The 72089-nt window shown below is 41.4% G+C and overlaps 3 protein-coding genes and 1 long non-coding RNA gene across 5 annotated transcripts in view; 2 read left to right on the top strand and 2 right to left on the bottom strand.

Annotated features, from left to right (window-relative positions):
- slc5a6a (solute carrier family 5 member 6a) overlaps nucleotides 1–12116 on the bottom strand; it is a 30137-nt gene extending 18021 nt beyond the window's left edge. The window contains exon 1 of one of the 2 annotated variants that reach the window (XM_074616588.1): nucleotides 11908–12116. The gene's annotated coding sequence lies outside the window, so the exon portion shown is untranslated. Of the gene's footprint in view, nucleotides 1–10611; nucleotides 10769–11907 lie in introns of those variants that run through there. The other variant, XM_074616586.1, reaches the window with a different exon arrangement.
- LOC141756678 (uncharacterized) overlaps nucleotides 1–16543 on the top strand; it is a 254987-nt gene extending 238444 nt beyond the window's left edge. Inside the window, exon 3 of the long non-coding RNA XR_012591510.1 lies at nucleotides 16437–16543. This is a non-coding gene — a long non-coding RNA (uncharacterized LOC141756678). The remainder of the gene's footprint in view (nucleotides 1–16436) is intronic.
- On the bottom strand, nucleotides 14212–19284 carry rpl7l1 (ribosomal protein L7-like 1). The gene is made up of 6 exons (XM_074616611.1): nucleotides 19149–19284; nucleotides 18303–18411; nucleotides 18014–18177; nucleotides 16949–17086; nucleotides 16195–16304; nucleotides 14212–14980 (listed from the first exon to the last, which is right to left on the bottom strand). Exons 1-6 carry the CDS (start codon nucleotides 19160–19162, stop codon nucleotides 14772–14774), a joined length of 744 nt encoding a protein of 247 aa, XP_074472712.1. The 5' UTR covers nucleotides 19163–19284; the 3' UTR covers nucleotides 14212–14771.
- Nucleotides 19285–47277: 27993 nt separating this feature from the next.
- LOC141755633 (trophoblast glycoprotein) lies at nucleotides 47278–48356 on the top strand. The gene is made up of 3 exons (XM_074614676.1): nucleotides 47278–47402; nucleotides 47662–47797; nucleotides 47949–48356. The coding sequence occupies exons 1-3, from the start codon at nucleotides 47331–47333 to the stop codon at nucleotides 48137–48139; spliced, it is 399 nt and encodes a 132-aa protein (XP_074470777.1). The 5' UTR covers nucleotides 47278–47330; the 3' UTR covers nucleotides 48140–48356.
- Nucleotides 48357–72089: the final 23733 nt, after the last annotated feature.

Genomic DNA, 72089 nt, shown 5'->3' with positions numbered 1-72089 from the left:
ATCTGATAATAACTCATATTCCACCACACACACATAAGACCATCTTTCTCTTTCACAGCGTGTTGTTGTGCTACAGTCTCCTACAGAGGCGGAACCACTGAGCTCCAGTTCAATTACCCTCATAGAGGATAGGGTCATGAGTTGAGCACGCAGGGAGTGGAACAAAGAAACACCTACGCAGTATCAAAACATTTGGTTTAGGACACATGAGGAATTGGATTACTGTTATGGTATGTTTTTACCTTACGTCTACGGCAGCTTATGTTTGAAAATGAACATGAATCTCCAGCTTACTGTATGCTTAAGCATCAGACTCATTTGGTTTATTTTGTCAGATACGACATAGTAAGATTGAGGAACTCTTTTTTAAGACGAACTCCTTTTGGTTTGGAGAAGCAGACAGGAGCACCAACACAGGGAGCAAAGCATTACAGTGGTGTGGACTGAGACGGCAGCAAAAAGTTAATTTTTAAAAATCAATATTCGTTTATGTGAACGCTATATTTAGAATATTTTCCGATGGGGAACTGAACTGAAACTTATTTCTGCTTTCTCCAAAGCCAGCAGACTCCGTTGACAAAAACTGTATATAGATACGTTTCACTTTCAGTTCGCCGTCTGAAAATATTCTAATTATAACATACACTTAAACTGATATTGATGTTTTTTAGGTGAGCCTTTCTTTTAGGAGGCTAAAATAGGTTTTGCTGCCGTCCCTGTCCACAGCAGTACGTTGCTTTGCTCCCGTGCTGGTATTCCTCTCTGTTTCTCCAAACTGGGGGCGTGCTGACCGTCATCTACTGTAGGTAACACACCTACTATGGATAAGTATCTCATACAACCCCACTTCAAAACACCCAAACAATCCCTTTATTAAACCCATGACTTCAGCATAATAGTGTACTATTTTAAGTCATTTTGGCTGCATTTTTTATGACTTTACTACAAACAGAAGTGATATGACTGGAATGGTAGGGGAAACACTGGTACCAAAAAGTTTTGTATCATGTCTCTTGTGAGATTATGTTGATCAAACACAATCAGTAGTGTTCTGTACCGACAGGCCCGTCTGTGTGATACTCTGTGCCGGTTAGATCAAGCACTGGCCGAGACACCTGACCCCATTAAATATGGCTTATTATCGCTAATCTGCCCGAGTATGACTGGTTTGGGAACGGGAGCAACTTCCAGTGCAACTGGTTCAGTTCAAAAGCACCCGTCGTCACGTGGATGTTTCAACAGACAGAATGTAGCTCTTTAACTAATGTTAAAGTTGGTATGTAGAATGTGTCACTTCAGAGGCAAGTTCATTCATTATAACAATCCATTACTAGTACTTCGTCAATCTTTTGCACATGCTACTGTATGTACTGCAAGTCATATAGTAGCACGCTAAGAAAAATATTTTAACAGTATTTAAATAAGTGAACATTTACTGCAGTGCTTGTTAGTTAGGCATGTGTGTATGTATAGTGTGCACCTTGTTCTGCTGTTTCACAGAAAGCTTTGCTCCTGCTGAGAGAGTTACAGGATTGGAGCCAACAGCCCTTTGTTGCAAACCCCTACTGTTAAGATGCCATTCTACAACGGGCAGCAACGTGGAAAAATGCACAATTTCACAGGACCCGTTTATTAAAATGTTCCCAGTGTTTAAAACAAGAAGCTCACTGGCTTCACGGTGACAACACAGGTAACTGTCATCTCTGGTCTTTAATGACTCTACTGGATTTTTTTTTTTCTTCAAAGTTTTAAATCTTTGCCATTAAAACGGTACGATACAGTACGAATAATGTTTAATGTCCTATAATGTCCCTCTTAACCATGGACTGTCCTTTCTCACAGTCAGACCTCAGAGCAACTCAGCTCAACTGAAGTGACCTTTACAGTTCTAATGGTAATGGTATAAATTTACCAAGCCCACAGGAGGGGGGCGTAAATTATCGGTTTACATAGAACAGGAACACCCAGTAGCTGCTGACTTTTTTGACTTTATTGTCCTGTTTCTGTCAGTCAAATCAGTGGCTATGCTGTCAATTCTAAGTAAGAATTGTTGTGTTTTCGTTAGCTCCCTTCGTATGTTTCTACAGTAGCCCAGAACGGACAAACAAAACACGACCAAGCCTTCCAAGTTTTTTCATTACTTGAAGGCCACCATAGTACTCTATATGCTTGTGAAACTGCAGTAACGTGAGCCACAGAGTGCCAAACCGTGGTACCGCCAGCCACCGTCTGACTTCCGTTGCTCCTAGGGATGTTAATAATTAACTGTTAACCGTCGTTAAGAACTTTAACCGATTAACGCTATCGGTTAAAACAGTTAAAAGAAATGTTAATAATTAATAAAAAAGCTGAGAAAAACGCAGAAGAGCAGCTTGTCTCTTTGAGGAGCAAAGCTGGTCCACCTCAAGAGCCCACCTTAAGACAGTCTGAACCGGCGTTGCAAGATACAGGAAGTTGGCTCCGGTCTATAGATCGCTTGAGCGGAGCGAGTTGTAGCCTCGTAGCATCTATCCACCTACAAATAAACGTATAGACACTGTCTGCCACACCTACGTTCACAGCTATAACTCCACCGACAACACACACACACGGTCAGTCGGACACTCACAAAAGTTACGCCTGCTACCAGCAGAGCTACAGATGCTAACGTAGCACAAAAACACACTGTTTGTCTGACAATCGCTATCGTTAATCCAGGCAGACAGAGTATCGTGACGCCGGGCAGACACAGCTGACAACCTGCTAAACTAAACTAAATGTGCAGTGGAGACTTTTACTGGGAATGTGGCTGCATGTCCGCGTCACTACACGCAGCATCGTGGTTGCTTGGTTAACTATCCTGACGGTGAACTGGACACTCAGTTGTCTGTTGTGCTCATACACTGCAGATGGCACACCACTGCATGTGAGGCACTAATCTTGTCGGTTAACGGTTAATAAATCGGTTAATGAGGGTCGGCTACCGGTGACGATTTTTTTTCAAAATTAGCATCCCTACTTGCTCCTAAAGTAGTGTTATTATGGTAAGGATGGCCTCTGAGCGAGGCGAACAGCGATGCCACGGTTTTGCACTCGTTGGCTGATGTTACTGCCGCCTTGGAAAGGGAAGAGTGAGCGGGTACTCAGGTGGTTGCAATCAGCAACCACACCACTAGATACCACTAAATCCTACACACTGTCCCTTTAAAGTACAGGCTATATTTCCATAACACATGACAAGGTCAAAAGCAGTGCTTGTGTGTAAGTAGACACTCATAACTGTACATACATTTAAAAAAAAAAAAAAAAGTATTTATAAATCATAAGGGCTTCAGAGCACTGACTCACTTGATGTTACCACGAACAGGATACTTAGCCTCCAACACGTCACCCCACAGGCTACTCTTATGGCTTGATGATGCAAAAGACAGTACTTAGAAATGTTCAATACAAAAGAAATATGGCTCACAGCAAGCAATTTGCTTCTGCACCAGTTGGCTGATGCCTATTTCCCTAGAACGGTGCCTTTCCACCACACGAGGCAACACATCCATCACTCACATCCAACAATATCACAACGCCTCAGTCCTAGTATCTAATCAATGTTTAGGCTTCTTCATCTGTGGTAGGTAAAGGTTCAACCCTTTTACTAATATGTGTGTGTGTGTGTGTGTGTGTGTGTGTGTGTGTGTGTGTGTGTGCAGTACTGCTTGTGTTTTGGCTAGGCTCTGTGTGTGCGTATTAGGTGGTGGTGGTGGTGTCACGAGCATCACAACTCACACAAGAAGGTCAGGGAGGCTGTGGTTGCCTGGCAACACAGAGACAATGATTGTACGTTACATGAGGTAGTGGGAGCTGAGCTGACGGCACCGGTACTTTCACCCCTACACCCCCCCGTCTTGTGTGTAAATGGTGGAAAGCAGAAGACCTGCTGTTTGATGGTGAGAGAGCAGGTCTGCAGCTGCACAGGACAGACTGCTGAATGAGGCCAACGCTTTAGAAAAATCCCATCAAGGTAGTTCAAAGCAAACCGCACATCTTTCATTCCCCTCATCAGAAAAACACAGCTGCATTTAAAATACTCACGACGTGTGAGCGCTCAAACGGAATATTAACAAGGATTATAACCAGGGGAATACTATGTCTTCTTATTGTCCTTGACAGGAAGATACAGAAATCAGTCTTATTTTGTATCAGTGTGTCTTTTTTTATAAGGAAAACATTCATCTCAGTTCAAGGTTTTACAAGGTCATGTACGCTAATGTCATCTGGATATTAAAAAAAATAGGTCTACAGCCGTGCTAGCAGCTCTGTGAGTCTGTACCTTGAACATCTCAGAGCTTTGAGCTACATGCTAATGTCAGCATGCTAATATTCTCACAATTTGTTATCTGTTCAAAATGTACCTTAAATGGAGATTTGTCCTGTATTTAATACTCTTATCAACATGGGAGTGGACAAATATGCTGCTTTATGCAAATGTATGTATATATTTATTATTGTAAATCAATTAACAACACAAAACAATGAAAGAATATAGTCCAGAAACCCTCACAGGTACTGCATTTAGCATAACAAATATGCTCAAATCATAACATGGCAAACTCAAGCCAAACTACATGTCTGTAAAGGCGTGACTCGTGAGTACCCATAGAACCCAAGACCTCAGAGGTCAAGGGACCCCTTTGAAAATGGCCATGACCATTTTTCTCGCCAAAATTCTGTGCATGTTTGGAGCGTTATTTAGCCTCCTTCACCACAAGCTAGTATGACATGGTTGGACCGATGGATTCATCAGGTTTTATAGATTCATATGATACCAGTATCTTCACTCTAGATTTAAAACTGAGCCTGCTACAACCTAAAAATCACAAGTTGCGTCAATGTGTTAAAGAGATTAATGGCGTTAAAACTAATTTGCGTTATGGCGTTAACTTTGACAGCCCTAGTTTTAATTACTTGTTTGATGCTATAAAAAGGGTGGAGACATCACGATTGGCAGCTGCGAGTCCCTCTCGCTGACAAGCTGCGGCCGTGCTTGGCTTGCGATTGGTTTCGGGCGGGTGACCGCGATACTGCGGCTCCACCGCCGGATCACGGCTGCGCTAACTCGGGCTCTCACGATGGCAGCTCCCTTATTCGGGATATTTTTGGCTTCACTTCTGTACAGTGGGAGGGAGTGGAGACGTCTCGTCTATCTTTAAATACAGTCTATGGTTGCTCCTTGTGGCCGTTGGGCAAAACAAACTCTACAACTGCGGTTCCAAACCAACAGTCAAGTACCAGTGGAATGTTTTTTCTGCCCTCCGGCCTCAGGGGGGCAACAATGAGCCCATGAGGCAAAGATGACTCTGCGGTGTCTGTGGACAAGCAACACAAAGATGAGATATATACTCTCAGAGGCGTTTTCAACTTGCATTTTTTGGTTTTACAGGAGGAAACACTTCAAGGCTGAAGACAAATTGACGATGTATGCTGCTTCTCTGAGCTTTTCTAGCAATATGGGACTACGCAGTGGATGAGACAGTCCCAAACAGGGCTAGCAGGTTGTTAATACTCTCTTGAATAGCACTTACATTTAGATGTTAGTACAATTATATTTTGCAACAAAAAAAAACGTCCTGGCATGATTTGTCACACAGAAGGGTGTGGGGTGATCCCCATGCGTATACTACCAACTAGTCTATACACGTGAATGCTCTCTGCATGTTTCAATACGGGCACAGCTGGTCTAATTTGAGTAATCATTAAACCTTCAGCTGAACCCTGGCCTGCTCCGTGAAATCACTACAAAACAGCACAGACCGGGAGACGAGAGGTAGACAAACGAGAGGCATCGCCATTTGTTTTCATAAGATGAAGCGCTATTGACGAGCGAAATGGGGAAAAGCGCCACCGCTGATTAATGTGCCGTTATCGGCTCTAAAAGACAGAGCTGTGAATGAAGAAATGCATGGGCTGTTCCATTGAAGACTGATAATAGCGAACAAAACGTGACATGAACGCTGCGTTAGTCTTTCATGACAATTGTTAATGCAACACCAGATAATACTAAAAGGAGAACGGTGTTTGGTTGAAGCTTGTGTGTAATCATTAGTCTGCAGAAGGTGAGATCATTCCTCTTAGTAGATAACTGGAGGTCATGTTGGCCCTCTCCAGATGATCAGAGTTAATACACACAACACTTCATTGGAACACACTGGGTGTGTGTATTTTTGAGTACCAGTGTCAGTACATTTGCTCAGTGGCGATCAAAAGGAGCGTAATATTAATTGCCTTTTATTCAAAGATTGCGAATGGCATCGTTCACCCTGAAATACATCTTTCTATCTGAGGTACACTTCACATAAATACATTTAACCAAACAACAAAACCATACTATAAACATATACCACATCAGACATTAGGTGTGAAAAAAAAAAATTCACCTATTTATTGCAATTTTTTTATTCGGATTTTGAAATAGATTTTTTTAATGCCAGAATCAATATATTGGCTTCAATTTAGTCTATACGGAGGTAGAAGGAAGTTTCCGCTTTTATTGTTGTAGTCTTAGTAACGTGACGTCATATCCGTTCCGTATCCGTCAAACCGAAACAAACCGTAGCGAGCCAGAAAACGACAAAGTACAAAACGGTGAAGGGTCAGCGTGGATACGACCTGCACCGTCACATGTTAAATCCAGCGTGGTAAACACTACACATCCAGTAAAGGATGGAAACACTTTGGGTTTCACGCATTGACAGGAAAAGCAGAGCTAGACATCACGGCTAAAGCTACATGCTAACTCTGTCACGGACAGGAAATGTTATCGTATTGCGGTAACTCGCGGTCGAGCCGGCCGTAGCTCTCATCTCCGTGGTCAAATGGGCCGACGCTACAACTGTAGAGCACCCATATACTGACATTTATGTTAAATGCATTCAATCGGCCCCGATGGAGCTGACCATGGACGTATAAAGAGAACGGAGCTGACGGGAGAGCTAGAGACGACCAGGAAGGAGAAGTTAGAGGAAGTATACACGTGTGACTATGTCCGGTTTTCAAAATAAGGTGTTAACAAAGGGAACTGTATATACAAAATACATCTATGGAAATAAGATTGATGGATTATATTCACCAGAAGTATAAAACATTACATGTCCCTTATAAATTAAAAAGAAAATACCACTAATTTGTGAGGGAAATGTCTTTATTTTTTATTTTTGGGTTGCTGGAAAATTTTGTATAAATATTTCCTGACAATGATCCTAATATATTTGACTTCAGGACATCTCTGACTACACACATGCTGAAAATCAAACATTTTTACTTTATTAATTAAGATATTTCCCACCAGCCCCTAGAAGTGTATGATTGAACTTTTTCTAATGGTGTAGTGTCAAAAAAGTTAGCAAAAATCTCAATAAATCGCAATACTTGTAGAATCGCAATACTTAAAAATTGCAATTCATATCGAATCGGCACCCAAGTATTTTGATAGTATGGAATCGGGAGATGTCCCAGACCTAACAAATATGATGTACTATCATAGCTCTGGGTGACCACAGACCGCTACAATCTTTTTTTCCTCCATTTCTGATTCAACAAGACAGAGCCAGACAACATTCCTTTAGTATATACAGTACGCAGTTTGAAAACTTGACTCAAGCGTTTGACCCACAATCTGAGCGGATGCGTACACATAGCGGTCGAGCCAGTCTAGCTTTAAGCTGAACAGAGAGACAACGGTACCATGCACTGATTCCATACTGCATAGCACTTTGTATTATAGATTGGAAAAAGGTCTTGATTCATGAATGGGAAAAAGCAGTCAGAATTCAACAAGACAGACTATCATGATCACTGCACATTAGAAAACATTACAAACTCTGTCCAACATTCTCTGGAGACTACTATACGGCACAGGGAAATGTGACTGTATTGGTGGGTGGCACTGGGAAAGGCTTTAATCTGAGCACCTGTTGGCTCAGTGTTCGACCTCACCAAAGCATTGAATACAGTGAATTCAGTTTCCAGTCTGTTTATGTTACTCCATGAACTGACAAGCAGCCACCGAATGGCAGAAATAAGTCTTAGACATCCAGTGCCACTGTTCATTCTCTATAAGCAACATCTAAACCGTACCTCATTACAATGATGCAAAAATCATGTAAAAGCAAACAACCAGAGATACTGAGGGGATATTGCGACCAATCCTAGAGCCAAATTTTGGATATGACTAACGTTACTGTTAGTCATGTGTTTATTTTGTACTGCTTTAATATGACTATAAACGTGACGTGCTTATCGTAATGCAGCAGCCTGAAATATATATTCATATATGTGTATATGTTAGGGATGCACCGATACCACTTTTTTCAGACCTAGTACAAGTACTTACATTTGGGTACTCGTCGATACCGAGTACTGATACGAGTACTTCTCTGTGCCAAAAGACCCTCGCCAACAGCCAGCTGGAGGGTGTGAGCGACAGACGGCAGGCTGGGGAATCCCGCATACGAGGCGGTTCGGCGCTACCGGCTCTAGGTCAGCTTGGAAAGGCTTGGGGCGAAGGTGCTTCCCGGGGCCGTGGCCAAAGCGTCACCGGGGCGGACTGTCCTTAGTGCGCCCCAACCGTGTTGTGCCCCCAGGGCAGGGCTCGGCCCAAGTAAAAAGGCGCCAGGGGTCTGCGGCGATGTCGGCAACCCACCCGACCCGTCTTGAAACACGGACCAAGGAGTCTAACACACGCGCGAGTCAGAGGGTGCAAGCAAAACCCTGTGGTGCAGTGAAAGTTAGGGCCGGCGTGTGCCGGCTGAGATGGGATCCCGGCCTCGCGGGGTCGGGCGCACCACAGGCCCGTCTGGCCGGCACCGTGTGGGGGTGGAGCGTGAACGTGGCGATAGGACCCGAAAGATGGTGATGAGAGGTTAACGTCACGCTGCCGCAAAGTGGTAGTGGTGCCGTTGTATCGGAGCCGTTTTGCGAGTACGAGTACATGAGCACAGTATCGGACCCGATACCCAATACTGGTATCGGTATATCCCTTGTATATGTATATACATACATATGTGTATATGTGTGTATATGTGTGCATATATATGAGTGTGTATGTGTATAAATATATACACATACATACACACACACACACACACACACACACACATATACACATATATATATATATACACACACACATAATATAATAATGAAATAGGCTACTCACTAAATATTTAATATTTAGATAGTATGTCAATATTATTTCATAGACCAATTCAAACTATTTTATTAAACCAATAAAAGTCTATGGTCCATAAACTAATCAGTCAGGCTCATCATGGAGTCCTAACGGTTAACTGCAGCACTACACCCCCGGGCATTACACCCATCCAGCTCTCTGCTGGTTCAACACTTAAACAGGTTCATTCAGATCAATATTAGCTTTATACGGGACAGCGTGAGGATGTCTGTTTACCTCATTATCTAGAAGACCAGCAGTCAACACCGACAACATTCACAGTGAAGCTCTCCGTGTACTCATAAGTGTTTATAACGTTACTATAGAAACATATTCCTATTCTAATATGCAACGTGAACACAGACAGACTCCGTTAATTAGTCTCCTCCCGCTCCGACATGTCATTCATTACAGCTGCCGGGCTGACAGTAGTGATGGGAATTCCGGCTCTTTTTAGTGAGCCAGATCATTTGGCTCAACTCACCAAGAAGAGCCGGCTCTTTCGGCTCCCAAACGGCTCTTCATTTTACCACTTCTGCCTTTTATAATTCAGCCAAATTTAGCGCTGTTTTGACCTATGATTAGTATGTGTGTGTAAATTATTCAATATAATTATACTAAACCTTATAATTTCCAGAATACCATAACTTTACATGCTACTTCGTTTCCGACTGTCACTCATTTTGTCTGCTATTCGCGCACCGCACTTCCCCTCTCTTTCTGTCCTCCTCTCCCTCCTGCTCTGTACCTGTAGACCGTCAACGTACCGCCCACCCCCGCCCATCCCTGCTTGATGGTATGATCCTTGTCTGTCATCACCTGATTGGTCGCAAGGAAGTCATTAACACAACATTCAATCACAGTCAGTGCATGGAGTGCACCTGGCGCGGAGAAGATCGTCCTATCATTCTGCCTTGAATTAATTAAAGAAAAAAAATAATAATAATAATGTCTTTCGGACGGGAGCCGGCTCTTATCGTTCACTTAAAAGAGCCGGCTCTTTGAACCGGCTCGTTCGTGACTGACACATCACTAGGTGACAGACAGAGAGCTAGTAGCCAAACAGCGAAACAGCGGCTGCTAACGGAGCTGCTGAGCGGTTATAAGAGCAGTCAACGTAACAACACGCTACCAGCTGTTTAGTTATACACATGTCCGCATTAAATAATATCACAACCCAAAGACACGACAGCCAGAGAGAACCGGTACTCAGTATTTAACTCAGTCTGCGTCCACACGGTCCTCTGTTGGCCAATCACATGGTGCTGTAACTTTCTGCTGCTACCGCGTGCACCACCGGGAGATATCACCCGGCAACCTCCTTCAGCCTTCCGTGACAACGACACGCATCAGATCACTTTAACCCTCTGTACATGGACGTGGCTTTATTAACTCGATAAAGGTGCGCTTACCTTTGACTACTCATCGCTGCCGACACACTGGAGCTCCGGTTCATCACTGCTTCACGAGCATCTGCAGCTCGAGAGCAGTGCTCGTGGGGTCAGCCGTTTACGGACCGCCCATTCTCCTTGACACTAGACTGGGTGCTGCCTTCACGGGCTCCTCGTAAACTACACTTTCACACTTTAAAAGAAATACACACATGGGTGTTTCTGCAACTACGGTCACTTTTGACTCTCCCAAATAAAATGAATGAATTTTGATTTTAACCATCAGAGTATGTAATACATATAAACACGTACACAAATCACATATGGTTAAGATTTGAATCTGTTTATTTGTTTATGGTTTTCATCACTTGTTTTTACTAAATGTCCTTACCGCAACATTACAATAATGTTCATTTTATACATTTTACTTTTTTTAACTGCTATAATATTCTTATAATACTTTTCTCAGTAATGGATTGGGGTGTAAAGACCATTTCAACCAATATAACAGATAGTGTAGACTGGAGAACATCGTCAACCCTGCCTTTAAGTTAGATAGACAATATATCAAAATTGTAGACTATCCCTCAGCCTCGGTAATGTGTCCCACATTGTCCCACATTGTCCCACATCTGGTCACCCTGGTTAGCGGTGGTGATTTTGTTTAAGCCAGGTCATAGTGTGAGATAGAAAAGGAGGAGGATTCACATCAGACACACATGTCACTGTACAATAAGTTTTCCTGTCATTGTCATTACGTATGTTTTGCCATTATTTGACACTGCTTCGAAGCGCTTTATGCTTTCAGCCCTCATTTTCCCAAATCCTTGTGAAAATTTCGACCTTTCCGATTTTCCATGAAGGCAGCACAACTCGTGCTTTGGCAGTCTGAAATCTATTTAATTACTGATATTGATTTGTGAGCACAAGTTTTTCCATTGAGACCAAAATAAAATAAAATTGTAAGGAAAATGAAGGTGCAACATTAGCATTAGACATTTGTTTAGTGTATGTTGTTTAAACATGGTGACATGTACAGTTTATGGATGACATGTACAGTTTGTGGATGATATCTACAGTTTATGGATGACATCTACAGTAAAGGACCCGTTTCGACGTATTCATGACGCCGGTGTGCATCCACCGCTGCTCTGGGGGGGAGGTGTGTGTGTGTGTATGGGGGTGGGGGGTTAGGGAAGATCGTCATCATGGTAATTAATCACCATGGCAATGGTCGCCGATTGATTTTTATAGATTTGATGACATCATACCTCACTCAGCCCGCATAACACCAACACACGACTGTCTGGTTCTTACCTGTTCTTCTCTACGTCGAGGACACCTTCAGCAGGAATATTCTCCTCCGCTGCTCCTCCGGCCGCTGACACACATTCACTCATTCACTCCGGGTTTAGAGAACCCATCCTCGGTGACACTCAGGAAGAGTCCCCGGTGCCATCCTCCATTCCTCCCAGTGCGCATCAGGAGAAGCGCAGCTGCATAGGATGCTTTACCCCCCCTCCACCTCCTACAGCTGGTGACTCATGTGTCTCTTTGAATTAATAGTGACAACAGTGTAACACCACAGGGGGGGGAGAACAAAGCTGTGAAAACATCACCATCACCATCTACTGGCTGGTTTAATATATTATTAATAAATCTGATGATTGTGGTTGTTCCTCTTACAACCTGTCAGAATGCATATAGATCAGGGCTCAGCAACCTTTACTATCAAAAGAGACATTTTAGGCAAAGAAAAAAGAAAGAAACCTGTCTGGAGCCGCAAAACATTTGAGCATTGTGATGAAGGTAACACAGTTTATAGTTTAAGAATATAGTATATAAGTCTAATGCAGTGAGGGCCAAAGTGCAAATGTACTACGGAGTATTAGGGCCACATTGAGGGAAAAAACATCTGAGATATACAGAATAAAGTCATAATATTAAGAGAAAGAAAGTTGTAATATTAAGAGAATAAAGTCATAACTTTATGGAAAAAAGGTCGTTATATTACGAGAATAAAGTCATATAACATTACGAGAAAAAGTCATAACTTTACGAGAATAAAGTCATAACTTTACAAGAAAAAAAGTTGTAATATTACGAGAATAAAGTCATAACTTTACAAGAAAAAAAGTCGTAATATTGCGAAAATAAAGTAAAGACTTTACGGGAAAAAAAGTCGTAATATTGCGAGAAATAAGTCATAACTTTACGAGAAAAAAATAAATAACACTAATAATATTATGACTTTATTCTCATATGACTTTTATCTTAAAATCTCAGATTTATTTTTTTCCCTCAATGTGGCCCTAATACTCCGTTGTACTGTCGTACCATAGACCTACAACAATGGTAAAGAAAAATGAAAATGTAAACAAAAAACAGTCATTCATTTCCATTTCTAAAAATCCACAGGGAGCCACTGGAGGAGCTAAAGAGCCACATGTGGCTCCGGAGCCACAGGTTGCTGACCCCTGATATGGGGGAACTATAAAGTTGCTTTACCGTTCTCTACACGGTCTGGGTTATTAGGTAAATGCTGGCTGATAGTGTAGTATACATTTTAAATTATGTAACCACTTAAAGCAGCAGTGGGTAGAATTGGAGCAAATTTGATTAAAAAAAAAGTTATTACTATAAAACGGTCGCTATATCCTGACAGTAGTGCATGAGACAGGTAATCTGAAAAAAAAATCATGTTCCTCCGGTGCTCCTAACGGCATCTGCAAGATTTCACAGACCGGAGGAAGACAACCAATCAGAGCCGAGCTGGAGCCTTGCCGTCTCTGAGCAGCTGTCAATCACTCGCGAACTCCGACCAAACTAGACAGCGCTGATCAAATATGAATCAATATTGTGTTATGTTAATGCCTATTTCTCTCCTCAAATATTTTCAGAATCATCTTGTAGTGCACGGTTTAGCTATAAAATGAGAAAGTTTGTGACCCGGCAGCCATGTTGAGATCAGGGTTGTGTTTGAAAAGTGGAAAAAATGACGTCCTAACATCTTTTCCTAACCACTTCTTCTTGACCTCGATGGAAAACGTCATGAGATCAAGGAAAGATGAGAAGGAGAATTCAGAAGGATTTAGGAAAACAACCGTGGTGTTCAGAGAATCCGACTGCTCTTTCACTAGCACTTCGTCATTATGATGCGACGACGGCAGATGTTAGTGACGTGAGTCTGCCGTGGAGAAACTACAACGTTCTGAAGACGGACTACAAAAGGTGCTGCGCCCCTGCGTGAGTTATTTAATAGGTCTTTCAGTGACGGACTGCTTCACCCGCGATGTGTGAAAGAGAGATACCACAGGTCCTTCTGCTGCTGGAACACTTTACATCAACAGATAATAAAGGATTATCTGACCTTAAACTTGGACAACCGGTGAAATATATCACTTCATTACCAACGTTGGAACTGAAATAAACAAAGTCTGACCAACGTTGCTCCTAAAGTAGTGTTATTACGTAAGAATGACCTCTGAGCGAGGTGAACGGCGTTACCACGGTTTTGCACTCGGCGCCTCACGTTACCGCAGTCTTGGAAAGGGAGAAGTGAGCGGAGGGGTACTCAGTCACCAGTAGATACCAACAAATCCTACACACTGTACCTTTAAGTTTTCATGGCAAAAGTATTGAAATATTAATTTTTTTTATTGGAAAAACAAAGTGTATCAACAATGAATCATAAATCAATGTTAAACAGACTTTAAAGACACTTTCTCACACTGAGAACTACTGAATGTAGTTTTGCTGTAGGTGGGCTTGTGGCTCCTGCATGCAGGACAACCCATCCTAATTATTCAATTACTGTCCTGCAAGTACTGATCCATTCCTCTGACAACAGGAGGAATATTACAATAATTAACATTTCACAAGTGAGTCAAAATATTGTTAGATTTTCACCAAAGAGCTGCTTCCATCAGTCTGTAGTCAGGGGCACTACATGATCTTTATTTTCAAACACAAGTCAAAGAGACTCCACTTCAGGTCCTCGTGGTGTCTCCCAGCGTGGAACCAGAAGAATGGGTGTACTGATAAATGGGTATTTAATAGGATTCTGGGTCTTCTCTGCCAAAGAAACAAAAAAGGAATATTTTGTTGTTGGCATTTGTGTCCTGAAGAAACGAAGCATCCTTACAGATGCCGCCGAGTGTCCATCTCGCAGGCTTTCCTCCTCAGTTCAGTTGCCTGATGATGGAGTTAATGTCCGTGTTGCGGAATCCGGGGTTCCCCAGGTCCTTCAGGAGCCCGGCCTTGTCCCTGGCGGCGTGACGAGCCACCGACAGCCTGAAGGGCAACAGGAAGTTGTTGGCGGACCGGAAGCCCTTGCCGACCGAGTAGATCTCGTGAATCAGGTCCTCCAGACAGATGATGCCGTGTTTACCTGAGGAGCGAGGAAGAAGAGGTGAGTGATGGGAAGGAGAGTCAGACGTTCCGTGACAATATAGTGTCACTGTAATGGCGTGTTCACACCAAATGCGAAGCAATGTTTTAGTGCGGCGTGATTACGTACAGAGTCGATGCGAAGACGCGAATAGACACAAATTTGCGTCAACTTTCAACTCGAGCGACAAATTTGCGCAACGCTGTTGTTGCAAAAAAACTGTCAGCGTTGAGAGATTCTCCTCCTGTCGTCACTTCCCTCAGTGACACTGTTGACCGTCTACGGTATAGACGATAATGCCGCTGCTGTATTTATGCCTGGACGACGTTATTTTGAGTGTCGATGGAGCAGCTACAATGTTAGCATCTGCACAGCCTGGCTCTGATCGATCCAAACTCCATTCAGAAAACAAGCATTTGAAAAGTTGTTTGCTTGTCGTCTTGCGGACAGACCTGATGAAGCACGAGTTCAGAATTTTTACAAGTCAGCATCATTAAGTAGTTATTTCTGCATCCTTTTGATCCCTTTTTATTGCAATTAAATCACAGCCCTATCTGTTTATTTTGGGTTCACGCCGCAGTAGTAAACCAGATAAACTCAGCTGACGTGACTTGCTAGAAATTCACCGAGCTGAATGCGCCGGATGATGAAGCCGGACAGTAACGGCGTTAGGTTTTCCAACGCACCTGGGACTTCCACAACAAATACAACTCATCGGGCTTGACAGCAGAATAGTAGCAACATTTCATTCCACTCTTTGTCAGAGTGTTTTAACAATAATAGATTAGCCAGTGTACATCCCAAAGACAACAAGGAACTGCAAAGTATCAGTTGGAAACGGAGATTCTTGCACAACCCAATTCTAAACAGATGTTAAAAAGGTATAACAATTCTTCACAAATGGCAAATTTACTTTTTTTTGGTCTTTTTACACTATTTTCCAACTTTTCCAATCTCATATCTTGGTATTAAAATATTGCATGTTGGGGTATCGCTACCTTTATAACTAAACCTTCAAGAATTTGAGCAAAAACTTGCTTTGAATTTCCCCTTGAGTGGTATACTTTTTTTTTTCTTTTCCATCTCATGTGGATATATCATTCAGCTGATTGCACTCATGGTTCATTTACTTGATTGAAATTATACCCTGACATGCCCATATGTGCCTGCTATCAGTCTGTGGTGGCTCAATCAAGCAGTGGAGGAAGACTTACCCATGTGCTCCTCGATGAAGGTGTTGTCCGTGAGAGGAACTCTCCTCCTGCCGATCCTGGTCTGTCCTCTCTTCAGGATGAGCTCACGAACTGACTTCAAGTTGGGGAATCTGTTGCAAACATTATTACAGCGTCTTTTTAATATGCAAAAACAAACAACAACTAGAATGGCACTCGGAGAGCACAGACCTCCGCCAAGGTGCCTGACTTTAAAAACAGATCACAGCTGGCGGTACCGTGAGGTGGTCGGCTTGTTGTTAACACGGTGCGTTTCCGTGTAACGTATCGGCGGATGCCTCTCTCATTCAGCAGCTTTGTCTTGTCTGTATGACGTTACACTACGTTGTCTCTCATCCCGTCATCTACCGCTTTGTTCTTTCTCACCGCGGACGGCCAGCATCTCCCGCACCTCAAAGTCTCGCCACACACACACACGTATCCCTCTGCTCGAAGAAGGAAGGAGGTGGGGTCGCGCGTCATCAGTCACACTGCGCATGTGTCACACCCTGTGGTCTTAATGCTCAGGCTGATCGGAATCCTTAAAAAAATTCCTGAATCTGGATCATGATCCGGATCGCAACCAAAATCTAATGGATTGTTCAGTGTGCCACACCCCACCCCTCCAAAGAAATTTCATTCAAATCCATCGCGAACTTTTGGAGTAATTCTGCTAACAGACAAACAAACCAACGCCGGTGAAAACATAACCTCCTTCCTAGGCAACGAATGTTTCAAAAGGTCACCCGTTACTCACCCCCAGGCCACGTAGGGCTCCACCATCTTCATCATGGATACAGACGTCTTGTTGATTTTGACGAAGGCTCCGCTGAAGATCTTCCTCAGCCTCAACATCTGGATCACCTTCATCACTTTGGGACTGACACCTTTAATCCTAAACAAGAGAGGGATCAGCCATGTTTACCAAACTGGGTTGGACTTTCATTACGTACACATGTGGGTTTTATTAATACGAAGATACATGCATGTGTACATGCACTGGAACACACAAGAAGTGATGTCATCAGTGAGAGGAGTGAGCATGTCACTGTTGTAATAAAGTTTCCATCTCAGACTTTCACTGATTTGACCTTGACAGGTTTTAGACGTGCATTAGGAAGATCTCCTATTCTTCATTCAGGTAAGTTAAAAACAAGCTGAATTTAAAGTGGGAAAATTAAAAGTAGAACCACGTTAACAGCTTGTTTACTACATGGATTTCCACTCTAATGAACGATTGTACAACAAACATGACAAATTTCAGCATAAGAGAAAATGTGTCTGAAAATTTATTGAATGCTTGTAAATTAGATTAGACCACGGTGCAGATGATCGTAGGAATGCCTGTGTTTTGCCCACTATATCACCACGAAACTTCCTGTAGTGCTTCACACAATAAATACATGAAGGCTGTAATGTGTGTCTGATGAAGAAAGTCCAACATCGGTTCGTTTTTGTCACATTTTGCCACATTGTGAATTGAATTAATAATTGTAAATATAGCCTATAAGTTGTCATGAACACTGTTCTGCTCTTCTGACAGAGATCATAAAATACAGCTGTGGTATAACAAGACAATAAACAGCCGATACAGCCGTGCCGCACGTCATATTTAATCGACGTCGTTTTAAAACGATGTCTCCGAGGCGACAACTAATTTGTTAAATGCCTGTCGCCTTGATTCCTCTTTTCTTGTGTCTCTTCCTCGTCTCCTCTGCTCGCATCTCATGTGAGAGGGGACTTAGACACGAGGAGAGGAGTCAAGGAAAGGAATTGAGTGGGAAATGGGAAAAGGCCTTTTATCCGAGTCAAAGTCACTCACTCTCTGATGCGGACGGCGAAGGCCAGCTTGTTCTTAGCAGGAGGAAGAGGGGGTGGCGGCCGGTGCTGAGATCTGTGGATGCGAGTCTCATCACGGTGCTTCCTGTGGCTGTCCTTCAAGAAGTCCTCCAGACGCTTGAACTTCAACGGTTTGCCTCTTGATACCTGGAATAATATAGAAACACACAGGTAAATACACAGCGGTAGTATGTAGGAGCATATTTAACACCTGGATTTGACCTCTTAACATGTTGCTAAATAAAAAGGACACCATATCACAGCTTAGTTACCTTTCTCTTCTCAAGCAGAGCGCGCTTGGCCTCAGTGGCTTTAATGGCCTGGTAGGCTTTCCTCTTCTTCAGCAGATACTCAGGAACTAACTTGATCACTTTCTTAGACCTGACAACAGAAGACACAAACACAGAGTCAGTGAGGAGGACAGAAGACACAAACATAGAGTCAGTGAGGAGGACAGAAGACACAAACACAGAGTCAGTGAGGAGGACAGAAGACACAAACACAGAGTCAGTGAGGAGGACAGAAGACACAAACATAGAGGACAGAAGACAAACACAGAGTCAGTGAGGAGGACAGAAGACACAAACACAGATTCAGTGAGGAGGACAGAAGACACAAACATAGAGTCAGTGAGGAGGACAGAAGACACAAACACAGAGTCAGTGAGGAGGACAGAAGACACAAACATAGAGGACAGAAGACAAACACAGAGTCAGTGAGGAGGACAGAAGACACAAACACAGATTCAGTGAGGAGGACAGGTTATTATGTAACCAGCTAGCTCCATGCAGCTTCAGCTTTACACTTTAGTGGCTTTATTCCGTGAACATGTCATCCATACAGAACACACAGCTGTCATTTTAATAACACATAACGAGTCCATAATATTAACAAACTACTACAGGAGCTATGCTGTATGCTATCTCTCCATCATGTCCACTAGAGGACCCATGTGAAAACAAGTCTCCTAGAAACCTCCTTTTCTAACCATCAGTCCGATAAATATGAGTCTTAATAGAATTAGTGAAATATATATTTCTTAAAAAGACGTGAAGCAATATAACTGCACGTGAATAAAGCACGGATGGACATAGATATGATTAAAAACAATCACATACTCAGCTTCGGCCATGGTGAAATCTGGAGACTCAACCGTCGCTCTGCAATGACGTCACAGCTCCTCGTGTTGTCATTTCCGGTAGACAGGCCTCTCTACAGGCTTACACCACATGGTTTACACCACATGGTTTACACTGCCACCCAGCGGTCAATAACAAATATACTGGTTATTCGGTCAGTATTTTGGTACTGCTCATGGTCCAATAATAAACCGTATTCATCATTTCTACTCTCATATTTACTATTCATCAACAGAACAATACATACAGGTCTATTGATAGGGCAGATAGGGCAATATTTGCCCTATCTGTTTATATCATGTTTATTTTTGGTTTATAGCTTATATTGTATATTGGTAGAATTTCAATTTTCTTATTCTTATTTTATTTCTAACGTTTTTATCTATTCTTTTGTTATTATACTGCTTATTTGCACCAACAAAACCAAAGCAAATTCCTAGTGTATACCTCTTACACCTGGCAATAAACACCATTCTGATTCTGATTCTGATTGTATTGGATATCGGCCCAACAAAGCATCTGAACAGTGTCAGCAGAAGCTTTCGCTAACTTGTATTGTTCGGTAAAGTGTGAAAGATATTCACAGATTCAAACTTCCCGGATCAATAACTCATAAGAGAAACATAGTTAAAACACCAACGAGGGCTCTTTCTAACCGTAGTGAGGTAGACAACGAGCTACAAGCTCATTTTAATCACAACGAGACTTTAGTCCTCCGAGCTGGACACATAACATCGGTCTCTATGTGCAGCCGGCTGTGAGACAAGTGGTTCAGGGACCGCCGATGATCAGATAGTTAGAAAATGTCATGAAATAGAAAAAGAGCTCATCATCAAGGAATCTATGGCCAACGAGAGCTTTGTTCACTAGAGAGTTGTGGTAGAAATTTACAGCGTATTGTAGATTTATTGTCTCCAGACACACTTCATAAACCCATACGTCTGCCATAGCATGTTTGAATAGCTTCACCCCCCCCTCCCTTCTGACGTAATTACAGATATCTGCAACGTCCTTTAACCTAAACTCTAATTCTAGATATCTGTAATTACATTTGGACTATCCCTAACTCCAGTTAGAGATATCTACAATGTCATTCTGACTAGACACAATTTAATTTCAGATATCTAAAAAAAGAACAATGTAGATATCTACAATTGTGGAGGAATTAAAAATATCTTGAATTGGAATTATGACTGGTCAGAATTAAATTGTGGATATCCCTTCTAGAGATACCTGAGAATCCACCTGCCACTTCCAAACGCTGCAGGTTCAAACCCAGAGTTTGACCTTTGACCTCTAAAGCCTCACTAATTTGACTCACAATGGCTCTATGTTTGTGTACAGATTAAAAAAAATGAATTTAAGAGAGGTATAGAGGTGACTTTGTTCAAAGTATTTCTCCAGTGTTGACACTCGACATTCGACACTCATCCACCTTCACTAGCTTCCAATCAAGTCCCGCATCAACTATAAACTCCTCCTTCTCACATACAAATCCCTCCTTGCCCCTCAGTACCTAACCGACCTTCTCCACCCCTACACTCCATCCCGGAAACTACGATCCTCTGACACTGGTCTGCTCCCCCCCCCCCCCCCACACCCGGCTGAGAACATTCGGCGACAGAGCCTTCAGCGTCGCGGCCCCCGCCCTCTGGAACTCTCTCCCTCCTGAAATCAGAAATGCTTCATCCCTGGACACTTTCACAAAACACCTCAAACACCACCTGTTCATCCATGCCTCTGATCTCAGCTGACTCTTCCTACACATCACTCTTTTAATTACTTAGCTGTAGTTTCTCCTCTGTGTTATTTATTAGTATGATTTTGTGTGCCCCCTTTGTAAAGCGTCTTTGGGTTTCTGAAAGGCGCTATATAAGTCCAATTTATTATTATTATTATTATTATTATTATTATTCAGGTAGGATATGTACTGCTTTACATAATTCACCTACATACATTTTTTTTACTTTTACAATATTGTTTACAATGTATAAAAAAAAAATTAAACTTAATTACCAGTAAATAATGCTAATATTAAAAATAATTATGAGCCCCTTAGTCATAAAGGTCACATGGTTTTTACTGCAAAATATCATTGTTTATTACAGAACCGGCTCATGTTTTTAACAAGCGCCTAAAATACCATTTAGAACATCTTTTATTACGTAACATTGATTGTTTTATTGATCAGCTTCAGCGTTGTTTAAATCACAACTTAAACAGATATCAGTACTTCTCCTTTATAGCCACCATAATGTCATACAGTTGTATTTATATTGTATACATTTATTCAGAGAGACAGACATATCAAAATTGTATTTGACAGTTTTTTATTTATTTATTTATTTTTAATTATATTAATAATTATTTTTTTATGATTATATATACACAGTATATATATATATATATATATATACCTGAGCACCAGGAGAAACCCCTTACTGAAATATGATTGAATGGAAAAAATATTTAGGGGTAATTTAGAGTGTCCATATCTTTGGATATTGTGGGAGGAAACCTGAGCACCAGGAGAAAACCCACGCAGACACAGGCAGAACATACAAAGTCCACACAGCCCGGCAGCTATTGGTGTCTGTATGAGGCTACAGTGCTAATCACTTAGTCACTATGTCACCCTAAAAGTTAAAGGGATAGTTTGGGTGTTTTGAAGTGGGGTTGTGTCAGGTCCTCCATCCACTGTAAGTATCACACCTACTATGGATAAGTACCTCATACAAGTAAAAGTACCCCACTTCAAAACACCCAAACTATCCCTTTGACGTGAGAATGAGAATGTGATGACATCACAATGTGATGAAATGACAGGTCGTGTCATAGAGAAATACATTCCATCCCCCTCACATCATCATCATCATCATCATCATCATCATCATCATCATCATCATCACACTGGGACCAAATTAAAAACAACATGTTGACGGAAACATTCTGCAAAATCTGAACTCTCATTTCAGCTCATAAAACCTTTAAAGAATGATTATAAACTTTGTAAACATGTAACGAATGAAATGCTGTTAATTTTTTGAACGCTTTGTATGGCAAGCTGTTTTAATATTTAATAGCTAAGCTTGACTATCAGGAATTAACACTAGAGATATCTACAACTACATTGTGACTAGTCAGAATTCTTATTCCAGATATCTATAACGTCATTGTGACTAGTCAAAACGACAGTTAGAGATATCTGTAATTCAGTTCTGGCTATCCTAAATAACAGTAACAGATATCTCAAACCTCATCATGAAACCAGAGTTGTTGTCATGACGTTGCTCATCAAGACTTCCCATTATGTACATAGAACATGCAACGAAAACTGATAATACCGAAACATATGGAAATTTGTTGCGTTTAGAACGAACCTCCGATGATGAAATCTATCACTCTCCAGGCAAATATTTATCTACAGCTGCTGACAGACGTCTGAGGAGAAATACTAAAAATTATCAGCTCAAATTAAGTAAATGTGTCCACTATATCATATTACAAATTCCAGATCAACATGCATTAAAATAACAAACCTTAAAAGTGACATTTACTGAAGGAACCTGATATATTACATGAAGGCCGCAGTAGTTATTATTCAACGGGACTGCATGGACAAATTAAAGCAGTACCAATAAGTAGTGAAGGATCCCAATCACTTTCTTCTTTTTTGAAACATCAGTGGGTTCTTGAGAAAGATGTTAACAGGAATAAAGAAGAGAATATAATTTTTGAACGTGGGTGGGATACTGTGAGTCAGGGTGAAGATTGGAGTTAAACAAAAATTAATAAATAAATAATGTCGATAAAGGTCAACTATGGGGATGTAAATATGTCTTTTTTTTGGCTGTATAATAGAATAGATAATTGTGTAAGCGAATGTGCCTAAGTGGATATATATATGAATGCGTGTGTGGATATATATATATATATATATATATATATATAATTTATATATATATGTATCTATATATGAGGTTTATTTATTTATTTATTTAAAAAGGATCCCCATTAGCTGATACCAATGGCACCAGCTAGTCTTCCTGGGGTCCGAAATCATGTACATTAATTTATCACATACATACTATATACAACATCACATTTGTGTTACACCAATAACACTCAAATTTTCAAACATATATAAATTTCAAATTTCAAATTCATACACAAATCTTCCACAATTTCTTTTTGTTTAGCCTCAAGGCCCATCATCAGGGAAAAGGAACAAAGAAAACAAAGAAAACCATACATGACCAACACTGGACTATCGATCAGCTGTTTAAGTAATATATTCTTAGATGGTATTTGAATGAGGATTTGTTAGATGATTGAGGGATGTGAAGAGGGCAGCTATTCCAGTGAGTGATAGCGCAGTAAATGACCGTCTTTTTTAAGGCATTCGATTTTGGGTGAGGTAACATGATTTGGCCATCACCTGCTGTTCTAGTGAAATGACTGTGAACGTCCCTGCATCTGGTAATTTGACTGTATAAAAACTCGGGTTTAGTAGAATAAATGCTGTTACTAAAGAATGTCGCTGTGCTTAAGGCAAGTCTTTTCTCTACTGGTAACCATGACAGTTTATGATGCATGCTGTCTGTGTTCGTTCTCATGGGGCAGGTTGGTTGTATGTATATGAATATGAACTTACCTCTTGACACTGCACTATTACAACGGGTAGCACTTTTTTTTTTCTTTTTTTCTTTTTTTCTGTTTTCTTTTTCTTCTTTATATTTTTTATATGTTGTTGCTGCTGTCTTTATGTCCCTTTACAAGTATGTGTACGTATTTCTTTAACCTAAAAAAAATAAATAAATAAAAAATATCACTTTCAACCAAACGTGTTCTCCCTCCAAAAATATCCTCACTTTCCAAAAATGAGCTCATTCTCCAAAAAATGTCTTTACTTTTCAAAACTAACTTTGTTTTCTCAAAATGACTTAAAGGTATAGGGAATGGGAGGGAAGCGTACTGAGCTACGGTAGACTATCATTATATATCACCAGTCTGTTCGTCTGTCATCTGTCAATCGTTCATCACCAGAAATGTATAAAGTACGTGCGAAAGACAAATACCCGTATATAAAGAGAAGCTGACCGAGGCAAAGGGGCGATACAAAATTGAAGTTAGTTAATGATATTGATCCTTATGAATCAAGACGACCTTGACAGTTTGCCACCCGTTACGGTCACTGATGTGTTTTGGCGTTAGTTAACACCTGTCAGCAGTTCAAAACATGTAAATCTCTGGATGCCGATGTCCAATTTACAAAAGAGTAACTGTATGACATTAAGATCTACAAGCCAAATAACTACACAATCATCCGGACAAAGATCAGCTAGCTAATGTTATGCTAACGGAATACTAACAAAACGTCCGTTAATACTGCATATTTAATCTACCGGTATCTTGTAAAATGAAACCCATAACGTTAGCCTACCTTCGTGTCTGACTGTATGCTATTTATATATATGTACTACAATTCGGCTTCTGAATCTTATTCACTGTGCAGTGTTTAGTGTTAGCTTTTGACACTTACAGTAAACAGCCAGCGGATGGCACTCTCACCATTTATCCTCCAAAAATGGAGGATAAATGGTTTCCATTCCCTAAACTTCACCTACAGATCTGTCAATATTATAGGCCACTCTCTGGGACATTTTGAGCTTATTATTTGTTGAAGACCTCGGATCCAAAATGAAGGATTTTATAGCCTACAGCTCATGTCTTTTATGTTTGTTACGTAACAAGCCTATTATTTTAACCCAAACCATCTTTTCTTAAACCTAACCAAGTTGTTTTGTTGCCTAAACCTGAACTTGTTTTCAACTTCAATTCTCAACGTTAAGTTTCCCTTTCACTTTCGCAACGTGGTAGGTGCAGTTTCGGGCCCTTCTGACGCATTAGAATGGTAGTGATAACAGCTGATAACACCCATTCAATCAGCTGATAACATTCAAAATGGTCGGAGGCAGGGCTAGGGCTGGGATGTGACATTTGGACTTGTTGTCTCTAAAAGAAGTGTCAATGCCGCTAAGACGTCACGATCCAGAAATATATGAATAATCATGATCTAATCTTATTTGTTGGACTGTGATGTCTCTGTGACGTTTGGGACATTGCGTTCATCTTCGACAGGTAATTTCTAGTTCATATTAGTAATACTTATTTCACAGTCACAGGGACTTACACTTCAATTCGCTGAACGGAAATATGTGCAACAGACAGGAAAATTAGATTTCCAAATGCCATGAAAGTGAACAATTTTCATTTTGGACACCGCCCTGTCGGCCTGCACACGGTACTCACACATGCACGCACGCACGCACGCACGCACGCACGCACGCACGCACGCACACACACACACACACACACTCACACACACACACACACACACACACACACACACACACACACACACACACACACACACAGGAGAAAGATAAACTTGCTGCACAGAGCCTGAGATCATTTTGGTTTTGAATTAATAAAGTTAAATAAGCAAATGTCAGCGCAGGTATAGTACAATAGTAATTCTAATCAAACATCAGAGAAAAGCTGTGCTACCACTGCTGCAACTGAGTTTTATCACAACATTCAGGTGAAGGTCTGTGAATGTACTGAGAGAGAGAGAGAAAGGGGAAAAGCAAGCAGTCCCTTTGAAGTCAGGAGTGTGTGAAGCATAAAATAGCTTTTTTTGGTACTCATACACACTTACACACACACAATAACCACCATTCAGTCCAATTCAGGGTTTTTAATTCAACATAGTAGGATTTGGTGGCATCTAGTGGTGTAGTTGCTCCCTTTCCAAGACCGCGGTAACGCCGTTCGCCTCCATCCATACCATAATAACACCACTTTAGGAGCAACGGAGATCAGAGGGCATTTGGCGGTACCACGGTTTTGCACTCTGCGGCTCACGTTACCGCAGTTTCAAAAGCGCGTCGGAGAACTACGGTGGCCTTCAGGTATCGTAAAAAAAATGCTAAAGGCCCTCTCTGGAGCCGGTGTTTGGTTTGTCCGTTCTGCGCTACTGTAGAAACATGGCGGACTCCGTGAAGAGGACCCGCTCCCCAAAGAGTATAGAAGCAAAGAGACAAAACTGGTGCCATTTTGGACTGTAAACGCCAATGAGTCCGTGGCCATGGTTGTATAAAGAGACGTCTGTAAATCAGAGGATAATTTTTTTGAGGTGAATCAACTTCCCAGTAGGAACACTTAAATATCCCTCATTTAAATCATTATTTCCTAAAAGTTGTAAAACAAACTAACAGCTGAGTCCAGAGTTATTTCCCTCGGCATAATGAACGTACATCAGACCCACGGGACTGCACCGCCCTGCACGCTCATATAACATATCCGGTTCTGCCAGCTTCCTGCTAGCTGTATGCGGCTGTAATAATGAATCTATTGGCTGTAATTCATCACTTTTATTATCTTCTAATACACCCATAGGCTGTATGCTGTAAGCCTGTACCGTGGTGGATGTATTAATGTCTCTGTTCCCAAACAACCGGCTATCGGCCAGTAGCTAGTAGCGCTAGTAGCATGTGTAATGGCAATTTTCATATCTGCAGTTTAACACTGTACCTTTAGATAATCTCAGGGCCTCACATGTTCAACTTCGTCACCATAGGACAGTGACCTGACATTTTAGATCTCTGTAACTGCAAACAACAGATTGCTGAAATACTTGTTATGTCTTGTGATGCTCTGTTGTCTGCTGTGTGCTGACGCATTGATACACTTTCTATCCTTCTCTTCTTTTCTTCTTTGCACTTATCTTCATGTTATGCTTTAAATGTATAAATACTGACTACTCTTTGTATTCGGGGCTCACTTGCCACAGTCCACAACAGGTGGCTGTGCTCGTGAGTCCATCTGCAGTCCATCTGCAGATGTTTTAGTTATTAATGTATGCCTTTTTATTAAATTCACTGAAAGACAAGTTGTTACGTTGGTTTGTGTCTTGTTTTAACAGAAACTGCCACCACACATGACATCAACAGAATTTAATGGAGTTGTAGATTATTTACTAACACGCAGGGCAAAAGCACTTCATTTTGGATCCTTGACATGAAAAAGTTTGAGATGGTTCTCAAAACCTGTGTGCTGAACTTCCATTTATGTCCATCGCTCACTTTATGCTCCTCTGGGAATCAGCTGGGCAAAATTTTTTAATGAATAAATAAGTAAGTAAATAGTTATAATAGTATGCATATTTATAATATTTGTATTGTTATAGGCCATTTCAGTAGAGAGTAGAAATAATTTAGTTTTACTTTTGTACGGCACTTTGTAGGCAGACGTTTTACTGGCGCCCGGTAGCCGCTTTCAGTCCAAAATGGCTGAAGCGTAGCTCTGCTGCTGGGCGCTGATGTTGCAATGGAACGAACAATTGACTGTCACTTCTTAGCAATATAAACTCTGGAAAAAAAAGTTTGGAAACTTGTGTTTGGTGGATTATTTCTCTGTTGTTACAATGCTGATTGGCATTGTATTTTACATCGTTGGAAAGCCTGTTTATTTACCTTCGCAATGATGTCAAACTTGTAAGGATCATGCATTTGTGGAATGAGCAGCACAGCTGATCATGTGGGTAGCACCCAAGAAAAATGTGCCAAAATGCTCTGCCAATTGCAAACAGTGTATTCTCCTGGATGATTGAACTCTCCATCAGTAACAAGGAACAAACAAGACATATTGGCAATTTTACACTTTATTGCCAAAAAGGATGAGCCTCATGGATGTTGCAGCAACTCCTCTCCTGTCCCGACCAATCAACAATCCCTGCTGTCGGCAGGTCAAGAAGGCAAAACAGCACAACACTTACCTCAGCATCTAATGAAAAAAAAAAAGCCGATCTTTTACATTTGACAGCGAGATGAGTCAGGGGGCAGAAGGAGGCCGGCTCAGCGTTCAGCTCATAGATGTGCGTGTACGACACGGTGACAGGCGCTGCAGGCAGACAGCTTAGACAGGATGCAAAAAAGGCCTTCCCTGCAGGTACAGTGCACTGAGTACAACTGCACACACACACACACACACACACACACACACACACACACACACACACACACACACACACACACACACACACACACACACACACACACAAACACACACACACACACACACCAGTATACAGGCTCACCTCACTTACATACACTCGCATACGCAGCAGATGGCACAATCAGCCCTCCTCATCACCGGTGCCTTCTTTGAAGGCTAGATATCTGGAGTGTCAGCACGGTGGATTGCGCTGAATAATTTCAGAGGAATGATTCACGCTATAATGAGGTGTTTGATGGACACGTTTGTTACATAAGATGCAGAAGCACCTTGAGTGTGACCTGATTTCCATGTTTTTGATGCAGGGATCTGAGCTAACAGCTACGTAAGCAGGAAGCAGGCACATGGCAACTCCCTAATCGTATTCATAATAATAATAATAATGATGTGATTCTTTTTTTTTTTGGTAATCAAACTTTTATTTTTCGATACAGGAGGTTAGATTGAGTATAACAGCAAATCATCAGCATCTACATACATCTGCAATACTGGACATGGATCATTTTACAAACATGGTATTCTTGACATTCATAAACTGCCCGTCAAAGAGCTCTTATTTGCCCCCCCAGTCTTTAAAATAGCCCCTCCTCCCTTCCCCCACCCCAGATGGCACATGGGTAAGACAACCCCAAAACAACAAAACTGAAAAATAGAAAAGTGAAATATAATTTTATATATTGGTATATAAAGTAAAAGAAAGAAATAAACACAAAAATAATTTATTTATTTACAATATAATATAATATTTTTTATTATATTATATTATAATTTTATATAATATAATATAATATTATAATTCATAAAAAAATAGGGCTGTCAATCGATTAAAATATTCAATCAAGATTAATCGCTTGATTGTCCGATTAATTGCAGATCAATCACACATTTTGTATCGGTTCAAAATGTACCTTAAAGGGAGATTTGTCAAGTATTTAATACTCTTATCAACATGGAATTTGGCAAATATGCTGCTTTATGCAAATGTATATATTTATTATTGGAAATCATTTAACAACACAAAACAATGACAAATATTGTCCAGAAACCCTCACAGGTACTGCATTTAGCATTAAAAATAAACTGCAGCCCAACAGCCAACAACAGCTGTCAGTGTGTCAGTGTGTTGACTTGACTATGACTTGCCCCAAACTGCATGTGATTATCATAAAGTGGGCATGTCTGTAAAGGAGAGACTCGTGGGTACCCATAGAATCCATTTACATTCACATATCTGGAGGTCAGAGGTCAAGGGACGCCTTGGAAAAATGGCCATGACAGTTTTTCCTCGCCAAAAGTTTGCATAAGTTTGGAGCGTTATTTAGCCTACTTCATGACAAGCTAGTATGACATGGTTGGTACTATTTCTAGTTTCATATGATACCAGTATCTTCACTCTAGCTTTAAAACAGACCAATGTAGACCATATCTTGGTAATGATATGAACATTTGTATACAGTCACAGATGCTATTTCACAGTCGGTTATGTTACTCAAAGGTGCTAAATATGGAATTGGGAGCATTTCTATTGTCTCCCAAGGGCTCTCAACATGGCAACGGCGAGCCAACGGTTGGTCCTGTCTTGCAAAAACAGTGAAAACAACGGCGAAAGTGCTGACAGAGATAACAGTGTTTACGTGAGGGGGGAACGAGAGGGAGGGCGTTACGCTTCTGCGACGGTGCTTTGGGTCGGGACACCGTTATCAGCTGTAACCGCCATACGAGAGCGGCAGCCGTGAACTAGCCAGTGGAGCGCAAAAAACATGCACTAAAAGCACACACGGCCAGTCCGGCTTGCCAACAAAGCGCAGAGAAGCTCTGATTACAATACACAGACAGAGCGAGAGCAACTTCATTCTCTGCTCAGGTAGACATTCCTCCTCTATATCTTTACATAGACAATCGTTGTTTGCTGCTGTATTAATGCTCTGGATATCATATAGAGCTATGAAATGCAATTGACTCCTTGGACAAGGAGTCAATTGCATTTCCCATCACACTTTTCAAGCTATAGAGAGTTCCAGAGAGATGATGTCTAATAATGACAGAATCCATTGGGAAATCTGAAGTTTATATTATGTCAATGGATTATGTTATTGACTTTAAAGAACAAACAAATGTTAGTAGACTAGTAAAATTTATTCTATTTTCCAAATCATGTTGATGTGTGATTGGAGGTCAAAGGGCCCACACATTTCCAGAGGGGCCCCGTGCCCATATTTCTTTATCACTGTTATCTTGCAAGAAAAGGATTTATGATTAATAGCCTTCTTACGCACAGTATGATTTTCTCTCCTTTTTCATATTGTGTGACAGTGTGGGCTCAAATATCACCATCTACAATCAAACATCTCACATCCTGATACAATCAGGCACTGAAAATAACGGACAGCCTGTTCGGTGGCATCGCTGTCACATACTGAAAAGACACAATCTACTGAGCTTTGACAGCTTTACTCAATTTTTGTTTTCTCAAATTAGTTTTCAAATACGTTAACAGTCAGAGCCTGTTTCCAGATATATCCAAAGACACAAAGAGTAACTAGGAGCATAAGTGAATGGCAACTGTAAAATACTACATCGTAGAACTAAATTTGGACAATCAGCTTTGTCCATAAAGAGCCAAGAGTCAACTCTGGAACACATTACCAACTGAAATAAAATTAATTCCAGATATATAAAGTCCTTTACAGCAAAGGTTAAGTGCTTGCTAAAAGAAACCAGAGCTGTATCCATTTTTTTAGCAAATTGTACTATAAATTACCAGGGTGTATTGTGTGATGTGTATTTTATTGTATTTCCATATTTATAGTGTATTGTGGTTTTATGATATAGAAAGATATATAGGTATATTTTAATTTCACTGCACAGGTAAAAGCCCAACTAGGGATAAGAGTTGAAAATGAGCAAAAGCTATACATTCTCTGTGCAGTCCTGTATTGGAACTATGGAACTATAAAATCAACGATTACAGTAGAAGAGGAATCTGTAATCAAAATATCCTCACTATACACTAACGTCTTGTGAGCAAAATAAGCCTGAGTGCCTTATACTGTATCCTGGAACCTCCGAAGGGACTCCAGGATGGTCCCAGGATCTTACCTTGGAACCTCTGAACAGTGTACACACACCCCGCTGTAGACACTATGAGAAGTACTGCACACCATCTGTCAGTAGGTGGTGCTAGAGAGCTGTGTACAACACAGTGCTTCCCATCACCATGGTGATGATGTGTGTTCATTATTACGGTACAGCGTTGGGCCCTGCAGGCTCGGTGTTCCCATAGTTAATCTGGGAGGAGACAGAGCACTGTGGGGGTCTAACGTGGGGTTAGCCATTATAGCCGGGAGGGAACAGTCAAAGTGTGCCTTTAGATAGACGACGGTTGATTTGGCTCGACCGCTTCAGCCGGTGCATGGATAATAGGTGCACGGGCTGCCCACGCTCGCCTGAGCATCATTGCAGTCAACATCTGTCTGATAGAAACCCGCCCAGAAGGCCTGTTGTTAGCACCCAAAGCATCTCATCACTTTTAACAGCAGGCTCGGAAACCTCGGAGGCTCTCGGTCGTAGCTGGAGTTGTAAGACATAATACTGTTGCCTTGTGCTCATGTTTCCATACTTTACAACTAACAGTTGAGTTTATTTACTTTGCACAGCACAGTGAGGATACTGACGTTAAACCACCGTAATGACACCCTTTTCAGACTTTCTGAAATGAAATCCCCACAAATCAATATTTGATATTAAAGCTAGGGTTGGTAATGTATTTTAGAAACCTTTTTTGTTGTATTTGTTGTAATTATCTTTACATGCCGACAGCAATCAATAAATCAAACGGTCTGACAAAAAAAGAGAAAAAAATACGGTATCTGTGGCGTTCGCAGGACTGGAATAAGCAGCTTACCTGCCTCTCTACCTACCTACCTACCTACCTACCTACCTACCTACCTACCTACCTACCTACCTACCTACCTACCTACCTACCTACCATTTGTGATGTCACAAATATACAATATTTTGATCATTACACGTTTTTTAAACGTAAACATTCTAAATGTGTCCCAGTTTATTTCCAGTTGCAGTGTATGTAAATAACATCAGCTGACAGGAAATAAAAATCTAACCAAACTGTTACCTAGCAACGCAATTCTGTTGAAATACACTGAAACGGAGCGTTTCAGACAGAGGGTGAATACAGGTATTATCAGGGACACAGGATGAGGAAAATAAAGTTTTTTTTTAATATCACAGCATTTAAACATGTTCTAGTAGAAACCCAAAATACAAGTATGAACCTGAAAATGAGCACGATATGTCCCCTTTAATACGTTTAAAAACTGACATACAGTCCCTTTAAGACATAGAAACAATTTTCCTTCACGGTGGTGTCCTCTAACTCCTCTTTGTCACACCATACTGGTCTTTCCGTGTCATCTGATATTCATTGCAGCGGGAGGGCGGCAGAGTAAGCGGCCATCGAGCTGTACAAACAAAGTGCACCCTGGAAATTGTTTTTGTCTTTGGTGTATGTGTCACCGCTGCATGCTTTCAGGGCAAATGAAAGCAACTTTACATAATTTTTACTGTCTTTTTTGTTTTATCATTCTGTTGAGTTAAAACCTCATAGATTCAATGCTGGCGTTTTATTCTTTGACCTTAGAACTCATTAAGTCTGATACTAATGAGATGTTATCCTCAGACTGTCCCCTTTGGGTGCCCTCATAGTCCTGCCATCTTGCAGTGGAGCAGTTCCAGACTACATGTTTATGACACTGCAGGTTTCTCCAGAAGAGTGTCATTCATGTTCACCGTTACCGTGTCATAAACACTCACTCCTGAATTCACAAACGGTCCCCCCCATTGATGTCGAGGAGCTCGCTCCGGTGCACTAGCAGGCAATTACTTACTGTCGCCATTTGCAGTCTATATTGACCCTCCCGACGTAAACTCAAGTCCTTTCATCAATAAGCACTCGGCTGCATCCATCCCTCTTACGGCAGCCGTTTATTGACAGTTGCGCTTCTGGGAGACACTGCAGATGACGGGCTCCCTCCATAAAAAAACGCCATCTGATCACTAGAAGCTTTGATCTGATGGCACCGGGCCATTGTTAACAAACGCTTTCCATTGGACGCTTGCCATACAAAATGAATGACCATCTGCTGCGGGTAGTGTGGCTGTAAACAGCTTCAGATGGCTGTGTGGAGACGGATGGAGGCATTTATCAGCCAGTCATCATCAACTCTGTTTGCTCTCTCTCTTTTAATTGTGTTCCTCTCTATCTGTCACTCTTCCCCTTTTCTCTTTTATAACTTTGTTGTTTTCTAGCAGCATACATTTTTGCCCCCATTTTTTTTTTTTTCATCAGTTTAGGTTGACAAGTGTTTATAATGATATCATTTTATAGTATACATCATGCTAAGTAGTGCCAGAATTTGTTATTCATTAGAACTTAAAGGACCGGTGAGTAACCTTTAGGGGGATCTATAGGCAGACATGGAATATAATATTAATAAGTATGTTTTCTTTAGTGTATAATCACTTGAAAATTGTTGTGTTTTTGATACCTTAGAATGAGCCGTTTATATCTACATAGGGAGCGAGTCCTCTCTCCGTGGAGTCCGCCATGTTTCTATAGTAGCCTAGAACGGAAAAACACAAACTCTGTTAACTTTTCCTGCTCGGGCCCGATCGATAAATTTACTCGCCTCCGTCGCTGCTGCCATTCTCTCTCTCTCTTGCTTCACCACTCACTCCCCACGTACACACACACACTCTAAGCACTCAACTCTTTCAACAGCTGGCTCTAGAGGAAATGGGCCATTCACGTTTTTTGCGTCAACCACCGTAGCTCTCCAACACGCTCAGCACAGGGGAGAAGTTTAGGTTGGTTGCAATCTGCAACCTCACTGCTCGATGCCGCCGAATCCTACATAGTGCACCTTTAATCTGCCAGTACCCAACAACTGTCAAATCCCAGGAAAAGACCAAAACCAACATTGCATTAGTTTGTCTCTTAATACTTTACTTTGGCACTTAGCTCTACATCCATCGGTATTTAATGAAGACTTAAAGGTATAGAGCGTAACATCTGGCGGCATCTAGTGAAAGAGACAGGTAATCTCCGGTGTCCTCCGGTGCTCCTAACGGCATCTGCAAGATTTCACAGACCGGAGGAAAACAAGCAGTGAGAGCTGATCTGGAGCCTGCCGTCTCTGAGCAGCTGTCAATCACTCACAAACTCCGATCAAACCGTCAAACTAGGCAGCTCTGATCAAATATGAATTAACATTCTGTTACTGTAATGTATATTTCTCTCCTCAAATGTTTTTAGAAACATCTTGTGGTGTACTGTTTAGCTGTAAAATGAGAACGTTTTTGACCCGGCAGCCATGTTGAGATCTGTTGAGGAAATACCAAGCACCGCCCACCAGCCGGAGCACAGCCAATAGGAACGCTCTCTCTCTGAAATGACCTGTGATTTAAAGCCTGAAAACAGAGCCATGTGGAGGTGCAGATGTCTAGTATCTCTCAGAACACTTGAATTACAATATGCTGAAAGGTTATTATGGAATTTTTGCCCAATGACGCCAAAACCATTCTGCCTACTGCAGGTTTAATTCACCTCTCTGTATGTTGTCGTACTATCTGCCTTTTTGCACACTCACTCACACACACACACGCACGCACGCACGCACGCACGCACGCACGCACGCACACACACACACACACACACACACACACACACACACACACACACACACACACACACACACACACACATACACTGGCGCTCTCTGCCTTCTCACCTCTCTGTCTCTCTTCCTATCTGCTCCGTCTCCCTCCCTTATCTCTATGAAGGCTGGCTAATGACACTCTTCCAGATGGCTTGCTACAGTGTGTGTGTGTGTGTGTGTGTGTGTGTGTGTGTGTGTGCGCTGGCCAGGTTTGAAAAGCATCTTTCATCTTCCTCTTTCTCTGACAAAAGAATCAGTCCAGTCAGCACAGCTGTCTATCTGCCGCCTCTCTTCTCCTAGCACATGTCTCGATTAATCCCAACGCTGTGCTGCACAGCTCAGTCCTGGCCTGCCTGCGCTCTCCTCCGCCACTCCATTTATTCTGGCGTTCTCCACCTATCACTCATTTGCTCTGTTTCTTCTCATACTGTCTCATTCTCTCCCTGCCCATCCTTTCACTCTGATCGTATCCCACTCCTCCACTGGCCTCCTCTAATTCTCCACATTTCCTCTCCATCGTTTTCTCTCTTTTGCTTCGGTTTCTGTCGTTCTATCTACTCCTCTGTTGTCTGAGTCTCTCCCCTCCTCTCCTCTCCATCCTCGGTCTTTTCATCGCTGTGTAACAGAGAGTGACATGTTTGGCAGTTCCTCTGCTCTCTCCTCTCATAAGGAATTACCGTCCTGACCCACTTCCACATGCAGCCGCTGCCACGTCTGCGTGGCTGTGAAACAACTTGTGTCACTAACTGCCAAAGAGAAAGATGTGCCAACTACCCAACCACCCTCACTGCATGGACATAATGTAATAAATCTGAAAATGAGATGGTTGTGTAGCTATCGAAAAGTAGCTCAAATGGTCTGACGTTTGTAAAGCTTTTTAAAAATGGTATCCATAAAGTTTTTCAGTCTGGTTGAGATTAATCTGAAATTGAGAGCTCCAGTTAGAAAATCTGTTGTCCTTTAGCTCCACCCGTTAAAGGGACTTTATGTAAGAATCAGAAATAGCTTGTTAACAGCGACACCTGTGGCCATTAAGTCAGCGAAAGTCAGCGTCCTGTTGCTCGCGCTTGTGCTCGCTCTACATAGACATGAACGAGCATCACTCAAAACAGTGAGGCGACACACGTCAGCTAAAAGCACAATATCACTCTATATTTCACCTGCTTGGCAGTAATGTTAGCTGACCAGATGAAGGTCTCTCCATGAATCGATGCTGAGTACAGCAGAGACTCCAGCCCTGGAGACCAAAGCTACGGTCTCCTCTGTGTCTTCTGACCCCGGTCGGGGGGGCTGAAGGAGGAAGAGTTGACACTGTTTCGCAAGACGAGCTTCACTAGATATAACTTTGGGGTTTTGGTGCTTCCGTGTAGTTTGTGTTGGAGTCTGAAAATCATAGCCACACGCGAGAGTGCATGGGACACCAACCCGCAATGATTTATACCTGTAAGAAGTTACAAACAGTCCCTTTAAGTAGAATTTAGCCAATATGGTAATTTCTGATTCTTGAGCAGTGCCTCCGAAAATGTAATCATAAATAAATGTCGCTACTAACTTTGTTTGCAGTATGCAGACGCATGTACTACCTGTTGTAGGGGTTCTACTTTGGTAGGTTTTGGTTATTAGCAAATTAATTAATAAATAATAATAGAATTATTAATATTAATAAAGATTATCAATAAACATTAATAATAAACGGGGCACCACCCTGGAATCAGGGACCAATGACCAAAACGTTAATATAGTCTCATTATATATGCTAAACTATCAATTTGGAATGTTGATTAATAATTAAATTAATAACTATAACCCAAAATAGATAGTAAAGGTTGAAGGATATCGGAGTTCTTGACATAGCAGAGGTTGGCAGTATTCACTCTTGTGCAACATTAAAGAGACCAGCATGTATATTCCACAAACATTTATTTACAAGTTAATAAAGGTTCAAAACACAATATTAATCTAACTAAATAACTAAACTAAACAAACCAAACAAAGTGTGTGTGTGTGTGTGTGTGTGTGTGTGTGTGTGTGTGTGTGAGAGAGAGAGAGAGGGGAGGGGAAACAAGATGGGTTCTTGTCTCAAAATGTCTGTATGGCCTACAAACAAGATGGCGGGCACTGTAAAATTACAAAGATGGCGGAATCAAAGATGGCTGAATCAAAGATGGCCATCAGCATGTCACCACATGACCTCTTTGTTCTTCTGAGAAGAAGGACAGAGAGGGGGGGGGGGTGATGTGGGGTTAAGATTATCTGAAGCTGTATGTTTATGTTTAACTAATTCACAGTTTGTGTATGTGATCTTAATGTGTGTTAGATATGCAGTGGGTTAGAAAAGATGGTTAGTTTGCATGCAAGACCTTGTCTATGTGAAGCATAACTAAACACATCAGATGTGGCGAAGCCAGTTACCCAAAAATCAAATACAGATAAATCAACACAGTCAAACTCAATGAATAACATTAAACCAAATCAATACAAGTACTTTCTAGAAATCAAAGTTGGACAGTCTTGCTCAGCCCTGTGCGATTGCTAATGCTAAGGCCCAGTACGTTACCAATCCATGGAAGAACCGGTTTTGTGATTCCATGTGTTGAAGTTGTGGTTCCAAGTCAAAGATGTCGTCTTTGCTGTTAGTTTGGTGCTAACTTCTTTGCTTGATAGCTTGAAGTTAGCTGGTGGAAAGGGCAGAGCACTCGCGTCGTCTGCCGTTTGGTTCCTTGGTTGCAATGGCTGTTTCCTAACAGGCCATTGATCAGAACCAGAACTGTTTTGCAAGTTCTGGACTTGAGAGCCGTTCACCTCAACCAGGTCAGCCTGGGTTGAGGAGATGAAGAGCAGAGAGAGCGCAGCAGCTCACCTCTCACACGTCAGGAGAGATGAGCAGATGAGAAGAAAGAGTCGAAAGAGAAGGAACAAAGAACATTCCTCTGGTTTTGTTCTGTGTGAATTTCACACCTAGGTGTGAAATGTTACTGTAGCCAATGAGGACTGAGATGAGTCCTGTGGTCAAGGATCAGGTTACTGAGGTCATGAGGTCACTTGAAACCAGCCAGATGCTGGGTCCCTACACTGTACTGTAGATCAAACAGGGATTGAAGGAAAAGATCGGGTTAAAATAAGTATATTTGTTACGTAAAATAACTACGTTCTTGACGTAGTAAAGTAGTTATGTAACAAAAGTAAGGTAAAATAAGTCTACGTTGACTTGGTTTCACATGGGACACGAACAGCGGTCTCCTGGGCAAAAGTCCTGTGTTTGTTTGACCCGTCCATCCTCCCCTGCCAGCCGCCCTATGTGGAATTTCTCGCTCTCTATACTACGAAGTGTAAAAATGCTAACTCATTTCCCGGTTTTAGGACTCATTCCTGCACCATTCTTTATTGTACAGTCATGTAAAAACTATTCTTAATGTACCACGAAAACTATTTCACCTGACACGTCCACCTTTATATCGGGGGACTTGTAACGAACAATACTGTTTGTGATTTAAAAACAAAAATCCCCTAAAAGCTGGTCTCCTGCCTCGATTATTTAGAACAAATGTTCAAGCAAAATCCCTCTATATGTCAGTGTAGCAGCGATGTTGAGTTGCTCACAGAAACAGATTCATTTCATAACTCTCAGTGTAACATAATGGATGTCTTTATTATTGGAAAACCTGCTTAGAATGTTGAAAACTTCATTACTGAATATTTGCATATGATGTGTGATCCTTGGCAGCGTCTTTAACTGTGATGAAAACCAGAATGAACCGTCGTGACTCCAGTTATTAAAATATTTAGATTACTTTTCTCATTACTCATTCAGTGTGTGATTATTTTGTGATCTTGTAACTCATTTAAACAGTGATGAATGGTGGAACCTATTAATTAGAAAACAAAGCACAGCTGAAAATGTTCTTTTGAGCTGAATCCTACATTTTGGCAGAACATTGAAAACCTCCAAACAGCTTGTTATGCACCGCAATGACGCATACATGCACTACACTTTCCTCTCTCTTTTTTATTTATTTATTTTTAATTTAATTTTATTCAATTTAATTTGATCTCTATTTACTTATTTTCCTTGTTTTTTTTTGATGATTCCTAACATTCCATTAAAATATGTTCATAAAAAATGTTCTTGTGACCTCTATGTTTAAACAAATGAATACATTAAATTATTTATTTTTATTATCATGATGGATGATGTCGGTATGAAAGTAGTGCATACTGTGACACATTCTTTCACTTACAGGGACTTCAAATTTAATTCCACAAGTATACTGTATATGCTCGAGGGTTCAATATGCTTAAAACAAACTAGTTTTTAAGTTGTTTACCACGTTTAAAGGTCCCATATTATAAAAAGTTAACTTTTCATGGTTTTTATATTATAAAGCAGGTTTAAGTTCTATATAAACACTGTGAAAGTATCAAAACGCTCAATCCACAGAGAAATACGCACAGCTCGTATTCAGAAACTGAGCTTTTGAAACAAGCCGTCAGGATTTCTGTCCATTTGTGATGTCACAAATCTACAATATTTAGACCATTTCAAAGTCTTAAACGTAAACATTCTAAATGGGTCCCAGTTTATTTCCTGTTGCAGTGTATGTGAATGACATCAGCTGACAGGAAGTAAACATGGACCCAAGCTGTTTCCTAACAATGCAATTCTGTTGCAATTCCATTGAAATGAGTGTTTCAGACAGAGGGTAAATACAGGTATATTCAAGCAGGCAGCATGAGGAAAATAAAGTTTTTTTTAAACATTAAAGTATGTAAACATGTTCTAGTAGAAACATAAAATACAATCATGAACCTGAAAATGAGCACGATATGTCCCCTTTAAAGGCAGAAGTGTGTTAATTTGTCGTTTCAGTGGGGTTATTTAAATTTCTTGGCTCTCAGCTGCTGCCAGGCAACCAGTTGAGACTCCGGAGAGTTGCTGTTCCCGGCCAATAAGTAGTGTGAAACATCACAAACGAACAGCGAATTGTCATTTTTTGCACTTCGGATCAGACAATTTAATTGTTAGTCATTTAACGTGTTAATTAGTGAGATACAGAGTTGCTGGTGGGTGCATTTTGTTATGCATTTTTTGGACAGGGCCAGGCAAGCTCTCTGTTTCTAGCATAGACTGTATATAAGAAGTAGACGTAGTCACTGTGACGTCACTCACTGGTTTGTGGACTGCCGTTTTTAAGCCTCGAGTTCGGCATTTAGGACGTCACCATCTTGGTTTTTGGCCGTCACCATCTTGTTTTTTTTGCAACCAGAAGTGACACGAGAGGGTGGAGTTAAGTACAACCAAACGCTGAATAAAACATTTTTTAGGTGACCAAAAAGTTAAAGGTGCTATCGATAACATTCAGCCACTATATTTCACATGCTCCCTCCCCCATTCCATTGCATTTACTTCACAACAAGTCGTTGCCAGGCACTAACCGTCAATCTCGGCCGTTTATCCTTTTTTTTCCCACACTAACTGACGACCCAGACTTACCACGTGATTCCAACGTCATTTTACTATTAACTCACAAGCCTTGTTAGAAGTGGGAGCAGAATGTCAGATATCTTCCACATAGATAAACAAAACATTCATTTTGGACCCGCCAACATTTTTAAAATGATTAATTCACAATCAATTTTTTCAGGAAAAGCCATACGTTTATTCATCCTTTTCTAAAGGCTGTGTAGATTATTATTTTTTTAATATTCGTCTACTTAAAAATGTTATCAATAAGACCTTTAAAAAGAACTTTCATGAACTGAAAACACACTGTGAAAGGTTTAAAGTTCTACGACGGAAACACGGACAACTCCCAGACCAGACAACGCCGTGGTAGCGACCTGTCAATCACAAAGTAGCCCCGCCCTATAGCATCCCCTGCTTTATGGTCTATTAGACTCTAAATGGGACCATAATTTACTGTGTGGAATAAGACTCGAAACTAGCGATTGAGACATTAACTCATGTTTACAATGTTTACTGAGGTAATAAATCAAGTGAGAAGTAGGCTCATTTTCTCATAGACTTCTATACAATCGGACTTCTTTTTACAACCAGAGGAGTCGCCCCCTGCTGGCTATTAGAAAGAATGCAGGTTAAAGACACTTCAGCCTTGGCTTCACCTTTTAGACCCGGAGGTTGCTGCTTGGTTTCTAGTCTTTGCGTGGGCTAAGCTAAGATAACTGGCTACTGCCTGCAGCTTCATATTTAGTGAACAGATTATGAGAGTTGTATCAATCTTCTCATCTAACTTTCTTCAAAAAAAGCGAGTGAGAGCATTTCCTAAAATGTTGAACCACTCATTTAAACTCAATCCTCAAAGCGGCAGCAGGCAGTATATTTTTGGCATCATTGGGCAAAAATTCCATAATAACCTTTCAGCATATTGTAATTCAAGTGTTCTGAGAGAAAACTAGACTTCTGCACCTCCTCATGGCTCTGTTTTCAGGCTTTAGAACATCTAGTCCTGACGGGAGACTTTGACCAATCACAGGTCATTTCATTAAGAGAGAGCGTTCCTATTGGCTGTGCTCCGTTCATGTGACTGGAACTTGGCGTTCCTTCACCAGATTTCACAATGGCGGCGTCGTCACAAACTTTCGCATTTTACAGCTAAACCGTGCACTACAAGATGATTTGAGGAGAGAAATAGGCATTAACGTAACAGAATATTGATTCATAGTTGATCAGAGCTGCCTAGTTTGACCGTTTGATCGGAGATTGCGAGTGATTGACAGCCGGCTCTCGTAGACAGCAGCTGGACAGCAGACCTCAGATCAGTTCTTACTGCTTGTTCTCCTCCGGTCTGTGAAATCTTGCAGATGCCATTAGGAGCACCGGAGGACACTGGAGGACACAGAGGAACATGATTTTTTTCAGGTTACCCGTTTCATGTACTACTGTCACAATATAATGACCGTTTAATAAAAATAACTTTTTTTAATACTATTTGCTCCAATCTCGCCTACTTCAGCTTCAGAACCAATCCTTAAAATTTGAGAGCTGAAAATGTCCACAGTTTGAATGCCCAAAATTGGATCTGAAGAATTAAAGCGACACTAATCAACCAACCCCCCCACACACACACACACACACACACACACACACACAGACAACCAGTCAGTCGACCTGGCAGCAGAATAACATGGACTGATGCCATAATCTGTGGATGCCACATTTCTCTGGGCTCTGTGACATTGCAGGAGTTGCGTCTCCGGGACTTTCACACCCTGCTTTCACTGTCTGCTCTGTGTTCCCACACTGCTACACTGGCAAAGTGCTTTCACAGCTGCTTTTATGTCAGGTTAGAGAGAGCGCTTCATATGCTGCATGCTCTCATCTCCCTGTTTCAGAACACAGGACGAGCCGAGCATTTTGCATTGCTCCCTCTGATGTTAAAGAGAATTAAATATAATACTAATAAGACAACAGGGCCTATTCTCTCTCAAACACCACAGAGTGGACAGACTTCTGGAGAACCAAGTGTTGTTTAGAGAGCATGATGGCAGCCCGTTCAGGTAAGTGGCACCAGCAGGAGGACAAACAGCTTTTAAATGAGCCTCATCCGTCCTACCTTTGGATTTTTTTCCGTCGAGTGGGAGAAATCAAACGCACCTCAGCCGGTTCAGTTCTTTGAAACTCTAATCAGGTATTAGAGTTGATGAAAAGCTGCTCTTTGTTTTAGAGTGTCACTGCAAGTGAGTGGGCCACTTTCCTTCTGATGTCTCAAAGGATTGTCTCGGCACACGTTGGGCTTTAAAATGGGATTAGCTGCGGAGAAGTTTCACATTTTCCACATCCCTTTGTGTAGCCCGAGTGCTTTGGCAAATCATTTAAGAAACTACTTTTTTTTTTAATACATTTGTATTTTTAGTTTTGTAAATTCCAATTATTAATGGGGACCTTAACTTAGCCTAGTTTTATTTAGAGAGGAAAGCTTTTGAAATACTGCACTGCATGAGATCAGCTTTGTTTGCCATAATATGAGGCTTTTACACATTTTGGTTTCCTCAGCTTTTCCTAAATAGATAATGGTCACATTGTAGCAGTATGAGTTGTATCCTAAAATTAGAGGGACCACAAATATTTATTCACATGTCTATGATCTCTAGCTATTGGAGTTGAAGGTTTTCCTTTGATTATAGAAGTATTGCTGTAGAAGTATTACATTGACATGTTTGTCTTTTCCATGGAAAACTGGGCTCTTTCACTGTGAGTTAGGAGGAACATCCTCTCCTCCTCTGATACTACTACTACTACTACTACTACTAATAATAATAATAATTGCCAGGATGAATTACAAAGCTTTGGGCCCTTCTGTGTGGAGTTTGCATGTTCTCCCCGTGTTAGTGTGGGTTTTCTTCGGGATCTCAAGTTTCCCCCAACAGTCCAAGACATGCAGGTTAGGTTAATTGTTGACTCTAAATTGCCCGTAGGTGTGAACGTGAATGGAATGGTTGTTGTCTCTATATGTGTCAGCCCTGTGATAGTCTGGCGACCTGTCTAGGGTGTACCCCGCCTTCGCCCAATGTCAGCTGGGATCCGTAGTTGTGTTATGTTGTTTCCGTACATATTTTACTTGTATGTACTTATTTTGAGTACATAAGCCTGAACCTAACTGCGGACATTACCGTGCATACAAATGAACATACATACAAATGACACGCGTAAAGGCTAAAATGGCTATTCATGACACGTGTCGGTGTAATGTTGGGGTATTTGTACGAGACCGGGTTGGGGGAAGAGACAACGGAAAAACATTCATAGCGCTGCCCTGTAAAATCACTTAAAGCTACTTAATTTTACAGAGGAAAGAAAATGTGTCCACGCTGTTTAATACGCTGGATAAATAAAAATACAAAGCATTGAATCAGAAATCACCATCACTTTCCTACCTAACTCACAGGTAATGAGCTCCAGTAGCACACATGGAATATTTTCGTCCCACAAGCATCGGCAATCTGTCTGCAACAACCGTCATTCCAACACTGTCTCACAGCAGTTATACAGATATAGAACAGTTGTACATAATCAAAGAATTTCATCTATTTGATTCGTGTACATAGATCGTATTTCCCTTTTTTTCGTAACGCTCAGCACGACTTTCAACAACGTAGTTTATGTGCGTTTTCCAACAAATGTCCAGCAACACGTGACTCACGTGTCAATTTCCGCTCCAGTCTTCAAAATAAAACTATTTAGTTAAGATTAGGAAAAGATTGACTTGGTTAGGCTTAGGCAACAAACTAATTAATTTAACTTAAGTACGGAAGTTACGTGGGAAAAAATACTTAGTTAACTTCAGGAAAAGATTGTGGTTTGGCTTAAATATCTCCAGAAGTGCCATAACTTAAGTACGGAAGTTACGTGAGAAATAAATCAACTTTGACTTCTGGATTCACACGGGACATGAACATCTGTCTCCTGGGCGAAAGTCCTGTGTTTTTTGACCCGCCCGTCCACCCCGACCTCCTTCCTATGCGGCATTCAACGCTCTTTATGCTTCCTGCTTCACAATTACATGGATTACATATTAATTGATTTAGTGCTGACCAAAAAGAATGTGAAATTCGTGTCTATGTACACGAATCAATACATTCAATTTCGTTACTATTTCACGAACTGCTGTACGACTGGGCTGGTCATTGTCAAGGCTATCCCAACACAATCTCTTTCTCTGTCCCATTCTCTCTACATCCTCCACTCTACAGGGGAGATGCAGCACTTGGCGTGGTTGATGCTGGTGATCTTAGGTATGGTGCAGGCTGTAGAGGGCTGTCCCGATGTCTGTAAATGCTCCAGGAAGACCGGTCCAGAAAAATCAGAGGTCAACTGTCATAAGAGGGGGCTCCATGCCTTTCCCTCCAAACTGCCCCCTGATGCCTGGATCCTCAAACTAGGTAAATACCTTGTCGTTAATGAAATCATCACTGAGATTACTGTGATGTTCAAGACACTTTATAATTCATCTGACATTTACTGTAAGTAAACATAAGCCATATGGGCTGTAACTGCAGCAGCGTCTCAACTTTCCTACTGCTGTCCAAAGGTGAGAATGGTATCACGGACCTGAAGGCTAATGCTCTGAGATCGACTCCAAAGATTGAGAGTATCAACCTGGAACGAAACGCCATCAAGTCCATCCACCCCCAAGCCCTCTCTGGTGCAAAAAAACTGATGCTCCTCAATCTCTACGGCAACCACATCACCAACCTTCCACCGAGGGGATTCCAGGTAAAGAGTTTGGAGAGCAATAGATTACATTTACAGCAATCACAACGCAATAATCTAAACACAAAAAAAACATTGTTCCTTCTGTGTCTCTAGGACCTCCTGAACCTTCGCTTTCTCATGCTGGGAAATAACCAGATTGGCATCCTCAAACCTCAGATGTTTGCTGGAATGAGGAACTTGTCAGACTTAGATCTTCCTCTCAACGCGATAACAACGCTCACCTCTAATGCCTTTAAGCCTCTGATCGCTCTCAAAGTTCTGGACCTTTCCCTGAATCGCATCCAGAAGATCTCTCCTAAGGCCTTCACTGGACTCAGACAGCTCATGTTCCTCAACTTGGACAATAACAGGTCATCACATAAGCCCCTTTAGTGGATGCTGCTATGATCCTCTCAATGCCAAACATATTGCACTTATTTATACCATAGGTAGATAGGTTTTCTGGGATATTGGGATGTCATGTTGGATGATACTACAGTGCATGATTTAGATACTCGCTAGAATGGCATGCGCCCTTTATTTTGCGAAGTGTGTGTAAGTTATGGATGAGCATGTGGGGAGTTCAACTTCAATGTCCACCACCGACAAATAAACATAATATATACAACGTAACATTACCTAACCTAACAATGATGGCGTATTAGGGCCACGGTAGGTAAAAAAAGAAAAAGGAAGGAGTCAGGAAAGGGGGGTAATATTCAAAAAGAAAAAACTAATAATTTCAGAGATTAAATTAATACATTTATGAGAAAAACTCTGAAAAACTTTTTTTTTTTGTCAAGGAACTACATCACTTTACTTTGCAAGGTTGGTTCAACGTCATCACACCAAAAAACTGAGCCTAATGTTGCCAGCTGTTTCCCTCCCAATGAAAGTAGCTAGCAGCACTAGCTCCAAATGTTGCTAAATCTAGAGAGAAAGTTGCCAAGTTGGCAACACTGACAGTCCGTCCCTTCAGGCCTCACTCCAAAGCCACTCCCCCAAAATTATCTTAACCAGGTAGGCAGGCAGGTTGGCCGTTCATCATTCGTTATGAAGAGGTTGATCCAACCTTGAAGCGATGTGGTTCCTTGACAAAAAAATCCATACTTTTTCAGTTTTTTGTTGTAAATGTACTACTTTAATCTCAGAGAATCCACAGTCGTACCTAACCTTAACCATATTATAATTGACATACATGAATATTGTTGAAATTAATCAGTTCAAAATGTTGGCATTCAACGTTAAAAAAAACATTGTTATTGGATGTCAATATCCCAATATCAATGTTGTGTCTGGGGATGGAGTTTGCTCGGACCTATAAGTCCTCCAAATTAAAAATGACAAAATACGTTGTATGTAACTTCCATATAGAACCACACATACTGTAGAAATATTTTCCAATCTGACGCCCCTATCAACAGGATGACATTATTTGTTGGTGCTATCCTGTTTGGTTAGGTTTACGCGCAAAAAACACGTATGTTTAAGGAAACATTGTGAGGGTTAAAATGACTACTCAGTTAATGGTATTCTGTACAATATCCAGATTATTAATATAGCGGCAAACACCTATGTAAAGAAAAGTAATGTAACCTGAGCAGAGAATGAAGTCTCTCTGTGTGTGTTGTTATCAGAGCTTCTCCGTGCTTTGTTAACATAGCCGGGCCGGCCATGAGTGCCTTTTAGTGCATGTTAGCGCATGTGAGCGTGCCCCACTGGCTTGCTCACGGCTGCCGCTCTGCACTGCTCTCATATACGGCTGTTACATCTGATAACGGTGTCCCAATCTTCGGTGCCCCCCCATGTTTACACTGTTAGCTCTGTCAGCGTTTTTGCCATTGTTTTCACTGCTAGCATCGTTAGCTGTGAGCCGCCGGTTCAGCTGTTGCCATGTTGAGAGCCGTGCGGAGGCAATCAAAATGAAAATAGTTTGTTTTATGTTGCACACCGAGTGAATGCCCTCATCACACGATGAGAACATTTTGTATTATGTTTTCATACTTCCCAATAGATATTTACATCCATTTTAGATTGTTGTGCAGTGTATTGATGTTAATTAAGGAATTCTGACTCTCCAAATCCAGTGTAAAGAACATTCCAGCCGGAGCATTCAGACCGCTGCGATCTCTGGAGATGCTGGTTCTAGACAACAACCTTCTGTCCACACTGAGCTCGTCAACTCTGGATGGCCTGGGCAACTTACAGGTAACATATACACAAATCTGAGTAAAAAGTCAGATAGAGTCAGTTTAATGTGGAAAAATAATCAGATCTGGTCCGTGTTTTTTTCTGTTGTTAGTTTGTAAATTTAAGATGTATTCATAGCCAATTTGGTGACTTTACCGGTAAACATTTTTGAATCCACTTGCACATAGTTGTTAATGTGTTCACTGAGACTGCATCGCACATAAGTTATTGTGCATTGAATGCCAGAAAAAACAAAATGTGCTGAATGTTGATCCAGGAACTCTACCTGAGGAACAATGAGCTGGAGCACCTGCCACCTGATGTGTTCAGGAACACGGCCAAGCTTTCTCAGCTGGCTCTCAGTGGAAACCGCCTGAAGACAGCGGATGGGAACACGTTCGCCCATATGCATGGTACGACTACCACCAGCCTGCCTTTTAACGGCCCCATTTTTCACAGGAACAAAAGAAGTGACTCATAACAGTAGAGGTAAAAATGACTACATTGTTTAGTGATAGATGATTCAATTTTAATGATGATTTTGTCTTTTCTGACCCCCGTCAGGCCTGAAGAAGCTCTACCTCCACGACAACACATGGCAGTGCGACTGTAACATCGTCTCCTTGGCGCAGTATTTGGGACAGACCAAGGCCGCACTGTCGCCTCGGGACGCCCTGAGGTGCACGAGTCCTCCGGAGCTCCGAAACAAGAGCCTCTCCAGCCTTCAAGCTGATAAACTGCTCTGCCGCGCCTAACGCCAGAAAACCTGTATGAAGGCCACAGCCCGGGGCAAAGAACGTATATTGTAAATGTCAGCAACATCAGCGCCCAGCAGCAGAGCTACAACTCCGCCATTTTGGACTGAAAGCGACTAGCGCCATTAAACTGCTGCCTACAAAATGCCGTACAAAAGTAAAACAAAATTATTTCTATTCTATTTTCATAATTTTAACGTCTCTATCAAAATGGCTTGTGGTGAACAATAAAACTATTATAAAAATTGCAAACTATTAGAATATTACTTACTTATTTATTTATTAGACTTTATTGCCCGGCTGCTTCCCAGAGGAGCATAAAGTGAGCAACCTCCAAAATCGATGTCCAGTAGACCACAGACCATGGATGTAGAAGAGATTGTGTCCTGTGCTTTTGCCCTGCGTTTAAGTGAATTGCCTACAACTACATTCAATTTTGTTGATGTCATGCTACTAGCACTACTGGCTACTGGCCAATAGCCGGTTGTTTGGGAACAGAGACGTTAATACATCCACCACGGTACAGGCTTACAGCATACAGCCCATGGGTGTCTAGAAGATAATAAAAGTGATGAATTACAGCCATATATCCATTATTACAGCCGCATACAGCTAGCAGGAAGCTGACAGAACCGGATATGAGCGTGCAGGGCGGTGCAGTCCAGTGGGTCTGATGCAGGTTCATTATGTTGAAAATGGCGTAATCATGCGGCTGTTGTCAAAAAAGCACCAGAGTTTCGTCTCTTTGCCTCTATACTCTTTTCAGATGATGAACTTTAACTCAAAACTGATTTTTTTTTCTCCGTATAGCCTAATTTATAGCCTAATATTTGCAGAGTGAACTTGTTTCTTATATGATTTTGTCAAAGCTTCAAAAGGATAGTATATCTACTCAACTTTAAAGTGGGCATGAAAAACTCACTTTTTCTCTGACATCTATTTGGGTATCTGGAGTGTCCACCAACCTTTGATCTGCCTTGATCAGAAAACATGGGATTAAACAAGCGACTCAGATTTGACTCCCCTTCCTATGTCACATGCAGGCTCATTAGAATATACCGCCCACAGCTTGAGAACCATAGGCTAGATATATACTGTACGTAGATGCTGCAATGGGCTTTGGATCATACATCAACGTAGCCGCCATATTGGGCAGGTCAGGACTGGCCTGTAAACACATTCAAGTGAATGGGGGAGGTGCCGTGTTTCTGGATAAAAAGCACTATAACGTTTATATTTCTCAACCGATTTCAATTCAAGCAAACCTGGAGTACTGTAGGTTAGATTCCCGTCACAAAAAAAACTTTTGGTGAAAAACGGTTCAGTAAAGTTACGTTGCTGCTTCCGGGTCATAGATCACCGGCCGGTCTGTCTGTTGATATGGTATTAAAAAGTCGTACTCTCATAACACATTTGCCTTTAAGAATTGTTCACATCCTCAACATTACAGTTTAAGTTACATCTTTACAAAAAATGTTCTTCCGTAGGTCATCAGATAAGACCTAGCTAGCGTTTGTTATTGCTAGCTTATCCTCCAACCAAAGCTAATGTTAGCTTATAGATCTTCATGTCTAACATAATATTGTGTTTAAAACTTGAAATTTACGATATGCGTCTAATATCGCAAACAATAAAGCTGATGTCACGTCTTGGGTTTTGGAACAGTAACGTTGACTCTCAGCAAAATTAATTATTTTCCACAACGTAAGTAATTCAGTTAGTAGCTAGTGTTGAGATTTTAAGTTACTGGAGACAAAAATGAATATAAAAACGACTCATTGAGATCGGTTAAGAAATGTAAACGTTATAGTGCCTTTTATCCAGAAAAACGGAAGCTTCCCCGTTCACTTGAATGTGTTTACAGGCCAGTCCTGACCTCACCAATATGGCGGCAATGCTGGCGTATCGCAGCAATGGGCTGAAGCAGTGAATGCAGTATCTATGTATAAACAGTATCTATCATGGATGTATTAAGAGAACTGGATACAGCGTTGGAGGTGCATCCATAAAACATCACCTGTTAAAATCACTAATAAGTGGAGTTATGAGGTTTTAATTGAACAGCGCGACTGTGCATCACTGTTGTATTCTCCACCAACAAAGGACAAGCGCTGTCCCTTATCTCCAAATTCAACACTTAGATTAATATTATAATCTCATATTGCTTGTCGCATAGAGCCTGCGCAGGTTTGGAAAGTGACGGATTACATGCAATGGGATTATATTAATCCGATTCCAGGAAATGGTTTCTGTAATCTTTTATAGTTGATGTAAAAAAAAAAAAAAATTAACGGCCTTTGGATAGTGAGATGATACACTGCCAGGATGTGCACACCAAAAACTAAAAGTGAAGATAGCTGGAGATAATCTAAATTTATTGAAATTGTGATCTCTAAATAAGATTAAAGTGATATAAGGAAGATGATCCAGGCTGATGGAGCCGTGCAGCCCAGGCAGCAGTGATGCACTACATGGCCAAAAGTATGTGGACACCTGAACGTTACTCCCATATGTGGTTAATGGACATGGCTGTCTTCTTCTGTCAGAAGTTAGAACCTGGCTCTCTCGGCATCGGAGACCAACGCATGGGGTACCCCTCTTGACGGACCAGGGACGGCGTGTCAATATACGCTTGTTACATACATAGTGTCCTTTCAAAATAAACGTCCGTTTTCACAGGAAGTTAGATTTAGACAACACAACCATTTATTTAGGGTTAGGAAACGGTCGTGGTTGACATTGACTTTACGTGACTTATGACTCACGTGGGTAGTGACTCACATAACCCACAGGGGGACGATAGTAACGACTCATATGACTAACGATACCGACGAGTCATGTGACTAAAGACTCACGGGACCGACGATACCGACAAGTCATGTGACTAAAGACTCACATAACTCGAGGGACAGACAATACCGACAAGTCACGTGACTAAAGACTCACGTGACCCATGGGACTGACGATACTGATGACTCGTGACTAACGACTCACGGGACTTGCGGGACTGACGATACCATTGACTCACGTGTCTAAAGACTCACGGGGCTGACGATACTGATGACACATGTGACTAACGACTCACGGGACTCACAGGACTGACGATACCGACGAGTCACGTGACTACAGACTCACATGACCCATAGGACTGACGATACTGATGACTCATGTGACTAAAGACTCACGGGACTGACGATACTGATGACTCGTGACTAACGACTAACGGAACTTGCAGGACTGACGATACCATTGAGTCACGTGACTAAAGTCTCACGTGACTCACGGGACTGAAAATACTGATGACTCATGTGACTAACAACTCACAGGACTCACAGGACTCACAGGACTGACGATACAGACGATACCGACGATTCACGGGACTTGCGATACCGATGAGTCACGTGACTAAACTCACAGGACTGAGGATACTAACGATACATGGGATTCGTGATACCGACGAGTCACGTGACTAAATTCACGGGACTGACGATAACGAGTCACGTGACTAAAGACTGACTTGACAAAATAAGTCAGCATTACTTTTAGTTTCACACGGGACATGATCAGCGGTCTCCTGGTTGAAAGTCTTGTGTTTATTTGACCCATCCATCCCCCCTCTCACCCGCCCTGAACACTATTAATACGACATCACTAGCTCCGACCGCTGAATAACGTCATGGGATGGTTTACATTGGAATTAGTTGAAAACCTGGTTTGTCACATACTGCTGCTAAAGTGCGCCTCCGTGCATCGGTTTCCGATACCAAAGGGTACTTCCAAACTACTACTAACCGGCGATATTTGACGAGTTGGGAGTGAGAACGGGTTGGTAAAGTGCATAAAGGGACTTACACAACAACAAAAAATAAAAAACCTGTCCTGCACTGGCTGCTGCTGCTACAGCACATCTTCCCACTACTCTCCTCTGCCAGTGCACCTGCATCACACTTCACACTGTGATTTGATATTGTTGCAATCTTCCTCATACATGCCGCTGTCAGAGACACACTCTTCAGGTTCAGTACCTCATCACTGAACATCCACAAAGAGGGAAAGAAACAGAGCAGGCAGAGATGGTGACAGTTAGCTCAGTTTATGGAGGGGAAACAGGAATAGATCGACTGAATAGGAGGAAGAGTGGGATGTGAAGGGGTGATGTGTGTGAGGGGCTGGTGGGGTTGAGATGATGGGGGGATAGCAGAGCATGATATCCTGCCCTAAGCTTTCTGCAATTGACAAGGTGACTCCCATCGACGTCCTCGCACAATGACTTTGACATGAAAACGCCAGCGTCTCCCGTTCCGGCGGGGGAGATAATCGCCATAATTTCCACCTGCATTAAACCTGCTATTATAGGAGAGCGCCCGAGAACAATATAATAGCTAGGCTTTGTTCCGAGCTGCAGCTTTTCTCGCCTCCGTTGGTGGCTCCTGCACATTATACAACACAGTCAAAGATTTTTTTTCTCCTCCCCACCGTGTCTTTTCTTGGTGTTTATTTTAATTGGCTGCTGAAGCACCTATCATCTTTAAAGGGGGCTCACTTTGATCACTGAGATCATACAGCAACATCTCAGCAGTTCACAAAGTGGAAACATTTCACTTGTATCAGCATTTCTGAATATTTGATTTTTACACTGAAGTGCGAAATTACAGCAGAAATCATTTGCTGCCGAGTGTGTAATGTGGCAACCAAATACCGCCGTTTGGAAAGCGCAGCCTCCGCATCGGAAACCAACGCACGAAGGCACCCTTTAGCAACAAGGCTTTCAACTAATCATTAGTCACTAGTATTGTGAGCCCCGTGAGTCATTAGTATCGTCAGCCCTGTGAGTCATTAGTATTATGAGTCCTGTGAGTCATTAGTATCGTCAGCCCCGTGAGTCACTAGTATTGTCAGCCCTGTGAGTCACTAGTATTGTCAGCCCTGTGAGTCATTAGTATTATGAGTCCCATGAGTCATTAGTATTATGAGTCCCGTGAGTCATTAGTATTATGAGTCCCGTGAGTCATTAGTATTGTCAGCCCTGTGAGTCATTGGTATTATGAGTCCCGTGAGTCATTAGTATCGTCAGCCCCGTGAGTCATTAGTATTATGAGTCCCGTGAGTCATTAGTATTATGAGTCCCGTGAGTCATTAGTATTGTCAGCCCTGTGAGTCATTGGTATTATGAGTCCCGTGAGTCATTAGTATTATGAGTCCCGTGAGTCATTAGTATTGTCAGCCCTGTGAGTCATTGGTATTATGAGTCCCGTGAGTCATTAGTATCGTCAGCCCCGTGAGTCACTAATATCTTCAGCCCCGTGATTCACTAGTATTGTCAGCCTTGTGAGTCACGCGAGTTGTAAATCACGTGAGTCGCCAGTCACATGAGTCATTAGTATCGCCAGCCCTGTGAGTCCTGTTAGTCGCTATTGTCGTGAGTCGTTAGTATTGTCAGCCCTGTGAGTCACGTAAGTCCCGTGACTCACGTGAGTCGCTAGTCAGTGAAGTTAATGTCTAACCCTAACTATGTGGTTTTATTGCCTAAACCTAACTTCCTGTGGAAACACAAGTTTATTTTGAAAGGAAACTATGCATGTAACGAGCGTATATTGACACGCCGTCCCTGGTCCGTTCAAAACTAACACTAGAGGGGCACGTTGTGCGTCGGCCTCTGATGCCGAGGGGCACTGATCAAGCAGTAGTATTTGACACGTTAGTGAGAATGTGTTGCATGTGAACATCACAGAAACTATGTGAAGATTGCATGTCTGAATAGTTGTGGTGTACCCAGTTTCTTTTCTTTACACAACATGTAGTTGTTTAACATGTTCTTGTGCCTTGGGTAGACAAGATCCCTCGTAACATGCACCGTGCATTAAATAATGTATTATCATAGTGTGCTTTGGTACAACATCCCACTGCATACTACAAGCATGCTCTCTGTTTCTTTCAATTATTCAGGCTGTTGTGTTTTGTAAGGATTCCGTGGATCCTTCAGGCGATGGAACATGCTTGGTAGATAAAGGCTGTATACCCTAAACATTCTTGTAAAATAGCCAATAAAAATGAAGCTGGATTTATATGTTTAGCTGCCAATTCTTCCACTATGAATGTGTTGATGTGCTGCCAGATATATTTAGGGAATGGACACACACGATGCGGTCCATGCAGTCTTATTTCAAAGGATTTTTTCAGAGTGCTGCTGCTGCTGCTGAGCACTCAAGACTCTGGACTTCTGGGTCTCCTCTTAAAGGGCAACTTCAAGTGAGACTAACACTCGATTCGTTGACATTTTCTCTTTGTGGCCCTGTTAATTAACTGGCTGGCCTATGTTACGTGTTAACACTGTATGTGTGGTGCATGCATAGCTCAGCAGAATCAACGATAATCGGGAAAATGTTCACGAAACGAAGCTACCCCACCCGTTTCATTAAAGGGGACATACAGTATCATGCTCATTTCCAGGTTCATACTTGTATTTTGGGTTTCTACTTTACACATTATTTGTCTCATACTGTCTGTCTGAATATACCTGCGACAGACTACACAATTGATGCTGTGAAAGGAAAATTGACCTCATGTTCCCTTGAGGTCCCAGTGATGGATATGAGTGCAATCTACTGCATTTATGACCATAGGATATCCTATGAAGGAATTATATCGCATTTCATATGCAAGTAAACTTGACTGATTAGTAATATAGTGAACTATCAGGCTGTTCTCTTACACCATTCATAGCTATTACTACCTAGATATCAAAAGTAATGCACTGTAATTTGTATATATCCCACAAAATCAATTCATATTTAATCCATGTAATCGCGAACCAGGAAGTAGAAAGAGCAACAGGGAGCAGGTCGGGGTGGATGGGTGACTCAAAAAGCGCCAGACTTTCACCCGGGAGACTGGTGTTATGTCCCGTGTGAAACCAGAAGTCAACGTTGCCTTATTTGTCACGTAATTTCCGCACTTAAAGCTGAAGTAGGCGAGATTGTAGCAAATACGATTAAAAAAAGTTTTTTTTATAAAACGGTCGCTATATCCTGACAGTAGTACATGAAACAGGTAACCTGAAAAAAATCATGTGTCTCTGTGTCCTCCGGTGCTCCTAACGGCATCTGCAAGATTTAACAGACCGGAGGAAAACAACCAGTCAGAGCTGATCTGAGGTCTGCTGTCCATCTGCTGTCTATGAGAGCCGGCTGTCAATCACTCACGAACTCCGACCAAACGGTCAAACTAGGCAGCGCTAATCAACTATGAATCAATATTATGTTATGTTAATGCCTATTTCTCTCCTCAAATGTTTTCAGAATCATCTAGTAGTGCACGGTTTAGCTGTAAAATGAGAATTTTTTGTGACGCTGCCGCCATTGTGAAATCTGTTGAAGGAACACCAAGTTCTGGTCACATGATCGGAGCACAGCCAATAGGAACGCTCTCTCTCTGAAATGACCTGTGATTGGTCATTGGTAGATTTTTTAAAGCCTGAAAAAGGAGCCATGAGGAGGTGAAGAAGTTTAGTTTTCTCTCAGAACACTTGAATTACAATATGCAGAAAGGTTATTATGGAATTTTTGCCCAATGATGCCAAAAATATACTGCCTACTGCAGCTTTAAGTAACGCCACTTCCGTAGTTATTTCAACCCAAACCAGAATCTTTTCCTAAACCTAACCAAGAAGTTTTGTTAACAAACCTAAATAAGTTGTTTTCTGTGAAGACAGAAGTTTATTTTGAAAAGACTGTACGCATGTAATGAGCAGAAGTTGACACGTGTTGCTGGCCATTTCATAAGATATGATACGAACCATTGTATGATGATACGTTGCTTCGTTCGGTGGCATCACTAAAGTACGACTCAACAAGCCTTTATAGCATTTATAACGTATTCCCTCAGCTGAGAATCTGTATCGCTCATAGAGAATATTGTTAGGAAAAGCCAATGGATCTATTCGGCCTCTAACCTCTCTCTCTCTCTCCGAAGAGAACGGTCTTTTCAATACGGAACTCTGAACATAACCTCCTTCGGAGGCAAAACATTCTCACTCCCATATCATCAAATACTGCCCTTTGGTCAGTGCCCCTTGGCATCGGAGATCGACGCATGGGGTACCCCTCTTGCGTTACTTTTGAACAGACCAGGGACTGCGTGTCCATATGCGCCTGTTACATGCATAGTCTCTTTTACACAACCACTTAGGGTTAGGAAATGGTCGTGGTTGATGTTAACTTCAATGACTCACGTGACTCTCCGGACTGACGATACTCACGAGTCACGTGACTAACAACTTACGTTACAAAATAAGTGAACGTTACTTTTAGTTTCACAAAGGACACGAACACCGATCTCCTCGTTGAAAGTCTTGTGTAGCGGACAATCAAGCTATTAATACGACATCACACTCTGACCGTCGAATAACGCCGCGGGTGGGTTTACATTGGAGTTAGTTGAAAGCCCGGTTCGTCACATACTGCTGCTAAAGGGTGCCTCTGCGCGTCGGTTTCCAATGCTGAGGGACGCTGACCAAATGGCGGTATTTGACGAATTGGGGGTGAGAACGGGTTGTCGGAGGAGGTTAGGTGTGCAGTATAAGTTATTATGGCGAGCCAGCCAGATTAAAAAAGAAGGCCACCTTCGTGACATTGAAAACTCTGGCTTTAGGCTCAACATACCTCGCTAACCCATTTATCTCGCCTCATAGTACACCCTTCTGGAACCCTTCTGGAAAAGTTGGCCCACGTGTTCCCTCATCTCACCAGCTTACATCCACCCTGCATCATCTATCTTTTGTGCCTTCACAGCACAATTGCTCACGTACCCACTCTATTGTTGGCTTTGTGTTAACCATAGTTTAATAAATGATGTTAGTATAACCTTGCATGGACTCCCTCCTTGGCACATTATATACTGTCCCATATGAGCACTTAGGTATGACACATGTTCTATGAAAAATATGCCTACTATATAATTCCCCAAACAGTGCAGCGCAATTGCTCTTTTGCTTCTAATATCTCACTAACAGGGGGCGATTTGTTTTAATTAAACAAGGCACAAGGTGAGCAGGTAAACTGTTTTTCTCTCCCTCTCTACCTAAAACTAGTATTTAACCAGGGAGATTCATTTATTTTGTGTTAACAAGGGAAATGCCCCCCCCCCCCATCCCCTCTCGACAGATTGTTCCCTGGATGAAGCAGTGGAGTGCTCACTGGAAGGCATGGGACCGTTTTGGCTCGGTTAGACTTTTCAATGCACGACACAGAGAAAAATACTGCCTCATACCAACAGGGATACATTACAGATAGGTAATTTCCCCTCTTGTACTTGCTTTTGTGTACAAAAATACGCTTTGTACGGTTCGTAGAGACTCAGTGTTTTGATATGAAAACAGTTGAGAAGAGGATTTAGAGAATCCAACAGAGTACGGGGGTGTAAGGATGAAATCACACATGAAATTATTTATGAGTTTTCTGACTCCCTAACATCCTACATATGCCAAAAATGTACACGTGCTTTGTGTGTATGTGTCTACTGTGTCGGTCCATAAAAATATCTCCTCAGCTGCTCAATGGAACAACTAACTGGGACGCTCAGTGGGACCTTTTTGGGACAAAGTGTCCTTCGTCTTGACCCAGAAAAAGCAGCTTTAATGGCTCATTTTAATGTTTTTGGCATCAAATTGAACATTTTGACATTTTCGCAAACTTGAAACTTTTATTTTTTCCGAGATGGCTGACTGAGCCTTTTCACTGGTTCTCACGGCTTGGTTTCAACTGTATTGAGTACATGTTGTATTACGGCCCGAGGTAATCCATTTAGTTACCCTCAGCAGCTCCACCGGGGCTTTAATGCCTTGCTAAAGGGCAACTTGGGCTGTGGTGACTGAGAAGCCATTTAGAAAAAGGGGTCATGTATCAATGGTGCAGAGTATGAACTGTCCTGTGACTGTCCGCAGTACCTAAATAGGTCAGCACCAGCAGCACAGGAATATACAGGGCCTGGATTTTCTGGCTTTATTCCACTTTTATTCAACCATCACAGTTCTGTTCACTGTGGCTCCTAATTGTTAATAGGTGTCAGTATATGTGTCAATCAGTCAGCCAAGAAAAAAATGTTGGCATTGTATGTTTCCGCAAACCACGGATACATTGAATGTGGACGTTTTTGCATTCGATCACAGCAAGTGAGGTATTGTAGACTTATTGAAAGTTACGTGGTATAATAACGAGTACAACCATTAACTGTATATAAGAAGAGGAAGTAGTCACCGTGACGTCAGTCACTGGTTTGTGGACAAGTCGTTGCCATGTTTTTTTGCAACCAGAAATGACACGAGAGGGTGTACAACCGAACAAAAACATGAACAACTCCCAGACGGGACAACGCCGTGGTAGCGACATGTCAATCACAAGGTAGCCCCGCCCTAAAGCATCCCCTGCTTTATGGTCTATCTGACTCTAAATGGGACCATAATTTACTAAATGAACATCGTGCTGTATTGAAGAAGACTTGAAACTAGCGACTGAGACCATAAACTCATGTTTACAATGTTTACTGAGGTAATAAATCAAATGAGAATTAGGCTCATTTTCTCATTGACTTCTATACAATCAGACTTCTTTTTGCAACCGGAGGAGTCGCCCCCTGCTGGCTATTAGAAAGAATGCAGGTTTAAGGCACTTCCGCATCGGCGTCACTTTTCAAAACGGGAGGTTGCTGTTGTTGATCGTTGTTACGCTTCGTTGTTACGCTTCATTGTTACGCTACATTGTTATGCTACGTTGTTACGCTGCGTTGTTACGCTGTGTTGTTACGCTGCGTTGTTACGCTGCATTGTTACGCTGCATTGTTACGTTACTATTTTAGCGCAAACCAACCTTAACCAAGTAGCCTAGTTTTGTTGCCTAAACTTAACCAGTTGTTACACAACATTAACCATGTGGCATTGTGCGTTTCTGCAAGTGTGATGATATGAAACACATTTTTTAGGGCTACTAAAGTTAATGTGATAACACGTCAACGCAAATTTGTTTTAACGCCACTAATTTCTTTAACACATCTTGCAGTAGTGGTTGTAGCGGGCTCAGTTTTAAAACTAGTCAAGATACTGCATAAAATGGAAACCTAAAGAATCAACTGGTACCAAACATGTCATACTAGCTTGTCGGGAAGGAGATTAAATAACGCTCCAAACGTACGTTTAAGTTTTTGTGAGGAAAAACTGGCATGGACATTTTCAAAGGGGTCCCTTGACCTCTGACCTCAAGATATGTGAATGAAAATGGGTTCTATGGGTACCCATTAGCTGTAGTTATAGCTAGCAACGTATGGACAGACCCCGTGTGCAGAGCGCATCTGTGCATGTGTTGTGTGACTGCTCTCAGACTGGGCCAGATACTCTAGTTTCTCCTGTTATTTTCCTCCAGATGCTTCTTCTTTTCTTTTTGGTTCTGTACTGGAATCATAAGACTTGGAAAAAGCGCAAACTTGCCTTAATTTGTGCAAATTTGCGTACGTTTGTGTCCACTCGCATCTTTGCTTCGTGTTCAGTCTGATGACATTTTCTGGATTTGACTGATGGAGAGAAGAGAAAAAAGTTGACTTGTAAATATAGCGGGGAGGAAGAGTTTCACATATGAGCCCCCTTCTCAAAGGTTAGGTAACAGAGTCTTTATCAGAGAGAGAAGAGTAGGTGGACGGGGATTAAGAGGGGGTCGAAAGGTGCTGAATGGCTTCCCGGTGTTAGAGGCAGCAAATGGGATTGGGAATGAAAAAGGTTATTTTTAGCAGCTGAGATAGTGAAGAAATTTGGGGATAAACTCAGGGCTCCACAGTGCTATCAGAGACATTAACTCCCTATACAGAATATAACCTAGACGTAAGTGCAATTTTCCTAGATCTTGAAATACAGAACAGCTTTACCTTTGATTGACAAGAATTTCATTTTTTAGTTAATTTCAACAACATATATAGAATCTACATACGCTTCATTTTCTCTTTTTCTTTCGTTTCTCTCTTCTTTTCTGAGACTTTCGATTGGCCATTTTCTTTTTAGAGTTATTTATAATTATTTAGTTCCCAGTGAAGTTTACTGTTTCAGCGCAATGATGTCATTTTGGACAATATATATGTAATGGAGGCAGGATATTTTACAGTTTAAAAATACGTTCTCAAATCGGCAGAGATATAGAAAGATTACAAACTCTCTCTCAGCCTCCCTAAACTCGTATCTTGAGTGTAATTCATTTGCGAAATAAAGAGATGAAATGTACAATAAACGAATGAACAGATAGATTTGACTGACAGCATTATTATTATTTTAAAATGTTCTATAGATAACCAGCCCAGTCGCACAGCAGTTCGTGAAATGGTCACAACATTGAATGTATTGATTTTTTTTGTACAGAGACACAAATTTCCCATTTTTTTCGTGACGGTCAGCATGAAATCAACTGAACCGAGTGAACCAGGAAGTATAGAGAGCAGCGAACACCACGTACAGTCGGGAGGAGACCGGTGTTGCTGTCCAAATTCCGTTGCCATTCCGATTAAATGTGCCAAAACTTAGTGTTTCAGATGGAGGGTGAATACATATATATATATATATATAACATATATAAAAGAATGTGTTTTTTGAACATTAAAGCATGTAAACATGTTCTAGTAGAAACCCAAAATACAAGCATGAACCTGAAAATGAGCATGATATGTCTTCTTTAAATTAAGTAAATATTCTAGGACTCTTTCTATTACTGTTCAAAAGTTCCGCCATATCACTTAAAGGTCCCATATTGTAAAAAGTGAGATTCTCATGTCTTTTATATCATAACATAGGTTTAAGTGCTTTATAAATACTGTGAAAGCATCAAAACGCTCAATCCACAGAGAAATACCAACGTATTCAGAAACTGTGCTTTTGAAACAAGCTGTCAGGATTTTTGTCCATTTGTGATGTCACAAATCTACAATATTTAGACCATTTCACAGTTTTAAACGTAAACATACTAAATGTGTCCCAGTTTATTTTCTGCTGCAGTGTATGTGAATGACATCAGCTTACAGGAAGTAAGCATGGACTCAAGCTGTTGCCTAGCAACACAATGCCGTTGAAATGCACTAAAATGGAACGTTTCAGACAGAGAGTAAATACAGGTATATTCAGGCAGACTATATGAGAAACATAAAGTTTTTTTTTAACATTACAGCATGTAAACATATTCTAGTAGAAACATAAAATACAAGTATGATCCTGAAAATGAGCACGATATGGGACCTTTAAATAAGAGGGGGAAAAAAGTGTATATTTCACCTACAAGAGTGTTATAGCACAATATTAAACCGAAAAACTACATGTTCAAACACATGTTGTGTTGTTTTTTGTGTGCTTAGTTTTCTTCAGGCTAACAGTAAAGTATAACTAAATAACGTAAACATCAACCTGTCCAGTTGCAGAGGTACCGACTATGCAACGATGTGTGAGATTTATCACACTGAGCCACATGTCAGAATGAAGAGACAAGCACACAGCGGTGAACGTCTGGTTGGGGATTCCAGCTCAGTGTGGTTTAGCACCGTCCTGCTGCTGTGGCACGGCTACAGTCAATCACTGTAGTCTGTGTTTGCATTCAGCCCACAGGCTGCATGCCTCTGGGTTAAGTCATACAGGAAACACACAGCTGGTGAAGTCACAGACCGTTACGTGATTGCACTTTGTACATTTGTCTGGATAAGAGTATAAAATAAATGTCTTAAATACAACTGATTTGTTCAGCTTTAACCACCATATAAAAATCTACACAGTCAAGAACAATGACTTTCATGTGGACACTGAACATTCATAAAGAATCCAATAATTAAATATGATTAATTTTATAACATATAAGCAGGATATTTGTTTTTTATTTATTTTTTGATATAGTTATTATATCATAATTTCATGATAAGGCCTTATCATTTAATAATAATGAATTAATGAATGAAGTTTTATTTCGGTCATACATCAAAAAGAACACAACTTTGCAATCTGTGTGAATATAAATCAACGCTGTATCCATTTCAAACAACATCGTTCAGATAATCATTGACCGAAAAAGGAATAGGAAGCCCCAAAGCTTATTTTTGCCTATCCTATATAATCCATAAAATGAACCAGAATATCAGCATCACAAAGGAAAGAAAAATATTATTATTTTACTAATGTTTTGGGGATATTTTACTAATATTTTTGAGATATTTTACTAATGTTTTGGGGATATTTTACTAATACTTATGGGATATTTTACTAATATCTTTTAGATATTTTACAAATATTTTTTAGATATTTTACAAATATGTTTTCGATATTTTACTAATATTTTTGAGACATTTTACAAATTTTTTGGGGATATTTTACTAATATTTTTTGAGATATTTTACTAATGTTTTGGGGATGTTTTACTAATATTTTTGGGATATTTTACTAATATTAGTTACCTTAGTTACCTTACTAATTGTGCTGCAGGAGACTTGGATATGATTAAAGGAGGGGGTAAAATATTTGATGTTATTCCTGCCCAGCGTTCCTTTGTCCTTCCACAAAGACATTCCACATTAATCTCTGATACTCCAACCTACTCTTACACCACAGACTGAACACATACATTCAGCGTATACGGGCAACGTGCATGCTCTCATACAGAGTGTTGCCAACAACAAAGTAACGGATGACTTTGAGCATGCTCAACTCCAAACGCTGTTGTGCTATCTCACCACCACCACTCCTTCCCACTGTTGCTATGGTAACCCCTTGCAATCCCCGCAGAGGGGGTATATGCTGTCTTTATGTGTTTCCTCCCATGCTGGCTGTCATATGCTTTAACCTCCCTGCTAATACACATCAACACCAACATCCAAGGACACAGGATACGGCAAGGATACAGTAGAATAAGAAACCGGCTGATGTGACAGGATGGGTTTATTGGGAAGTTTGGAACCACAGGTTTGAAGCTTTTTTAGGGGGATTTCCTGTTTTTATGAAACCAGGCAGGAGGAATCATCCGTGAGCACAACACACTATTATCACCGCCACCCAGCAGTCAGTAAGGTGTTGTACACACACCGGTGACTTTCACCTACGCATACGCAGCAGTTCACACCTTTGACAGTAGCAGCGTTACACCTGCTGGATGCTGACAGAGGCTGCGGGGGGGGGGGGGGAACTCGTAAGAGGCAATAAACAGAGTAACTCAATCAGAAGGAGGCTGCAGATGTCCAGGATTCAATTTGTTGACATCATCTGAAGGTATGTGGGCACTAACGGGGGCTCGGGTGACGCACACACAGGGGGGCGAGCTCAGCATCGCCCTCGCAGCTGGTTTATGAATAATACGGAGGTCGGTCAGAGAGCTGGAAAATAATGCCAGGTCTCAAAGCACCATTTAAGAGTTCCAGTACACCGCGTCTCTGTTGAGATCAAGTAGATTGCTGTTCGGCATCTGGTGGGCAGTCAGGTCAGTGATGTCAATTTGAAGTCAAATTAAAAACAAAGGCGCAGGCTTTGGACAGGGAACCTACGGGGGAGTCAACTGTGCTTCTAAACTTGCCCTTTTGGTAACACTTTATAATAACCATCATTCATAAATGGTAAATTGATAGGCATTTATACTGCAAATAGATGATCAATCCATGTATATGCAGGGAAACAGTGGAACAGAAATTGACACGTGTGTTACGTGTCGATTTATTTGTCACGTAACTTCCGAACTTAAGTTACGGCACTTACGGAGCTATTTTAACCCAAACTGCGATCTTTTCCGAAAGCTATCTAAGTAGTTTTTGTCACTTAACTTCTGTACTTAAGTTACGGCATTTCCGGTGTTATTTAAACCCAAATAGCGATCTTTCCCTAAACCTAACTAAGTTGTTTTATTTTGAAAAGACTGGAGCGGAAATTGACACATGCGTCACGTGTTGCTGGACATTCGTAGGAAAAAACACAGTCAGTCAGTGCTGAGCGTCACAAAAAAAATTGTGTCTATGTACGCAAATCAAATACATTCAATTTCGTGACCATTTCACAAACTGCTGTGTTGTGTCGAGTGAATTCCTTAAGTGTTACTCAGCTTATAACAGGTTGTTGCTATTTTTATGTATATATATGTATATATATATACATGTATATATATATATACATATATATAGAGAGAGAGAGAGATAGAGAGAGAGAGAGAGAGAGAGAGAGAGACAGAGAAACACTTGATGTAATTAATTTTTAAAACGTGCTTTCAATAAATGTCATATTCTTATTTCCAGGCTGAGTGGTATGTGACCTTCCCTCTGTTTTTGTTCATAAATAGTTTTTTTTCGTGTTCGCTTAACATCTGCATTAATGCTCTGAAAACCATTCCCCCTTGGGGCTCATTTTTAATGACCGGAACAGCAAAAACATGAATTAATGATCTCTAATGAGTAAGGGTGCTTCCTGTCGCGAGGCACCCCTTGCTCGAACTGCATTGCCCTGCACCACGCTGATATTCCCCCCCCCTGAGGTATCTGAAACCATATGTTGCACTAATTTGAATGGCAAAAGTAGACCGATAACATTTCCACTCACTCCTCAAGGGCACCTCGGGAGTTTCTCTTTCACTGTGTCGGCTTCTTACTGCTTATCTCGGGAACTGAACTGCTTTGCTTTCTAGGCAGTCAGAACTCTGAACTGCAGGTTCTTCCATCAGGTCAAAGATTCTCCAAAGACAAACTGTACTTTCACACAGAACATGAATATTACGTGGCGTGAAAGCAACATACTTTTTTTTCGAAACTAGGTTGATTTTTCTGAGCTTTCGCAATGTCATTAAAGGCATCAACCAATCATGTTGTGCGGAACGGACACATTAAAAACGTACACTATAGTGTACGACACAAAGGCTCCGTAGTATGAACCGACAGTATTACTCCTTTCAACAAAAGCAGAGGATATCAGATCCACTCTATCCCTTCTTATACCTTTCACAATAAAAGCCCTAGACTGTAACTGTTTACCCGACCCGTTCTCTCTCCCAATTCGTCAAACCCCGCCGATTGGGCAGCATCCCCCTCCGCACTTTAAACCGACACATGGAGGCGCCCTTTAGGGACAGTATGTGACCAACCGGGCGTTTAACTAACTCTGATGTAAACCCACCTGGTTCGTTATTCGACAGTCGGAGCAAGTGGTGGTGGATGGGTCAAATAAACACAACAATTTCAACCAGGAGACCGCCGTCCGTGTCCCGCGTGAAACTAAAAGTAATGTTGACTTATTTTGTCACGTACGTTGTTAGTCACGTGACTTGTCGGTATCGTCGGTCCCGTGAGTCGCTGGTCAGTGAAGTTAACGTCAACCACGATCGTTTCCTAACCCTACCGAAGTGGTTGTGTTGCCTAAACCTAACTTCCTGTGAAAACGGAAATTTATTTTGAAAGGACACTATGCATGTCCCTGGCCCGTCTTAAAGTAAGGCAAGAGGGGTACCCCGTGCATCGGTCTCCGATGCCTATGGGCACTGACCAAGTGCCGGTATAAACACAGGACTTTCAACCAGGAGACTGGTGTTTGTGTCCCGAAGTGTTGCAGAGTTATTTTGAAGTTACGTTAGTGACATTTTTCCGTACTTATGTTACTTTGTTTATGTACTTATTTCAAGCACGATCGTGAGATTTTTTTTCCTAAACCTAACTAAGTGCTTTTGTTGCCTAAACCCAAATGCGACCGTTACCGTAGTTTTGTTGCCTAAACATAACCGCGACCATTTCACGGTAACAACGTGGTGTTTAATGACACGCGAAAAGCCATGTGTTATCATGACACGCGGAATGTCATTAAATGTTAATTAATTAATTCATGTTGTTGTGTTGATTTCCCTTCTCTTCCATGAGATCAGGTTGGTATCTAGCAGGTTCATCAAAGTTTTAGCACAGCTTTGTAATCAAGAAATTAAAGTAAATTCATACCGAAGGCGACAGCAGTGAGGTTGAGGGGGAAGCCTGCGTTTCAGGAAACACAAGCCAGAAACATGAGAACACGAGATAAGGCGGTGAAAAGGGGCGGTTTCCCCCAGGTTAACACATATTACTGGTTTTTGTTTGTGACTTGCTGAAATGAACAAATTAATAACCAACAATCCATTTATTTTTAAATGTAACTTCAGATATGTGAAGACACAAAGCGAAAGGAAAGTAAACAGAGTATTTTAAAGTTCTTCTTCTGTGATTTCAATGTGTGATAAAAATGATTTAGGAACAGCTGAACAAAGTGAAGATGTGCCCTGTGGACACCACACTGGACTTATACTATCTTTGTGTTTGGCTTCTAGATAAATAATGGAAAATTTTTGCTCCCACACAAAAGCATTACACATTAATTGAACAACAAGAAGCTGTAAAATGGGACTCTGGGCTGCACATTTGACAAGCGTGCCTAGAGGAGCCAGAGCACACTGTTACTGCAGAGAGAGAGATAGAGAGAGAAAGCAGTGTGAAAACTAAACCTGACAGCCAACATCTGAACTCACTGCTCTTCATTCAGTCACGCAAGCCACAGTGCTGGGAGACAGCTGCCAATTAGCTTCATAACCTTAGCAGAAAACACGAAGGTAATTTTGGAAAATTCAATCATCCACTAATTCAGAAATCTCGAAAAAAACAACAAATTGATTTGCCATCTTGACCTTTTCTTAACACGAAGAGCCAGAGCACTTCGTACTGTGTGTGGAAGTTCTCTTAAAGTTGCATTACGCTTGTTTGGTTGATGCTTTTATCCAGAGCAACTCACAATAAGTGCATTCAAACTCCATAGAAACAAGAGCTAGACGCCTTAACAAATTCTAAGTGCATCCTTTCTAACTTCCGAACAACTTAGAGCACGCACGTTGCAGTGACTTGTGTCCATAAATTTGGCCAGGGAGCTCCTGTCTGCCTGCCATGTTGCTGGAACACAGAGGACAGAGCCAAACAATGCAGGCCATGGTATCTGGGCTGGGGATGTTATGTTGAACCTGTTCCATAATCAATACTCTGAGCACCAATAATGAGCTTCTGCAGGCACCAGGGAGAGCCGCTAATGAGAGCGAGAGAGGTTGATAGTGAGCTTAAGAATAAGGGTCTGCTTCTTTTAAAAGGCTTACGGCAGCAAAGTTTTGGACTTCAAACTAAGACATATGGGTCATCTAAACTCTCGCAACTAGAAAACATAACTTGGGTAAATTTGAGGAGCTAAATTGTTTAAAGCTAAAGGAGGCGAGATTGGAGCAAATATGAATAAAAAAGTTATTTTTATAAAACGGTCGCTATATCGTGACAGTAGTACATGAAACAGGTAATCTGAAAAAAATCATGTGCCTCTGTGTCCTCCGGTGCTCCTAACGGTATCTGCAAGATTTCACAGACCGGAAGAAAACAAGCAGTAAGAGCTGATCTGAGGTCTGCTGTCCAGCTGCTGTCTATGAGAGCCGGCTGTCAACCACTCGCGAACTCCGACCAAACGGTCAAACTAGGCAGCGCTGATCAAATATGAATCAATATTATGTTACTGTAATGCCTATTTCTCTCCTCAAATGTTTTCAGAATCATCTTGTAGTGCCTACTGCAGCTTTAAAGGAGCAGTGTGTAGGATTTAGTGTCATCTAGCGCTGTGGTTGCAGATTGCAACCGACTCAAAACCCCTTTGCTCACTGCTTCCTTTCCAAGCGTGTCGGAGACCTACTTCTGTTATTTCACCAAAATGTGTTTCTGAAAACGCAGTTGCTGAGTCTGTCTTTATTTTGGATCGACAACGGTTAGTTTAAAAGTTCCAAGATGGCGGCCATTTTTCAAGATGGCCACCAAATTGACCTGCTGATAAAGATTTCTCTCATAGAAATTCATCCAGGCGGTCGATTTGAGTGATCTTGGTGTCAAATTATATGTTTTCTAGCATGCTGGATCTAATTTTGATGGTTTTATTAATTTTTAACTGCAATATGGCGGCCAGGGAATCAAGCATCAAGACCTAGCTATTTAATTTTCCCGCCGAGAAAGTGTGTGTGAAGCTGAAATATCTTGCACGGTTAATTGCGACACAAGGAGACAAACCATCAGCAACAATAGGAAGTTCCTGGATGCTGTGACCCCCCATGCTCTCATGAGGAAGCAGACACGAAACAGACACAAAATGGCTGCCATATTGCAGTTAAAAATTGTTAAAACTATGAAAATTAGATCCAGCGTGCTAGAAAACATATCCTCTCTGGAATCATCATGCCAAATTTTGTGCTTGTATCACTACTTGCATGGTTGCAAACAACCGTTCAGAGCCGAGGAGTTTCCAACGCAGCTGTCAATCACTGCTCTTGAAGCTTTGAACTCCGATCAAACGGTCAAACTAAGCAGGGCTGATAAAATATGAAACAATATCCTGTTACCGCGTCGCCTATGGGCACTCAGTGGAGAGCAGAGCCGGGCCCAGCCAGTCAGCGAGGGAGCCCTCAATAATGAGAAAAGTGGATGATTCATGTGTTTTTTTTTTCTCTCTTGTCTAAACCTGATTATTTCACTGCATCAGCACAGATGCATCGCTGCATCCTGAAAATGATCCGACACGGATTGAATTAGCTTTGAGTGATTAGATGAAGTTAAATATTCTTCGTCAGGGCATCCTATAAATCTTGTTGATGAGAAATACCAACACGGTGTGTTCCAGTCACAAGTATCGGTGATAATTATTACCAGTAAAGGACAGAATTTAAACTGCGTTTGTGAGTTGAACTCGGTATTAACTTCTGCTCCAGCTGCTCCGCGGTCACACACACACACCTCATCTCCTCGTCTGCTATAACTAATATTTAATTTAGGAAACGCTCTCATAAAAGCGGAGCTTTTGAGGGAAAACTGGAGAGGAATGATAATGAGGCGGGGAGGATTTTTGGTCTCAAAGCTAACTATTAACCGTATCAGCCTGTGTCAGCAGTTTCCAGCTCTTATCTTTGACTAGTTTTTTTTCTGGAGCACCACTAAAGTAATTAACTCTATCTGGAGGTTATCCACAGAGGAGGAGTCACGAGGAAACGCAGCAGCAAAACAACTTTGTGCGGCCGTTGTTGTTACATGAACTGCAAACGTCAGCAAAACTGATAGTTGGCCTACGTACACATAAACTTCTACATGTGACATGTGGTCGTCATGAAGAATTAGCTTGACCCAGGATACACCTCCTGTAGCTGTATGCTGAGCTTTATGTAATCCTTTTTTTGTTTCACGGCTGTGTGGGATGTTTTAAACATGATATGCCTACTCATGAGAAGAATACAGTTAAATGTTGCGTCTCTAAATGGTCAGTCATGTTGATCCATTAGGCTGCCCAGCCGGCGTGCTTGTCTCAATGTCTTCAGGGTCATTTGTGGGTCAGCTGACAGAGGGCTGATTCCACAGCAGCGCCAACAGGGCTTACGGCTTGTCCAGACCGGCTGCGTGAGCAGCGCGCGGCGGCTGCCTCGATGAACTGCTGCATCACTCACGCGTCGGGTGTCCACACCAATTGCGTTTCTGCTGCTGCCAGCCCTTTCTTTCTACATAGTGTTTGCCTTTCATAATGGCTATTTCGTTTCATTATAAAGATCATTTATATTTATTTTAGACAGAGAAAGGTTAAGAACTGTGTGCTCATTTGTAAATAATAGTAATAATCCACAATTAAAACCCTGTACTTAATTCATTCATGGAGCTCCCCAAGTCACTGCATGATCTACAACACTATCCTGCAAATATTTGAGAATAAAAGCCTTGTGTTAACAAATAAAGGAATTCTGTCCACAGAAAAGGGCTTTTATTTTGAAAGGACCTAATGATTCAAATGAGGGCTATTTAAGTGTTCGTACTGGGAAGTTGATTTACCTCAAAAAAACAATGCAAATGTGAGCATGGCTCACATACCCCCACTCAGAGATTCGAGGCAAAGAGTATAGGAACAAAGAGACAAAACTCTGGTGCTTTTTGACGATAGCCACTAGATGGCTCTGCGGTAGCGCTGCCGCCATTTTGGACTGAAAACGCCAATGAGTCCATTGCCATGGATGTATAAAGAGACGTCTGTAAATCAGAGGATAATTACACCCCCGTGACAACGTAGTCGGGGGTATATAGCGCTCCGCGTGTCCGTCCTTCCGTCCTTCCCTTGGTTCTTCCGTCTGTTCGCGTGTCACACTTTCGTTTCTGGAGCAGAACTCGGAAACTATTTAACTTAGGAACTTAAAATTTGGTATGATGGTTGACAGTGTGGTTTAGTTGTGTCTTTTGTGGGTTAGAAGTCCAGGGTGCCCAACATCTTTTAAATTTTGGCCAAAAACTGGGATTTTTTCGACTTCAATTTTGTTTCCGGAGCAGAACTCGGAAACCATTTAACTTAGGATATTCAAATTTGGTATGATGATTGACAGTGTGGTCTAGTTGTACCTTTTGGGGTTAGAAGTCCCAACATTTCAAAAATGTTGGCCACCCTGTACTTGAGGAAGGTGAGCTAATAACAAGCTACATTGTGCTCAACAGACTAATTCCATTAGTTCCAAAAGGGCAAAACCTTTGGCCCTACTTTAGTAGGGGTCAAGTGGTGAGCAGGGGTATGTGAGCCATGCAAACTTTTGCCTTGTTTTTTTTAGGTAAATCAACTTCCAAGTAGGAACACTTAAATATCCCTCATTTAAATCATTATTTCAAAAGTTGTAAAACGAACTAATAGCTGAATCCAGAGTTATTTTTCTCGGTATAATGAACGTGCATCAGACCCATGGGACTGCACCACCCTGCACACTCATATGACATATCCTGCTAGCTGTAATTCATCACTTTTATTATCTTGAATACACCCATGGGCTGTATGCTGTAAGCCTGTACCGTGATGGATGTATTAACGTCTCTGTTCCCAAACAACCGGCTATCGGCCAGTAGCTAGTAGCGCTAGTAGCATGACATCAACAGAATTTAATGGAGTTGTAGGCTATTTACTAACACGCAGGGCAAAAGCACAGGACAGCACATTGGACTCCATTTTGGATCCTTGACATGAAAACGTTTGAGAATGCTCTCAAAATCTGTGTGCTGGATTTTTCTAACTTTCATCTATGTCCATCGCTCACTTTATGCTCCTCTGGAAATCAGCTGGGCAAAAAGTTTAATAAAAAAATAAGTAAGTAAATAGTTATAATAGTATGCACATTTATAATAGTAAAGTATGACAATAACATAGAAATAATGTAGTTTTACTTTTGTAGGGCACTTTGTCGGCAGACGTTAAAAATCATCTAATCATAACAGGGCAACTCAAGGTTAACTTTGACTGCCCTAAAAAAATTAAATGAAATTCTTCCATATTTCAAAAAGTCAAACTGGTACCACTGGGGAGCCAATGGGCCTTGCGCATCACTTTGTCACATACTGTTGCCAAAGGAGATAATTCCACATCTGTGCTTTGAAAAGGCAAACAAGTTTACACAGTGAGACACATGTGGACTGGCTGTGGAAAAGAGACCATTCGGACATCCTGTAAGGCGACCTCTGAGGATGGAGTGAGACTTTTCACTAGATGGATAAACAATCTTTATATCCACTTAGGCTACATGGAACTTCACTCTCTGCTCTGGTGTCATGTATTCCCTTGGATTTTCCCAGGGAGCTGCTTCTGTGCCAGATGTGTTATCAAAAATATGTCATCGAGCTACCAGAGGGGGAGTTTTGCTCTTTTTAGTTACTCTAAGCGATTGGCTGGCCGGTGGGATTTTTCACAGGAAAAAAGCCATTTCAGAAACATGTCTGTCAGCGTTTTATTTGGGGGTGGGGGGCAGATAAGAGCGGTACACTGGTGGGGAAAGAAGGATGGAAAGGACGGAGGGAAAAGAGGGGAGGGAGAAGATATTACATATAGATATGTGGGGAAAGCAAGATGGTGAGAGAGAATCAACAGCACAGATAGATAGATAGA

Source organism: Sebastes fasciatus, chromosome 18 (genome assembly GCF_043250625.1).
Source record: "Sebastes fasciatus isolate fSebFas1 chromosome 18, fSebFas1.pri, whole genome shotgun sequence".
NCBI classification, from domain to species: domain Eukaryota; kingdom Metazoa; phylum Chordata; class Actinopteri; order Perciformes; family Sebastidae; genus Sebastes; species Sebastes fasciatus.
Note: the sequence above shows the minus strand (reverse complement) of the source record. Positions and strands in the feature narration are given on the sequence as shown.

Bases quoted from the DNA above. Each gene is read 5' to 3' on its own strand.
- rpl7l1 (XM_074616611.1), bottom strand. The intron at 17,087-18,013 runs GTGAGTGACTTT...TCTCTTGTTTAG, and splicing joins TTCGCCGTCCGCATCAGAGA to GATTAAAGGTGTCAGTCCCA. The intron at 14,981-16,194 runs GTAAGTCTTCCT...CTCGCTCCTCAG, and splicing joins CTTCATCGAGGAGCACATGG to GTAAACACGGCATCATCTGT.
- LOC141755633 (XM_074614676.1), top strand. From the start codon at position 47,331: ATGCTGGTTCTAGACAACAACCTTCTGTCCACACTGAGCTCGTCAACT. The intron at 47,403-47,661 runs GTAACATATACA...ATGTTGATCCAG, and splicing joins ATGGCCTGGGCAACTTACAG to GAACTCTACCTGAGGAACAA. The intron at 47,798-47,948 runs GTACGACTACCA...GACCCCCGTCAG, and splicing joins CACGTTCGCCCATATGCATG to GCCTGAAGAAGCTCTACCTC.